Source organism: Lathyrus oleraceus, chromosome 3, assembly GCF_024323335.1.
Source record: "Lathyrus oleraceus cultivar Zhongwan6 chromosome 3, CAAS_Psat_ZW6_1.0, whole genome shotgun sequence".
NCBI classification, from domain to species: domain Eukaryota; kingdom Viridiplantae; phylum Streptophyta; class Magnoliopsida; order Fabales; family Fabaceae; genus Lathyrus; species Lathyrus oleraceus.
Window position 1 is genome coordinate 279135209 of NC_066581.1, and position 72089 is coordinate 279207297.

Here is a 72089-nt window from a genome sequence, read left to right on the forward strand (position 1 = left end):
GAACCCCGACATCTTGTTTGCCAAAATAATGAACCCCATTCTCCATTTGAACCCCAGTCGCCTGACGATAACTTATGATCGCCATTGTGAACCCCATTCTCCAGAAAATGCCTCAACATCTCCCTTTCTCCATTTGAACCCCGATCTCCAGAAAATGTCGCAACACTTCCTTTTCTCCATTTGAACCCCGATCTCCAGAAAATGCCTTGACATCTCCCTTTCTCCATTTGAACCCCGTTCTCCGCTTTCTTGTGATAATTCCGCTGGCAACGTCGGAAATAACACCAAACACCACTCTGATGGCGACATATCAGAGGGTACACCTTCACAAAAGGAAGGTAACATGTGCATCTCTTCTTCAGAAGACACCCATAACGACTCCCATTGGCCTCAGCCAAAGTCTAAGGTGACACATGAACAGAAGATAATCCTGAGGACCTCATCCTGGATATAATCTCCAACTCCAATCTCCATTTGGACCCCGCTCTCCAGAAAATGCCTCAACATTCCCTTTTCTCCGATTGAACCCCGATAATCAGAAAATGCCTCAACATTTCCTTTTCTCCCTTTGAACCCCGATAATCGCGCTGATCGCGTAACCTTCCTTTGATTTCATTTCCATCTCCGCCTGACGGAAAAAGTTTCATCCAGTATCGCACTACCGGAGAATATCACTAATCTGACATCACGATGCTAAACTCCTCAGAGTAACATCTTCACCATCCGGCGAAACTAAATCTCAAACGGTAACCACGGCTTGAGTCACGCTGATCGCGTAACATTCCCATCTTTGTCCGACGAAAAAGTTTCCTCTAGTATCGCACTACTGGAGAAGTACTGTTGATAAAAAACGGTGCCAAACTCCTCGGAGCAACACCTTCACCCTCAGGCAGCCACTTCTCAAACGGTAACCACGGTTTGAGACTAGCTCATGCTTGCAATATGATGCATGATTGATTTTTCTGCGTAATGCTCCATAATCATGGAAATGCTACGCAATTTATTATGCAACATGCTATGCTATTTATTATGCAACATGCTATGCTATTTTTTCATGATGAATGTATAAAAAGGCATCCCCCTCAAGGGACTCTTCTGGGGAGCACGAGACACTTTGCTGAGGGACTCGTCAATACTCCAATTCCACCCTGCTGGGGAATAGCGCTGCTGCTGGGAAAAGGCAACCCTTGCTGGGGAAAAGCCTCCTTTGCACCCGATCCGCTTGGAGAATTGCTGGGGATAAAACCACCAGCGCTCTGTGGGGATACACCAGTCTTGACTAGCTGGGAATATCAATCCCGACTCTGCTTGGGAAACCACCGCACACAGATACTTCCGTTGGGGAGATTGCAACATTCAGGTCTGGCGACTGGGGAAGCATTGATCCAAGACCTGCTGGGGATAACCATCCTGACCCTGCTAGGGAAACCACAGACCTTGAATCTGCTGGGGGGTTGGTCCTCACGACTCTGCTTGGGGATATGCATCCCGACTCGTCTGGACCTTTTCTGCTCCATCATCTTGTATTCCTAACCGCTCCGCGCTCGACGGAGAGCGAACTCCTGGGACTTATACAGACTTTTCAATCTTCCGACTTTGAAGAGTCTTCTTGATTAATTCCAAGGATCGTCGTACGTCTCGTCGTCTCCTCGTCATTCCTTCATTCATTCGTCCCTGATCGGACTCCATGGGGATTTGTTTCGTCAAAAGCTTCCACATCACAACCTGCAAGTGAGGGAAAATACCTAACAGTACCTGCAAAACAGATCGTTAGATAAAACCGTGCCCCAGGCGTGTCAAGATTTCAACACTTGGGTCACTCAACCTTCCAAATAAGATTTCAAGTTTCAATCTTATAAGCATGCATTGGAAGGGACCTGTATGTCTTAAAATGCAAGATTCTTTATCACAATAATTGGATGTTTTTGCAATCAAAGCGGTAATGAAAAACAAAAACAAAATTATTTGACTGAATATGCATTTTATTGATTGAAAAGTGTGTGGCTCAAATTGAGCAATACAAAGTAAGCAATTCCTGAAAAGAGGTAATTGCACACAAAAGGAAAAATCTATCCTAATGGCAATGTGAAACCCGTGATCTCATCGAGTTCCAACTCGGTTACACCCCACATGTCCTCAGACTCTCCGTGCTTCTGCCTCCTGAACAAGACGATTCCAATTGATCCCTACCGGGTATTATCCATGATGCCTTAACCAAAGCACTAACGATCATGCCAGACGCAGTTGTTCGTTTCAATCCCTCTTTTGCCTGGACCGCCCTTTCGGGTTTTCAGTCCACCAGGATACCCTTTTTTGCCCAAGTCGCCTTTTCAGGTTTTCGACTTGCCGGGTGTACATTTTTCTTTTTATCCCTAATTTTTGCCTGAACCTTTCTTTCTATTTTTTGGTTCGCCAGGATGCCCATTTTTGCCTGGACTATTTTATTCTTTTCGTCCAGCGGGTCTCTTTTATACGAAGTATTTTTTAACTGCGTCCGCATTCACAGGGGATGGAAAATCTTCGCCATCCATGGTCGTCAACAACAAGGCTCCGCCAGAGAAGACCTTCTTGACCACGAACGGACCTTCATAATTAGGTGTCCATTTGCCCCTTCGATCGTTTTGAGGAGGAAGGATCCTTTTCAGCACCATATCACCCACGTGATATACCCGAGGTCGTACCTTTTTGTCAAAAGCACGCTTCATCCTCTGCTGGTACAACTGCCCATGACAGATGGCCGCCAGCCTCTTCTCTTCTATTAGGCTCAACTCTTCGTACCGGGTCCTTACCCATTCCGCCTCCTGCAATTTCACGTCCATCAGGACTCTCAACGAGGGAATCTGAACCTCAACCGGTAGCACCGCTTCCATTCCATATACCAATGAGAAAGGAGTTGCCCCAGTGGACGTACGCACCGACGTTCGATACCCATGCAATGCAAACGGCAACATCTCATGCCAGTCCTTATAGGTTACCACCATTTTCTGCACAATCTTCTTTATATTCTTGTTGGCTGCCTCAACCGCCCCATTCATCTTCGGACGATAGGGAGAAGAATTGTGATGCTCAATCTTGAATTCCCGGCACAGTTCTGCCATCATTTTGTTATTCAAATTAGAACCATTATCAGTAATGATTCTCTCGGGAACCCCATATCTGCAAATGATGTCTCTTTTGAGAAACCTGGCAACAACCTGCTTCGTCACGTTCGTATAAGAGGCTGCTTCTACCCACTTGGTGAAGTAATCAATAGCCACTAATATGAACCTGTGCCCATTCGACGCTGTAGGCTCAATCTTTCCGATCATATCAATGCCCCACATAGCAAACGGCCACGGAGACGACATTAAGCTCAACGGATTTGGAGGCACGTGCACCTTATCAGCATAAATCTGGCATTTATGACACTTCCGCACGAAATTGAAACATTGGGCCTCCATCGTCATCCAATAATAACCTGCCCTCAGCAGCTTCTTTACCATTGCATTCCCACTGGCATGGGTACCAAACGATCCTTCATGAACCTCTTTCATCAATTGGCTTGCTTCTCTATCATCAACACATCTGAGCAAGACCCAATCAAAATTCCTCTTGTACAGAACCCTATCCTTATTCAGGTAGAACACCATGGCCAACCTCCGCAGAGTCTTTCGGTCCTTTTTAGATGCTCCCTCAGGATACTCTTGAGTCTCTAAATAGCGCTTGATATCGTAATACCACGGCTTCTCATCATCAGGCGCTGTATCAACAGCAAACACATAAGCCGGTCTATCCAGACGGCCTACTTCAACACTGGGGAACTGATTCCACCACTGCACCTTAATCAAGGCGGCCAGAGTAGCCAAAGCATCTGCCAAAGGGTTCTCCTCTCTGGGCACATGATGCAACTTCACCTTGGTGAAAAACGTCAACAATCTCCTCGTATAATCCCGGTATGGCACTAAATGAGACTGATGCGTATACCATTTTCCGTTAACTTGATTCACAACCAGAGCTGAATCTCCATATATGACAAGGTTCTTGATTCTCAAATCAATCGCCTCTTCAATCCCCAATATACAAGCTTCGTATTCAGCCACGTTGTTGGTGCACTCAAATGTTAGCCGGGCAGCAAAAGGAATATGGGATCCTTTCGGCGTAACCAAAACAGCACCAACACCGCTTCCATTCACGTTAACGACCCCATCAAACATCAGAATCCATTCAGATTCAGGGTCAGGCCCCTCCTCCGGGACTGGTTCCTCACAATCTTTCGATTTGAGAAACATGATGTCCTCATCAGGGAATTCAAACTTCATCGGTTGATAATCATCAATGGGTTGCTGGGCGAGGTAATCAGACAATACACTCCCCTTTATTGCCTTCTGAGAGGTATACTGGATATCATATTCTGTCAAAATCATTTGCCACCTCGCAACCCGTCCGGTCAATGCTGGCTTCTCAAAAATGTACTTGATTGGATCCATCTTGGAAATCAATAAAGTGGTATGAACCAGCATATACTGCCTTAGTCGGCGAGCAGCCCAGACCAAAGCACAACAAGTTTTCACGAGCAATGAATATCTTGTTTCACAGTCGGTAAACTTTTTGCTAAGGTAGTATATGGCATGCTCTTTTCGACCAGACTCGCCATGCTGCCCCAATACACACCCCATAGACCCCTCGAGGACTGTCAGGTACAAAATTAACGGTCTTCCCTCCACAGGAGGCATCAGAATCGGAGGCTCCTGCAAATACTCTTTTATTTTTTCAAATGCCGCTTGGCAATCATTATTCCACCTGACCGTTTGATCTTTTTTCAACAACTTGAATATAGGTTCACACGTGGCTGTTAGATGAGATATGAACCGTGAGATGTAGTTCAATCTACCTAAGAAACCACGAACCTCCTTCTCCGTTCTCGGTTCAGGCATTTCTCTTATTGCTTTTACTTTTGCAGGATCAACCTCGATTCCTTTCTCGCTTACAATGAACCCCAGCAATTTACCGGACCGCACTCCGAAAGTGCACTTATTCGGATTCAACCTCAGTCTGAACTGTCTCAGCCGGTCAAACAACTTGGCCAGATCTACCAAATGCCCCTCTTCTGTTTGGGACTTTGCTATCATGTCATCAACATAGCATTCAATTTCATGATGAATCATATCATGAAACAAAGTCACCATGGCTCTCTGATAAGTAGCACCGGCGTTCTTGAGACCAAATGGCATCACCTTGTAACAAAAAGTGTCCCACGGTGTGATGAACGTTGTTTTCTCCATGTCATCTGGCGACATTTTAATTTGATTATAACCAGAAAAGCCATCCATGAAGGAAAACACCGAGAATTGAGCTGTATTATCTACCAACACGTCAATGTGAGGTAGTGGGAAATCATCCTTCGGACTAGCTCTGTTCAGATCTCGGTAGTCCACACACATTCTCACCTTCCCATCCTTCTTCGGGACTGGCACGATATTTGCAACCCATGGCGGATAATTAGTGACAGCAAGGAAACCAGCATCCCACTGCTTCTGCACCTCTTCTTGATTTTCATCGCCATATCAGGTCGAGTTCTGCGCAACTTCTGCTTCACTGGAGGACAATCTGCTCTCAACGGTAGCTTGTGCATAACAATATCGATATCCAACCCTGGCATATCTTGATAAGACCAGGCAAAGATGTCGACATACTCTTTCAACAATGCCACCATTCTGCTCTTGACACTCGCCTCCAAAGCAGCCCCGATTTTCACCTCTTTCTTGACCTCGTCGGTACCCAGATTCACTGTTTCAATCTGCTCTTCATGCGGCTGAATCACCTTCTCCTCTTGTTTCAACAACCTGGCTAATTCCCCTGGCAGTTCACAATCTTCTTCGTCTTCTTCTTCGGCTTGATAGATCGGATTGTCGAAGTCATACAAGGGTGTAACAGGATTGTTATTAATGAGATCCGGAGAAGAATCGCATCTGCATGAATGTGGATTCATGCATTGCTTTAGAACCGGTGTGAGACAAATTGAAAAAGAAAAATGAAAACATTGCCATTTTTATTTTGTTTTTATTTTTAAACTGCAAAAATAAATGAAAAACAGGGAACACCGCTTTTAATTGAAAAAACATCCTTTTATTGATGATGCAAATTTGCAAATTTTAAACATGAGGTGGCCCTTACAATGAACCATTACGTGTCGGGCAACACGTATGGCTTTCATGCATATAAAATCAAAACAGGAAAAATATTACTCTTCGAGCAGAGTGACCCGGATGATCTTTTCAGCCTTCCAGTTCTGGATTCCCATCCCTGGTGCGCACGGCTTTATCCATTGGTCTATTTCACAGTCACTATCAGCTTCATCACTCATCATGCAGATGTGATCCGGATCCAGCATTCCGGCACTAGTGAAGGTGACTGACGTACGGCGTCCTCTGCCTTGTCCTTATGAGCCTCTGCCAGGCTGGTACCCCACTCCGAAGCGGTCCTTCTTTGCAGAGACATCCATCATCCTGCCCCAACCAGGAGCCTCTCCATTCTTTACCACCTCGGCGGCCTGTTTGTATGAAACAATGGACGGTTTCTCCTCCTCTTTTGCAAACAGAGCATTCTCCACCTTGACGGTTTCAAATGCTTGACTTGGCGTCTCCCAGATTTCGCCGTCCATTTCAACGTACTTGAATGAGGACAGGTGGCTAACAAAGATGTCCTCTTCTCCGCACACAGTGACGACTTGGCCCTCCCAGATATATTTCAGCTTTTGGTGTAAAGTCGAGGTCACTGCCCCAGCAGCATGGATCCACGGCCTACCCAACAGGCAACTGTATGCCGGCTGGATATCCATGACGTAGAAAGTCGACTTGAACACTCCGGGCCTATCTTCACAGGAAGCTCAACCTCTCCAAATACAACCCTCTTCGACCCATCGAATGCCCGCACTATCAGATCGGTGGGAGTTAGAATCAGCCCGTCACAATTCAACTTAGCCAGAGCCTTCTTTGGCAACACATTCAATGAGGAGCCGGTATCAACCAGCACATGCAAAAGCACGGCCCCTTTACACTCCATTGCTATGTGTAACGCCCGGTTATGATTTCTCCCATCCACAGTCAAATCCATGTCTGTAAAACCCAACCCATGGCTGGCATGCACATTAGACACGACCGTCTCCAACTGGTTTATCGTTATCTCTTGAGGAACATATGCCTTCTTCAAAATTTTCAACAAAGCCTCCCTGTGCCCCTCAGAGCTTAACAGCAACGATAAGATCGAAATTTTGGAGGGAGTTTGCTGCAGATGATTAACAAGTTTATACTCCGACTTCTTGATGATCCTCAAGAATTCCTCTGCATCATCATCAAGTTTCTCTTCCGACCCCACCGGCGCCGGTGTCACCACTGGAGTACCATCACTCACCACTGCTTTCCCTTTTGCCCTGGCTAAAGCCTCGGCCTTTTCTTTTTTCTCTTTTTCTCCTTCTCCTCCCCTCAAGGCATCTGGTGCAAACACTCTGCCACTGCGAGTGAAACCACTGGGACCGGCATTATCCACCTTTGACACGGTGGTTTCACTAGCAGTCTGGTCTTCTACTTTCTCACCGTTATAGTACACTTCTCCACCATAATGCCAAGGCACGGCATCATCTTTGTCATACGGAATTGGTCCAGGTACCGTGATGGTAACTGGAACCGCCTCAGCTAGATTAGACAAATCCACCGGATCAAAATAAATTGTTATGGTGGAGACCTCTTCCTTTCCCTTATCAACTTTCCTCTCAACCAGAATACTCCCCTCATCCATCAGACCCTGGACAGCCTCTCTCAACAATTCACACCCATCAGGGGCACCAATGCACTCAGCACATTGCTCATCACAGCCTGAATAAACCCCATTCTTCAACAACTGCCTCTTGACCTCAGCCAGAGGAGTCTTCAACTGATCAACACTAGACAACCCAACCCTACTCTCCTCAGAAATAGCATTCACCCCCCTTTGACCATGCGCGGGCATGGGATTAGCATTGACATTGGGAGATGGTGCGAAGTTGATAGCTTTCGAATCCACCAGGTCTTGAACTACGTGCTTAAAAGCTTTGCAGTTCTCTGTGTTGTGTCCGGGAGCACCCGAATGGAATTCGCACTTGGCATTTTCATCATAATTGGCTGGCCTCTGATCAGGTCTCAAAGGTGCCAGAGTTCTCAGCTGTACTAACCCCAAGTCTATCAACTTTTTTAACAAGAAGGAATAAGTCACCGGTGGCCTGTCAAACTGCCTATCATTCATTCGGCCCCGCACCTGATAAACAGCCCTCTGAGGCCTCTGCTGAAACGGTTGTCTTTGCTGTTGAGATTGTTGTTGTTGCTGCTATTGATTATCAGCAGGAATAGTTACCGCAGCAGTGTGCTGGAAGTAACGATCCCTACTGGGTCCTCTCTGTGCATACACCGCACTGGTATCACCTTCTTTCTTTCTCTGGCCATTCCCAAAGGGCTTCTTCGACCCTGACGACGAAGCATTACCCCCCTGAATCTTCCCGAGCTTCAACCAGGTCTCAATTCTCTCCCCTGCTACAACGATATCAGAAAAGTTGGTCACCGGACAACCAACCATCCTCTCAGCATATGCCCCCTGCAGGGTCCCCATAAAGAGATCAGACATCTCTCTGTCCACTAGTGGAGGTTGCACTCTGGCAGCCAACTCCCTCCATCTTTGGGCGTACTCTTTAAACCCTTCATTGTTCTTTTGAGACATACCCTGCAGCTGGGTACGACTTGGGGCCATATCAGCATTGAACTGATACTGTTTAAAGAATGCGTCCCCCAGATCCTGCCAGTTCTTGATATCTGAGGACTTGAGTTTGGTGTACCACTCCAGTGAGCCTCCGGACAGGCTGTCCTGGAAGAAATACATCCACAGCTTTTGGTCCATGGTGTAAGCTGAGATCTTACGGACAAACGCCTGAAGATGAGTCTCGGGGCAGGAACTCCCATTATACCGATCAAACGCGGGCACTTTAAATTTCTGCGGGATCACAATCCCCTCCACTAGCCCCATATTTGACATGTTGACCACCCCAGGAGTGGCATAACTCTCCAACGCTCTGATCTTCTCAGCCAGCAGCTGAATCTCTTTGTTCTGTGGTGGGGCACCGTATTGACCGAAAGGTTCGTTGTGCATCGAGAACTGATCGGCCTCTCTGTCCTCCTCTCTGTCATCATCAACCCCGAAGAACGGTGGGAACAGACTATCCTTCAGATTCTGACCCGGCTGACCACCCGCAGCACCGAAACCAGCGGCATTGTTCACTATTCCCACGGTTGTCCTCTTACCACCGTCTCGAGAACCACCCAGCCCCTGGTTGGAGACACCATCCAGGTTCACACCACTGTTTGCTGTTGAAGCCCGCTCGAGCTTCTCGACTTTATCAGCTAGAGCCTTCTGACCAACTGCGAAACCTTGCATAATGTTGATCAGCTCATTCATCTTGTCCTTCAGCTCGAGGATATCAGTATTTGGGAGATCCATTAGTCTGGGAGTATTGCGTCGCGTGAAGTATCGGTGAGGACGGGTTGAGTGCAAGGGTACAACTCTGCGAGCACGAGCAATGATTCCTGAAACAATCAAGCACGTTAGAACTGATACCTGCAAAATAAAACACGTTATTATGATCATGCATGAATGCAGTGTTTATCCACATGAGGAACACTTTGTCTCTTGATCCTGGCTTCATTGAGACAAATAATAATTCGGCAGAAATATTCTGACATTCAACATTTGATTTCGTCATACAGACCAGAGATATATGATTTAGCAAAATACCCCCAACCATGTGTGTGCTTGTGTGAGTGCATACGGGAAAGCAAATAAAGCTTGAAGATCAATCACTGAATGAAAAACAATCATCACATAGCAAAATGCACAATAAGTGCCATAGTCATACATCAAATCAGATACAAATCTCCAGAATCGGGAAAGAAATACAAGCAAAATGAATTCCGTCAACAAGCCTGACGGTAATCCACACAAATGATAAAGCTAGCCTGATGAGGGTCCCACAGAAGGCCCTATCTTATCAACCATCTTCGCAAACTCCGCGGCAAACCTGAGCTCGGTGTTCTCCTGTTGTAATCTCCCCACCTCTTTCTGATGAATCTTCATCTGCCTGAAGTAATGATCCCTCTCAGCAAGGTAATGATCTCTCTCGGCGATGATCTTTGCTTTCTCCGTTTCCCACTCTGCAGCGAGGACTCTGGCTCTGGCGTCTCTCTGATCTCTCACGAGGATTTGCCTCCTCTTCTCATCTTCAATGACCTTTGAAGCTCTAGCCAATCTCTCTTTGGTGACATCGTGCTCCTTTGTTGAAGATGCCAAAGCCTGACTGACCTTCCCATAGTAGGCAGTATCCATCTCAAAGCGCTTTGCTTCCAGGGCATGTCGCTTGTCTTGATCTTCCATCTTCCCTTTGATCTCCTGGTTAGCCATCTGAACCCGAGCAACAGTCATCTCCAATTCCGCTTTCTCTACAAGCAACTGATCTCTCTCCCGCTTCATCTCTAGGAACTCATCCATACCAACAGAAGAAGGAGATTCCTCAACCAACGGACACCAAGGATCGACCATAGGAAATGGTAGACAAGTAAGCTCCACTCTCTTACTGAGCCAGTCATCGAACGGAGGAAAAGATCTGTTATTAGCTCTACCCCAAGAAACCTTGCCTTTCCTTTGAATGCTACGCCATGCCTCAGCTACCTGCTTCAACCTGGCCTGATTGCCCTCAGCTGGGAAGTACAAAGTCTCCTGAACCTCACTCTTGAACGGAGGAAGCTCCATAGCGAATCCCATTTGTCTCTTAAGAAGTGTAGGGTTATAATTAATGCAACCCTGAACTCCTATAAGCGGCACATTGGGAAAACCCCCACAACTGCAAATGAAGTCTTGTCCAACCCCACTACTGTGAGTCCAAGCTATGTCTTTGGCCCTCAAACCCATCAGCTTGGTTGCCCAATTAACATTTTGGCCAAGCAGAACAAAAGCACCCTTGGAAGGCAAATAACCCATAAACCACTTGTATAGCAACTGAGCGCAACATCGAATCAGCCCCTCACGCCTCTTCTCGTTCCTGTTGTGGACCGAGTAATAGACATCTCCGATCAAGGTAGGGATAGGATTCCTCTGAACAAACAAGCGAATGGCATTAATGTCCACGAAGCTCTTCTGATTAGGAAACAGAACGATCCCATAAATGCCTGCAGCAATCAAAGCACAGACTGTGTTCCAGTTACCCAACTCAGCATGCTCCTTAGCCTTAGCCTCTAGGAAACTCAGATGAAAACCAAGCAACTTCCCCTTCTCTTTCAGACTTCCCTTCACCACCTCCGGACTCAAATAAAGAGCACGGGAAATCCCTCCAATATCGGGCTCTTCCTTAGTAGCATAGAAAGGAACCTGATTTCTGATCTGGATGCCCAACATATCAGCATAATCCTCCATCAAAGGCCCGAGTAAGTAATCTGGGAAGACAAAACACCTCAAACCAGGATCATAGAACTGGATAAGAGTATGAATGGCGCTCCTGTCTCTGTCAGTGAGTCTGAAAACCATCTTCAGAATACCACCGTATGCCTCTCGAAACAACCCCACGTGGTCGGGCGCAATCAATGCTATCATATCCTTCAGCACACTGATCACTGGGTCAAAGAAACTGTAGGCAACATCGTCCTTCAAACCGGGCCTTCTCATATCTGAGCAGAAAGTCTCTCAACCAGGATCTCAATAGAAATGTCCATGCATATGGATAAACATGTGTTAGATGCAGGTAAATGCAAGATGTAATGATGTAGATGAATGAATGCAATGCATTGCCATCCTCCAAGTCATCTGATCATCTGTTGCTCTGAGTCACAGCCCTGATCTCTGAACTGATCACAACCATCTGAGGGAATATGTAACCACAAATCCAACTCAAGGGTTCCGAAATAAACGGAAGATACATCACCATCATCATCAGACAACCTCTGAGCAGATACCCATAACCATCTCTGAATCGGCCCGGGGAATCCTGAAATAAACGGATCCCCACTGATAAATAACTTGGACAGCACTCCGGCGTCTCAGAAATAAAGGTCCATAAATCCGACTTATAAATAGGACTCTGATCCACGGAACCATCAGTCACCATCAAAGTCACCATCTGAACATGCATCTGAAAGAATCACCCTCCCCTCACAGGTAAATTCTAATCAGGTCATCCTAAGGCGGATAATAGTCTCGACAATCGGGCGGAGATACTCAATGGGTTTGCCCTTTCGGGTGTGCCATTGTAGCTCCCTTAAGACCGTCTAAACCAAAGATCCGGGAAATGATCGGTTACCAGAGTCAATAATCCAAAAGAGGTAACCCAACCAAAGTGGAAAACCCCACTGAGGAAGAGCACTCTCAGATGAACCTCGTCCGGCTTGTGGTATGTCACGTCGCAACAACATGCCCAACCAGCATGTGAGGAACGTGAGACCACACTAATCCTAGGTGTATACTCGGGCCTGAGTTTTAGCCCCACTCAGAACACCCACCCCAAAACAGAGGAACCACCTGCACAGAGGACGGCAACATGATAGTATGATGCATGCAAATATTTATGCAAATATATACACAGTCAGAATAATAAATGCAATAAATAAAGCGGCACAAGCAACCTAAACTATCCTAAAACGCTAGGAGAGACTCGCTTAGGGAAGATGGACCAGCACAGGTCAACATCTTGTCAATGATCCCCAACAGAGTCGCCAGTTGTCGCATCCGCGAAAAACAACCGGCGGGCTGAAACAAAAACAACACAGAGCCGCCACCGTGCGTTATTTATCCCAAAAGAGGGAAAGGAAACGCTCAGAGTAAACCTGGGAAAAGCATGGTCTCGTGACCAAAGAGAAAGGGTACGGGAGTCGGTTACGCAAGGGGAAGGTATTAGCACCCCTCACGTCCGTCGTACTCGACGGGATCCATGCTCTAAAAGAAAGAAAAGGTTGCTAAACAAACATCACACACACACACACACACTGAAGACAACGCGGGTGGGGGAAAAGAGGAGAGGGCTCGCTAGGACATCGCATCCTATGCCTACGTATCTCATCGGGAACGAGAATCAGAGTTGCCGTAGTTCGGCTCACGCACACCGAAGCAAACACACGCACGAAAAGGCAAACATAGAACCCGAACGCCAATTGTTGGACTTACATCAGCTTCCGAACCAAACAAACCCACACTGGAAACCAGATGCCACTTGATGGACTTATACCGGACTCCAAGCACACAACAAGAGGATACGGAATGCTAATGGCTGGGCTTACATCCGTCTCCTAACTCACACAAGAAGAACAACAAACAACAAGCTACTAAGGAGTCGGGAACTCGAGCCTAGCAACTGTCAAACAAACACACACAAAAAGAAAAAGGGTGCCCGGAGAGACCTCGCACGGTCTCCTGCCTACGTACCTCATCTGGTATGAGGATCAGGGTGACGTAGTTCCCCTGAACGGGAAAGAAATTCTAACCAGATACAAAGGGAGACACACTACTAGGGAGCTGTACTCGAGCCTAGTGTTATCATGCATCATTGCCCTATGTTATGGTTTCTATCTACTTGCACAACAGCAAGCTAATCCTAACCAGGAAAAAGCACAGCATGCAAGCATAAACAAAACAAAGCAAGCATTCACAGTTAGCACACGCTATATCCAGACAAGGTGGCTCAATCAAGGGTTAAGTTGCAAAAGCAACACAACTGTACAGGGTAGTGTTCGCTCTTAACCCTGACATTGAGAGTCAGGGTGAAGCAGATGAAAGGTGAGTGAAGATTAGACTTCACAGCTCTTATCCCTGGCCAGGGAGAGCTTCAGACAAAGGAGTGTGGGTTCAGGAAGTGGGAACCCTTCTACACTCAAGACTCTGACTCGACTGTACAACTGTACAAGATCTTGGGTTAATGTCCCAATGCATCAACACAGTGGTGTGAGCAGAGGGACGACTCAACAGAATAGAGGGGGATGGATTGCACATCCCTTGGGTTCCGCCAATTGCCTCATAGAGGTCTTTACCTGCTTGGGGACAAATTTAAACAATCACAAACATCGCCTCTTAAGGAGGACTTCAGACAGTTGCCTGGCTAAATAACAAGCCAGGTCTTCCAGACTACATGGAGACAAGAGAGTCTACCTCAACTGGTTTATACAACCAAGCAGCAGCACAGCAAGTTCTTAAAGAACTAAAGCGACTATGGTACCTGGAATCAATCAAGCACAGTCAGTATACCAATCACACAGTCAAAACAAACAAGTTAAGAATCAATAGTCAATGTAATCAAACAATGCAATGTGCAAAGCACAATCAACTCAAGTGAGCCAAGCATCCTACAAAACACACAAGTTAGTTTACAACAAGCAACCAAACTCAATTCAATCAACTTGCATTTTTCTCCTTAAGGCATTTGCATCTCAAACCTGAAACACAACTCAAAAGTGAGAAACAAGACCACTAGGACAAGCCTAGGGTCAAAAGGAGATGAAAAATCCAAAACAGCAAGTGAAAATCATCCAAAATCACAATCAAACAAATTAGAAACAAATCCCATTGGTCCCATGCTCATATCATTCATTATCATCATTTCATAAACAAAATATCAAAAAGCATGCCATTTGCAACCTTAAAACACCAAACAGAATGATCCCAATCAAATCAATATCAAAACAGCTCAATAAATTCCACAAAAATTCCAGCTTAAATAGAACACATTCAATGAGTAGCATATCAATTTTCATGCAATTTGGACAAGTGGAAGTAGGAATATTAAATTCATAAAGTCCAGACAAGTTAAAGCAAGCCAACACAAAGCATCAAAACAATCATCAACTTCCATCAATCATAAAACAGTGACAACATATGATAAATGAATGGGATCAAAACCACAATGACCTATAATGTGTCTACAATGCTCATACCAAATTTCACACTCATCCAATTAATGACCAGAATTTCACAAAGCAAATACCAACATGTGTCACAAAAAATCAACAAATGACCAAGCAGAAGAGAAAATTCCAATCAAATAGGAAATGCCATCAATAAATCCAGAAAAATTCACATGTGTTTTCAACATCCATATGCACAATCATGCAAACATTTGGCTCAATCCAATATTCACAAGCACATCAAATAAAATCATGAAATTCATCAAGCATGGTGTGACACAAATTGTCACACCTCTAATCAAAAATTCATTTCTCATCAACCAGGGATCCAAAAATTGCAAACTACATACCAAAATCACCAGCAAAGAGTCCAGAAAATGCACAAAAGATTTCATCAATTTCTATGGAAGCATCATCATTTTATGAATGAAATGGCAAAGCATATACATGAAGCATACATCCAAACAATCCCTAAGCATTTTATTTTTTCACACGTGCACAAAAATCATAAAAATCACCATTAAAAACTACACACCACAAGGAGAATCATGCAAAAAACCACACAAAATTTGGACAAGAAATGAATTAGTTATGAATTTTTGAGTTCATGTATCAAAATGAAATGGAAATGTGGAAAAAAATGAAATAAACATAAATTTAAATTGGATAATGGCAAACTCGTAATATTGCTTCAGTACAGCAAAACGCGGCGTTTCTCATTAAAACGCTGGCACGCGCTCATTGGCTCTTGGCGGCGGGAAACAGAAATTCAAACCAGGCCAAGGCAAATACGGATTGAACATGTATCCTTCATCATCTTCAACAAACACCACAACAGAATTTTCCAGAAAATCGTGATGAACTAATTTCAACCAAAATCAACAAATCATATACCAATAGAACCGTCTAATCATGCACATCATGGATATGAAACTAGTTTAACCTAATTCCATCTATACCGCACGGATCGAGCGAGAAAATAATCGAGCATCAAACTTCAATTCGAGATATCTCTCTCTATACTTAACCAAATCAAAAACCACAAGCAGCATAGCATTCTACATCGAAAGATCTACAAAAGCCATATCTCAATTCAAGCAATGGTTGAGATCGAGATTTTACCTCTTGATGATGGCAGTGATGAAATCGTGCTCTTCAATGTCCAAAAAGACGAAACAGATGGAGCTTGATGCTTAAGAAAGTGATTGGAATGAACGCCTTAGCTCAGTTGTGCTTCAGATCGAAGATTCTTCAATTTGCCATGGAAGAGTGAAGTTGCAACAGTTGCGAATCTTGAAGCTATTGGCCTTGATTTGATGAAACAGCTCCTCAATGATGCATGTAGAGGATGATCAATGCAAGAACCAGCACGATAGTTGATGAATTTGATGAGAAATGATGAAAAAGTGTAGAAAAAGTTTGAGAGAATTTGGAGGTTTTGGAGGGAAATTCTGTTAGATCTTGAAGAATGTGAAGTGATTATGAATTCTGTTATGCTTAACACTTTATACCACATCCTAATCCATTCCTTAATCACAATTAGCAAAATTGGATTGGATTAGTGAAAATGAGTTTTAAGTGAAATGTCAAAAATGCCTTTTCATTATGCATCCAATGGAACAGTAAAACCAGGGCAAGCAAATTCTATTTGGCATTTGTGAAGTGTTGGAATTGGTCTTGTGTGCATAGGCCTTGTATTTTGAAATTTCACTATTCCACACCAAAAATGCTAAATAGTCCACTTGAAAAATGACTTTTTGCCATGCTTATTTTTGATGAAATGTAATAATGCACCATGAAAGTACATGTGAAATATGGTTTGCTCAAAGAAAAATCAACCAATTTGGCCATTCCATGTGAAAGTTATGCCACTTTGAATTTAGGCATTTTTGGAAAATGATTTGACCATATCTTGCCAACCATACATGAGAATTTCAAGTTCTTGGACTTTTTGGAAAGGTGAGAGCAAGATTTACAACTTTCATGTTGAACAAACTTTCATTTGAAGCATATTTGGACATGTAATTTTGAGGTGAAAAACTTTTAATTTTTGGAAACTTTCATTACAAGTCACTTTCCATTTTTGGAAAGTTTTCTCCTGACTTTATTTTCTTCATTCTTGATGTTTGAAATGTCAAATGAAACTTGTTTCAACATGAATGAAGTATATCCAACCCTCTCCCACCTCCAAATCCATCAATTCTGGCACAGTTGACCACAGTTGACTTTTCTGACTGATAGATGAATTTGGCCATGCACTGATCAAGTTGAGCCTCAAACTCCTGATGAAATGGCTCAATGATGAAACCCTAGCTTCCATAAGCTCAATATAATCATGAAATGATCCCCATATCCATTATAGACCTCATCTTCCTTGCTAAGCCCTGATTGGCCCAATGCAACTGATTAGGGTTGACCAGAGGTCAAAACCCTAATCTCAAGGTATCTGATCAATCTCTTGGATCTCTTGGTGATAACAAGACCATGATGATGATGATGTATCATTTCAACCAAGATCAAGCTCAATCTCCTTGAGGAATATGAAACCCTAATTTGTATCACACACCCTCAGATGGCTAGTGATCAGTCCATAAACCCTCAGGCTTGACTCTCAACCTCTTCATCTTCTGACCAAGACTTAGGAGGATGACTTGCACAATGTTTCCACATGATATGCCAATATGCAATGCCTAATGACCTACAAAATGCTTATGCAATATGTTAAGCTAGTCCCAAGAGAGGAGGGCAAATTTTGAGGTGTTATAGCAGCGAACTAGTGTACCGGCTTTCTCACCAACTCTTGATAGCTACTAATTGGGGATAGGGGAAGGCCCATGTAACAAGTGAGGGCGGAATCCCATAAGGTGCCCGATAACAACTTACATTTTAGAGAGTTTGTTACTCCTATAATTGTCACCTGCATGTTGATGGAGGATACTCGTATGGATCATTGCACCCATCAAACTTAGTCAATGAGGGAGGCTTGAAACCTTTGAGGACATGGGCTCCCCATATTTCGTCTGAGAGTGGCTGGAGATCTAGTAGTTCTACCTCTTTTATGGGGTTGACCTCCTATTGGTGTTGTTTGATGTTTTGGATGTCATCTTCTAATGTATGGTTATGGCGTCGTAGTTTATCCACGGCGATGCGCATTTCTGCCATGACCTCAGCATCACGTGTACTCCTAGTACCCTCAAACATTGGAGATGGATCTCTTTTGTTCACTATGGTTGGCTATGGCCAACTCTGGGAGTTTAGGGTATGACAAGAAAGGTAATGATGATTAAAATAGGTGTGGACCAAGTTAGTTTTACAGGGGCCCCATGGTGGGCACCACTATTATTTCAAAGAGTACAAGGTGTATGTGTTCCCCTTACAAGAACAGGAATACTCAGAGGCCTTAGTAGGTATATAACTATTTGGGTAGTTAGGGGTTGCTCATGGTGGCGAGAAGCCATGTGCGGTGGTTTTTTAGGATGTTTAAGGGACTAGCTCACGTGAGGTGATAAGCCCTGTTAGTGGCTGACACTGCTAGGTTGCAGGTTGGCGATGAGGTTGATAGTATGTTACGGATACTGAGAGCGTAATAAGTTTTGCGTGATGGAGAGTGTGTATGACTTAGAGTCTGTCCTTTATCCCATTGAAGAGTATTGTATTTATAGGAGTTTCCAACACCTAGGGTTTTTTACCTTCTGGTTGTGGTCTTAACTGCTCCCTTATTACAAGGGAGGTTAATAACCACATATTTTCTAAGAGTTAGTGGAGACTCTTTCTTAATTGAATCCCACGTTCGAGAAAAACTTTGGGAGAATCCTTTAGATTATGTTCAGGCGACCTTATTATTGGACGTGGGCACCCTAGCCTATGATTTTACCAAATATAACACTACATCTTACTTTATACTTCAACAAATAATTGTTTCATCTAGAACGAAAATGGGAATTACCTATTTTTTTAAGGGCAGTGAGGGCTTACACGAATAAAGGGATTGTCTCATTTATGAACTCAAGAGATACATATAGTTAATGGATGAAGTGGGAGACGAAAAGTTGCCTCAATCTCGTTTTTTTAGAGAAATGTGAAGATGTAATGAAATATGGAGAATTTCCTTCAATTTAGAGGGATAAACCACACTTTAACGGAAATGAAAGATAGGGAAACTACTCCAGTTTATGATTTTGGGAGAAACCCAATCTCACATGACATATGAAAAATGAGGGATTTTTCCCCCTTTATGATTTTGGGGGAAAACTGAACATAATATGTTTCTAGAATGAATGATGTAAGAATCTCCCCCATAATCAAGATTTAGAGATACACAATATGGAAAATATAAGAATTGCCCAAATTATGACTTATAATTTTAAAGATTCCATAAGTTTATTGACAAAATAATCACCAAGTATTGATTCACAAAAAGTTCAATTTGATGATCATGATAGCTTTATTTATGTATTTTCTTTTGAAAATGTCTCGGGGTGCAGGCCTTAAGAAATTTTTTTTCTTCTTATATTTATTCTTTTTTATTTTCTCTTGAGTGTCGCTGTTCCAAAATTAACATTATTAGAAAAAAAGCAATCAAGCATTTCTCTGAATGAATTTTTTATGGCTAATAGTTATGAGAGGTAATGAAGGAAACTCAAATAGTTATCTTGAGGTAGATCACAATAAATGATATTTTTTTTCTTCAAATGCTTACTTCACGATGTATCATTATAAAACTTTGTATTGTATTTTCTTCTGTAATTTTTTTGGGGGGAGATTTTTAAGTTTTTTTTACCTCATGAGTAATGCATAAGTGATAGAAAAATTGTTTCTACTCGTAGTGCAATATTAATTATTGTCTTGATGATTAAAATATTTTTTCAAAGGGTTAAAGGCTTGATGAAAAAAGGCTAGCCTAATTTCAAATGATGATTGTTTGTTTTTAGTTAATTTTAGGACAAATTCACCCAATTTTGTTTGTCCTAATTTTTGCTTAGATTGCCATGAGAGATTTTCAATTTAACGAATTTTTTTATTTTTTGCACTCTAACTTTTGTTTTGGTCACCCTTACCGATTTTCAACCTAATGAGCTTTTTTTTACGTCCTAGATTTTGCTTAGGTTTCCTTTTCAGGTTTTCCACCTACAAACATTTCTTCCTTTTTTTTAAATTTAAAAAAAGACCTGCACAACCTTTTCAAATATTTTGATGATCACACAAAGTTAACAAAAGCTTCGCGATTTGGAACTTCAATAGATAATCTTGTGATATGTTACCATAGAGAATGAACAGTTTGATCTTTTGCATTCAATTCAGAAGACAAAATCTCTCAAGATGATCGAGGAAAGATGTAGGAGGATGAAAAAAGTTGATCCCATAAAGATACTGACTCATGCAAAAGTACATAAACATGTCATGAAAGTTCATCAAATGAATGTTTCAAAATGAGTTAATATTGATTTTCTCAACATGACAAAACAATGTTGTCATGTTAATTTCACAATTATCAAATTTCACCATTAGAGTTATCGTTCTTTTAAAGGAGAGACTAAGAGGTGTTTCTTGAATCTCAAACTTTAAAATGGTTGAAAACATATTCTTTTTGTGAATTCAGATTGACGACTGTTGAAAACCTCTATTATTTGAAGGAGGAGTGATCAATTCAAAGTTATTTGCAAAAAAAAATTATTTTCAGACACAAAACACTATATAAAGTATTTTTTACAAAAATTCATCACCTTTTCTATGTTTTAGACTCATATATACTCTTTATTAAAAGTGAAAAAATATGAATGCATGATGGTGTATGAGTTTGTTTTTGTTTTTTTAGGGATAGAATATGCTAAGTATGAATGCAATATGCTTAAATCTACATACCAAGTCTATTTCAATTTCTAGAGATGTTCATGTCAATGAAATTGAAATCCCTTTTCCTTATCAATAATAATTTAACCCAAAATAATCAGCCATTGAACCATAAAGAACCTACTCTTCAAAACACACAACCATTAACCACGAAGAACATGACCATGTCACAAATGACGAGACTACCGTGATATAACAAACATTTGAAGTAGATGACAATTCCAACACCGATTCTTCTGCTGAACCTATCACACAATTCAACACACCTGAACAACCTATTAGTCAATCCACTGGAATCAATTCAAAACCTTTATATTTGAATGACTATGTTTGTAATCATGATTTTGTTTGAAGTATTGTAGTACTGACTTTCTCTCAAAATATTTCCTTTATTTCTTCCTCGAATTCTTTTTGTTTCTATAACAACAATACTCTTTATTTCTAATAATATATATATATATATATTTATATATATATATATATATATATATATATATATATATATATATATATATATATATATATATATATATATATATATATATATATATATATATATATATATATATATATATATATATATATATATATATATATATATAGATTTTTTTTTATTTATTTATTGCTTTCTACTCTCAAGATAATACAACCAATCTTCTGCACCACTTTGCAAGGAGAATGAAAAGGCTCTGAGTTTGACATGATCTTTGGTGATTCCTTGAGGCCTTAATGGTGTATAACACACAATATGAAATTATTTCAGATGCTTATTCGGATCCTCATATGCAAGACCACTAAACCTTGACAACAAGTTTATTAAACCAAATTTCAATTCAAAAGGTGCAACAACTTCAGGATACTCAATATAAAGTGCATTATAATTCACATCTGGTGCATCAAGTTCTCTTAGAGTTCTTTGTTCAGTCATGTTATGATAATTAAACTCAAAATCAGAATTAAACAAATAATGGGAGAACACAAAAACAGAATCACTATCGCTAACGAGTGCACTAGTACTAGCCTGATTGACTCTACCACGTGAAAAGTTCTTTCTACTTCAGGATCAAAATCAAACAAATCAAAACAGGCAGACCTAGTAGTCATGCATCATGAGTCAGCAATGCAAAAAATATGAAAGTACCAACAATATCCCTAATGAGAAAAAAATTGAAAAAAATGAAAAACAAATAAAATAAAATCTGGAAATATCATTAAAATCAAATAAGACTCCACAATTTGGGGTTTTTAGGGTGGTATCCCATATTTTATCCCAAAATACGGAACTTTGAACCCTAATTTTTTTCTTCTAAAATTGCACGGTAAAATTTTGATTCAAACCCGATTTTTCAAAAAATCGGGATTTTGATGCTAGATAGCGAATTGGCCAAAACAGCAAGAACGCATGTGCCAGAACACAAGAACACAATACCTACGACTCTAATATTGATCCCCGACAATAACACAAATTTGATCTGATGTCGCTCACGGTTCAAAAACGAGTTTAATAAAGTGGTAAATGGAAGCGATACTCGAGTCATATCACAGGGACTCTTTAGTATTTTAACCAATCGACTGAAATCAGGGGTTTAAGGTTTTCGATTATACTACTGATTAAAAGAAACCAATTACGAATAAAACAAATAAGCTAATCCATTATTTAGGTTTCCCAACTTATCATTGACTATTAATAATCTTAAACCCTAAGTGGATTCTATTCCTTTTCGATTACAACATCAATCAAACAAGTGCAATTGACACTATGTGGTTTACACTCCTACTTTCCGAATTAAGCAAATGGTTAAAGATTTGCATGAATTAACAAAAAAAAGTTATGCTAACACGCGATTATGATTAAGGAATGTAAATCAATCGAAATAAATTAACATATTCTATAGAACTTGAATTAAGCATATAAGATATTCATAAGAATATTGAAAGGGAAAATAAATTGGATTGGAAATTATAAAATCTCAAAGTATCAATGGAACACGAACCAGTATATCAACCTAGGTGATTAGATCTTCATAGGAATTGTAACCGTCTAAATTTATTTTGTGTAAACTGAATGATGAACAGTAGCGATGCGTTTTAGATTAAATATTACAAGATAAATTGGGCTCTAATAGCAATTGGCCTAAAAAACATAAAATCCGGTCAAAAACTAATTAATTTATAAAGTCTAGCAATAAAACGCAGTATTTTTACTCTTATGAACTCCTAATTGGTTTCTGACTTTAACATAAAACTTGTAGCTTATCCTCTCAGCTTTGCAACACATATTTGAACGCGTCAAATAGAATATTGTAGCTCAAGTTATGACCTGAACAACAAGAATGTGTCATATTACTGTTTATTCAGAAAATAAGTAACCGAATTAAAATAAAAGTAGAAATAAACTAAACTTATGAAACACACTAACACCAATATAAATAACATAAGAGACTCTATAATTTTTGTGGCATACTAGTGAAAGAATGTGCATCAAAATGCATGATCAGCCATATTAAGTACTCTTAATATCTCCTTGGAAAAATTGGGAAGAGGGAAAAGAACTCCCATGTCCTTGACAAAAGGGAGGTAGAATTAGAAATACATAGAAGGAAAGTTAGAGGAGACAAGCATGGTCACCCTTTCTGACGGCAAGCAACCTTCCATAACAACTTCATCTTCATCCTCTAAAGAAGAAACCTCACATCCCAATCGAAGGTGTAACCATATTCAAAATCTATGGCACCCTTGGACGAGACGGAGGAGGTAGACATTCTCTCTTTTGTTCCTAAGAAAGCAGAAGAACAAAAAGAATCACCATAATTGTCATAATCGTCAAAAAGGGGGCAACTAACCTAGAACCCCACACTTAGCCTAAGACTCATCTCGGATATATCTTTGCAAAACCTACTCACCATAGAAAACAAAAAAAGGAAAATTCATACCTGAAATAAGGTTGCAAACACGAAGATATGGAGTTGGGAAAACTTGCAAGAGCAGAAGGCGAAATGGAACAAATAAAATGAGAGTGAAAATCTTTTATAGTGGAAACTATAAAGGACTCCACCATGGTTTTTGAAAAAACTCTACACATTTCCAACATGTGCCACTAGCGTTTGGGGTCTTGAAAAAAAGCCATTATTGCTTATACTAAATAAGAGTAAGCGTGACAATCTAAGTGATTGATTAACATTCCAAATTGACATTTTTAGCTAATCAAGAGAAATTTGGCAGGTGACTCATCCTTCAAATTAAGGGCTTGAGAAAATATATATGTTCGCCTCCAACTGAGGGACACGTCCATAGTTGAGGAACTCGCCTGTAGTTAAGGGACTCACATTTAAATATAGTCTCTTATGGTTGATATACTCTCCTTGTATTAAGGGACTTGTCCCCTTTTTAAGAACACTATCACTCCAGGAAATCTCTATCAGGGTGAGAGGTGCATCCTAAATGAAAACAGGGTCTTAAAAACACTTCGTCGTTAGTATATCCCTTGTGCTTGAGGGACTATGTAGTGTTATATTTGTGAGCATCCTAAATGGGGGCGCTCTCACCTAAGAATGATATCACTTAGGCGAAGACCTAAGTACCCACCTTCGACACTAATGATGTGTATAATATCGTTAGTCAAAGGAGAGAGAGCCCACCACTACCCCTAAAGACCTGACAGTCAATAACTCCTCCTAATCATAAGGGAGAAGTTATCGCCACTCATAGTTACCCAAAACCCTAGGCCCTAGGGTCCTCTATAAATATACCTCCCTTAGAGGAGGAAAGGATAATTTATTACATCCTAAGCATATCACTTAGCCAGATCACAACACATACTAATAATGCCCTTATATGTTTCCTATGAGCACCTCATCCAACAAAAAAATATCTCACATCACATGAGCAGGACTCTAAAAACCACCACAAATCACCACCGTACAACGCTTCTTGCCATTGTGGGAAAGCCCTAACCACCCCCAAATTGTTATAAACCTACTAAGGCCTCTGAGTCCATTTGTCCTTACATAAGGAACACGCACACCTGTACTTTTTGACCAGTACAGGTTGCAAGTTGAACCTGAGTAAAATCTTGATGCAAGGGATTGTGGGTTGATCTTGTTATGAAAGCACAAGTTGATAGTGGAACTCTCAAGAGAAAACTCTTGGGAACTAAAGTAGATTGTGTAGTTTAAGGTCGAACTAGTATAAATACTATTGTGCAATTTCCTTACTACTCTCGTTTATTTATTTGTAATTTTTCTTCCTCACTTAAATCTCTACTTTATTTTCTTTCTTAAAATTTACCAAGTTAAAATAATCTTTTTATAAAGAAATTTCAAAAATCATATAACACAATTTGTCCTCTCTTGTGTATAAAGTCCGACAAATATTATATATGAACAACGATTAAAACCGCCCACAAAGGATGTGGTGTCTGATACAGAAGGTCGTTGGATGAACTCCAACAGCTGAGATTAGCGTGGTGCGTGGCTTTAGTGTGAGATCTTTCAACAATGGTACACCTGTTCGTCAGTCTGAAGGAGGAGATATGAATTGGGTTTCATTTTGGGTTCATCTTATTGGGCTATTTGGCTCGTTAGGAACACCAACTTTAAAATATATTTAAAATAATTTTTTTCTTCATTTTTGATTTACCGAATTTAAATCTCAATAATATTTTTAAGGGTTTAGATTGATGAAAAACCACCAAATAATATTTGTTAGAAGTGTACAGGACCGACCAAAATAGTTTTATATTACTTGAAAATCGAGAACAAGGACATGGTGCGAGCATGTGGGTCCGCCTTCCCACAAAAGACATCAACGTTCCAATTAAATTCAAGCCCGCGCTACTGTGAGTGCGAAATATTGTCCTTTAAAAAAGACGTATTATTGAATTGAAGAGTATGATTATTATATATAAATTATCTTTAACCTCAAATTTTAAATAATGCGTGACTATTTTAGCCAAAACATAAGAGAAATTACTCTATATGATTGTTGAAGGATGAAAAAAAAACTTAGACTTATAATAAATATTTGGTTAAAAAAGAAAAATAAATTATCTTTTTAGCTCTCAAAGAATAATAAAATAGTATCCTCCTTATTATGGCTATTCCATTAACCAAAAACTCATAACCATGTGATATCAATTGACTCCTCAAGATTCAAAAGATTAGTCCATCTCTAACATAACTCTCAAGTTAGTTATTGATATCCCCATCTGTTCGACACCTTTTGACTTGTCTATACAAGCAATAAGGTGAGGCACCAAATGTTTTCTTCTTTTTTTTACTTAATAAATGTGATATAGTTTATCCCTTAACGTATATATTAACCTCTTTCTGTTACCTAGCAGGCTATAACATATACTATTATGAGATGGTGGCTTACAATGGAATTTTAAAGTAGCCTTTGCGATATTATATGGGAGCTTTTTCCCCACTCTACATGCACTCCAAAAGTCTCCTTAAGAAAATACACTTTTTATCATCCAAAAATATGCTACAAAAAATAAAAATATATATGATTTTCTTAGAAGTGTAGAGGGGAAAAAGTATTTCCTATTATACTTTGGTTTTGATGAACTTTGAAGAGGGCATTACCACACACATTCAAAAGTGGTTTGTAATAGCAAGAGTAGTTATCAGCTTGCATTAGAGACGGAGAGGCAGACGCTGACACAGACATGTCGACGTATGTAATAGTTTGAAAACAAAATAGATTATTTTTTAATTACTTGAAAAGCAAGAAAAATTCTGTCATATCATTTGGAATTGATGTCATCCTCAATTTTCTTAATAATTTATGAATCTCAACATCATTAATACTGTATCTACAAACTCTATATTAGTCATAAAATCAGTGGAATCAAGAGCCAAAACAACATTTCTTAGTTTAGTTGCAAAAACAATCAATGGAACTTAACTTTGTGTCTTCATTTCTTCTCATTGCTCCATGGTTTCTATTAACCTTTCTTAGCTATGCTGAGACTTCAACATACATAATCCATATGAACAAATCCATTTTTCCTCAAGTCTTCACATCTCATCATGATTGGTTTAAATCCACCATTCATTCAATAAAATCAAAAACACTAGTACTTGATGATCATGATCATGATCAACAACTACCCAAGCAATCACAGAAGAAACTAGTGTACGCCTATGATAATGCGATGTATGGCTTTAGTGCAGTGTTATCTTCAAATGAGTTAGAGAATCTTAACAACATGGATGGCTTTGTATCAGTATATCAAGACAGAACAGCCACCCTTGACACAACTCATACCTTTGAATTTCTCTCCCTAGACTCTCCAAGTGGGCTATGGCATGCTTCGAATTTCGGTGAGGATATAATTGTTGGTGTTATTGATTCTGGTGTGTGGCCTGAGAGTCAAAGCTTTCAAGATGATGGTATGACAGAGAAAATTCCAAGCAAATGGAAAGGAGCATGTGAAGGTGGCCAAGAGTTCAATGCATCCATGTGCAACTTCAAGTTGATTGGAGCTAGATATTTCAACAAAGGAGTCATTGCTTCAAATCCAGATGTTACAACAATCATGAACTCGGCTAGAGACAGTGTAGGACATGGAACTCACACATCATCAACTGTTGCAGGTAACTATGTTAATGAAGCTTCTTATTTTGGTTATGCTAAAGGAGTAGCAAGAGGCATTGCACCAAAAGCTAGGCTTGCTATTTATAAAGTCAATTGGGAAGAAGGTCTTTTGGCTTCTGATGTTTTAGCTGGAATGGATCAAGCAATTGTGGACGGTGTTGACGTGATTTCAATTTCCATGGGATTTGATGATGTTCCACTCTATGAAGATCCTATTGCAATAGCTTCATTTGCAGCTATGGAGAAAGGGATTGTTGTTTCATCTTCTGCAGGAAACTTAGGACCTTATCTTGGAACCTTGCACAATGGTATCCCTTGGCTCATTACAGTAGCTGCAGGAACAATAGACAGAACTTTTGGTACTCTTGTTTTGGGAAATGGACAAAACATCATTGGTTGGACTTTGTTTGCATCAAATGCTACTCTAGTTGAAAATCTTCCACTTGTTTACAATAAAACTTTATCTTCATGCAACTCGGTGAGGCTATTATCTCGAGTTAACAAACAAGTCGTCATTCTTTGTGATGATAAATCAATGTCAAACTCAAAATCAGTGTCCCAACAAATCAATGTTGTTGCAGAAACAGGAGTGTTAGGGGCAGTTTTTGTCTCTGATAATCCTGACTTAATTGATCCAAGGCATTTGTACTCTCCAATTATTGTAATCAAGCCAAAAGACGCAAAATCTGTGATCAACTACGCAAAAAGACACGAAAATCCTACGGCAAGCATTAAGTTTCAACAAACATATGTTGGAATAAAACCAGCACCAGTTGCAGCACATTACACTTCAAGAGGTCCTTCACTTAGCTTTCCATGGATTTTGAAGCCTGACATAATGGCTCCTGGCTCAAGAGTTCTTGCTGCTTACGTTCCTAATAAACCTTCCGCTAGAATCGGCACAAATGTGTTCTTATCAAGTGACTACAATTTCATGACAGGAACATCCATGGCTTGTCCTCATGCTTCAGGCGTTGCTGCTCTTCTGAAATCTGCGCATCCACAATGGAGTGCTGCAGCTATAAGATCTGCATTAGTAACCACAGCTAATCCTATGGATAATACACAAAATCCAATAAGGGATAGTGCTTACCCTTCTCAACATGCTTCTCCTCTCGCAATTGGTGCTGGTGAGATTGATCCTAATAGAGCAATGAATCCAGGTTTGATATACGATGCTACTCCACAGGACTATGTTAATTTCCTTTGTGGTTTAAAGTTCACAAAGAACCAAATTTTAACAATTACAAGATCAAGTTCTTATGATTGTGAAAACCCTTCGTTGGATCTCAATTACCCTTCATTTATAGATTTTTACAGTAGCAAGACAAGATCGAAGATTCGCAAATTTAAGAGGACTGTTACCAATGTTGGTGATGGTGCTGCTACATATAGAGCTAAAGTGACACATCCAAAAGGCTGTTTGGTGACAGTGTCACCTGATATACTAAATTTCAGTTACAAAAATGAGAAACAAAGTTACTACATAGTCATAAAGTATGTGATGTACAAGAAGGAAAATGTTTCATTTGGGGATCTTGTTTGGATTGAAGATGGTGAAGCATACACTGTTAGAAGTCCTATTTTAGTGGCATCAAGTGAAATGATATGAGCTCTAAAGTTTTGATTTTCCCTTTTTATGCACCCTCTGCAAAGACACGGTATGCATATAATATAACTATGTACTCTTCTTTGTTTTTACTTTTTAAGAACACTCAATCAAATGCAACCTTATGACGTGTTTGGTTTTCATCACCCTTGATGTTTATTTTCTTCAAGTGATTCTACATTTTCAGATGGTTTTTGTAAAATAACTAGTAGCTATTACATAATTGGAACCACCATAGACTCATTTAGAATTTTGAAAATTGCATTCCTCCTCATTCCCAACTATAACGTAAAAGAGAATGACGGTCAGAAAATGGATTGTTAGTCCTAAATATAAGGTGTTCCCTAATATCCTCAGCGTTAGGATCTTAGCTATACGCCGCTTTAAAGGTTCCAGTGAAGTAAAGAGCTCTTAACTCATTTTGGGAAGCAAGGGCCGCATCCATTTCTTCGCGATCTCGGACTCAGAAAGCCAAGAGAGCGACCGCCTCCATATAAGTCAGAGTGCGGGAGTCTTCCTCCTCATTCCCAAACATAAGGACTATGAGAGTCACCCGCACTCTCAACAGAACCTCCCTCAGTCTCAAAACTAAATTACATTTTTTCAAATATTTTATTATAATTTTGAAAAATAAACTAATAAAAAATTAAGTTAGTCAATAAATAATGTTATATAATTTAATAAATTATGAATTTTATTTAATAAATGATTTCAGTTTTCTTTATAACAAAATATCAATTTAAAAGTAAGTGTATATATATATTAACAAACATTTCGTACTTGAAGGCCTCGTGTTAAGACATGTTTTAGGCAAGTTAACAAGACTTTCTTAGTTAAGATAGAAAGATTCAAAGTAGTATGGATTAAACTCCACTCCATGTATGTAAGGAACGACTCATCCCATTTACTTCATTAATGATTTAAGGTCAAGTGACATGTGTCAGATTTGTAGGCGGCAGAAGCGGTCTATTTTGAGGAGGCTCGCATCTATAAATACCTAACCTAGTAATTAGGTCAGATTTATTCACTCCTTTTACATATTAGCACTTAAAGCTCTCTTACTCACCTTATCAAAAGCATTGTAACATTTATTGTACTCACTACAAGTACAACTGGGATCTAATAAAACTAACTTGGACTGCACTCCATTCCAAAAGAAAATCCTTTATTGACCATGTTGTGGTCCCACGATGGTTTGCACTAGGGTTGCATATCTTAATGGCGACCAAGAAACTCTAAGGGAGATACTGGATGCCACATAGGAATTGTGTCTCCATAACTAGCCTCTAAAAGTTAACATTCAAGACATTCAACAAGATAAGCATGATGAAGGCGAATAGGAAGGCATAAAGGCGTTGGACCCCTAACCCATTTCTTCCAAAAGCTAGGATGCCTCGGTTCCAAAAAACTTCAAGATGCACTAATTGATGACATTCGAAGGGATGAGTGACCCATGAAACATGCTACCACCATTAACACACATATGGTGATAATAGGTACGACAGATTCCCTATAGTGCAATCTCTTTTCTAGGATAATGAAAAAGGTGGTGTGCGTTGGTAGATGAACATGTTCATCTTTCTTGTGACCAGTTACTAAGTCATTTCTTGGAAGTTGATACACCAATTCTAAGTGACAAAATATTGAAAGGTGTCCACAACCAATTTATTTAATGTGCGTGAAGGACAATCCAAGTCACTACGAGAATACCTTGTGAGGTTCAATAAGGCCGCCATCAATGTAATTAACCTAAAATACGACATTTTGATATGAGCTTTCCAAAAATTAGTTAAGGAGAAACACTTCAATGAGTTCCTAGCCAAGAAAACTGCAAATTCTAATGTAGTAGATCATGGCAGGGTAGAATGTTACGTGAAAGGCAAAGATAAAAATGTTGAAAGAATGGCAAAATATGAAAAGGAGCGCAATAATAGGGATCTCAATCCTCCCATCAATGAAAGAACCACTTCCCGCAAACTATTTGTGATAAGACAACCCTTACAATCTTCCAAAAGGTCAACAGATGATTACATGCTACTCAACACCAGACGTGAACAAATATGGAGATAAGTGTTCCACACTAAGTCTATTCTAGAACCTTATATACCTAACTGGGAGGCGATGGTGATTAAGCCAAATAAGTTGTACAAATATCACAATGTCAAAGGCCATCATACAGACGGCTTTCATCAACTGAAAAAATAGATAAAACTCCTCATCCAAGAAGGCCACTTGAGAAGTTGTTTTTATGCCACATCATATAATTCTGGAGGAAAGCCATGCTCATCTAGGGGATAACAACCAAAAATCCCCAGTCTAACTTGGTATATACTAAACACCATTTTTGGAGGCTTCGCTGAGAGAGATGAGACGAGCTCTTCTTGAAAGAGGTATGCACGTCAAGTTATGTATGTGGTGGACTCCCCCAAATCCCATATCAACCCATGTATTACTCGCATTGTGATGCAACGAGAATCCTGGCCCATGAAGACGACTCCATGGTCATTATCATGAAATTATTCATTTTGGATGTTAGGCACATTCTAGTATATCTCGATAGCTCGCCAATGTCGTCAATTAGGAGGCCTTTCAAAGGTTACAACTAGATCGAGAACACTTACAACCATTCAAAAACTCTAGTGGGTTTCTTGGGCAAGTATGTTTTAGTTAAATGTTATAACTCCATCAAAACCATTTTTGGATTGTATGATAGTACAAGTCAGTAAAAACCACAATGTGGCACACTAAATTATTGTATCCACTAGTATTATACTGACCTTATACAAGGACAAGGTGATTGCACTTGTGAATCCAATGTAATGAGTGAGTAACAGTAATAGGGGGGGCATTGAGCATTGTTCATTGGGTTGTTTACGTAATTGTAAGTAGAATATTCAAATTAAATATTGACAAATATAATAATAAAAATGATTAAGTTCCCCTTTTGAATCATCTACTCCTAGATGTAAGAATTTTCATGATTGATTCTAAAATTATTCTATCTTAATTATGACATTTTAAAAAACATGAAACTATAACATTTAGAACCCTGGGACTATCCAATCACAAGGTGACCAACTTTATCATAAGAAACCTTCCATATGTTGGGAGTCTCCAATCACAACAACAAATATTTAATGGAACATAAAAGAAGAAGACACTTTTACACAACATTAAATTAGGACCTTGCAACCCTCATATATTAGGATCCTCTAATGGCAAGGTGATCCGCTTTGTCTATACAATCCCTCTCCCCATATACTGGGAGTCTCCAATCATAATGACAAATATTCTATATCACGTAAAACTAGAATAATGGTTGAATATACTCTTGTTGCAACGTGGACTATCATTACGATATCATAGTTTTACCAATCGGATGAACAATTTACAACTAAGTCTCAATTGTCATCTAAATCAGTTCTCTCAATTCCATAGACGGGAGAAATCATTAAAAAAAATAAACTATATAATCATAAAACAAAAATTGTTACAAATGAAGTGACATAGAATTACGTAAGTCGCATGTTTATGGTAGAATCATCTATATGGAACCTAATATAAGGGCACTTGCCATTCATTCTTAAAGGGTTCATGGTTTCAAGAATGGAACAACAATATAAATACTTACAATGATTAAGAACAAGTTTCTAACGATGCTCTTCGTTTTCACCTTTCCTTGGCATATAAAAACACCTTAGACTTTGTAAAAATGACCCTTAATGACTAAATATGTTTTTCTATTTGTAGATCAAATTTTGATAATACGTAGTCCAGCTACACCATAACTTAGCCATGTCGCAACTTATCATTTAAATTTCTTCCAAGTCTTGGAAGAAAGTTGAGATAGCGTTGATATGCTTATGAGTGCGTCATTTTTTCCTTCTAGGGATTGATCCTGCAATTTTGTCTCGTAGGCACGCAACAATTTGATGATTTACTAATTTTTGCAATTCATGCAGAAATTTTAGATCCTGGCGGTGTACTTGTTGAGCATTGTGATGGCTTGATGTACTTCAATAACGATGCTATTATGTCTAAGCATGGCACTATTGCATGCCTTATATGCTTTTCTATGACTTTGTTATGTTATGTATGTTCTATCCGTCTTATTGCTTGTTCATCTGAACTTTATTACCAAAATAGTATGAAATTTGTATGGTTAGGATGATTTCAACATGGTTTGGTAGTTTACATGAATCTTTATATTCTTTTTTTAAACCTACAAAATAGAAATGCATTAATAGTAAAAGTTATTAAAATCAAATAAATTTAATGTTGAAAATATAATATGACAAAGTGTCATCATCATAGACATTCCCTTATCTTACAACAACATTATCGGTCGCCCCACCTTCAAAATCCTAGAGGTGTCTCTATTGACGCTCTGTCTAACTATGCCGTACCGCTTGGATATTGGGCGGATAAGTGTCGTAAATGGAGACAAGTAAACAACCATAAATTATTATCAAGATATCCTCAAGATAAAGAAGGAACACAATGATATCTTTCCCAACCCCGAAGCTTAATCCCATAGTGTAAACTCCATTGACCTGGACTCTAGAGAGGAATACACAGATGATAAAATAACACCCACAAAATATTTGAAATAAGTTTATATTGACCCTCACAGTTTCTAGACTGTGAAGTTGGGCACCTTCCTATCAGAGGATGAAGAAAATGAGCTAGTCTCTCTGCTCTAAAAGAACGTATATATATCACTTATAGCCTCTCAGACATGATAAAGATATACTCTAATATTGTTTTCCATCATATCACCCTTGACATCTCCATCAAATCATTCATATAGGAGAAGAAAAAGTTTGAGAAAGAAAGAATGATTGTGTTCTATGAAGAGATTAAAAAGTTGAAAGAGCGAGACTTATCATTAAAATCAAATATTTCACTTAGTTGGCTAATGTTGTTATGGTAATGAAATAATCAGTGAAGTGAAGAATGCATGTAGACTTCACCGACCTCAATCTGCCATGCCCCTAAGATCTCTAACCTATACCTAACATAGATTGATTGATTGACACTTCCTCATGCTACAAGATGTTGATCTTCATAGACACCTATTCAAGATACAATCATATCAAGATGAATCTTATATACATGACCAAAATAGATTTCGTTACAAACAATTGTAACTAGTATTATAAGGTTATACCATTTGTTCTCAAGAACGCTGGAGCCACCTACCAAAGAATGCCATATGCAGTGTTTTTTAAGCATATAGGGGGAAACCTTTAAGTCTATGTACACAACATGGTTGTGAAAACTCCAAACAAGAAGAATCATTATAACAACTTGGAAAACTTACTAAGCTTTATCAAGAAGTACAACATGCGCCTAAATCCTACCAAGTGCTCATTTGGGGTTCATACAGTAAATTTTGTGGGTTTTATTCTAACAAAAAAGAGAATACAATCTAAACTAGTAAAATTCCATACTATAATCAACATGAGGAGTATGACCACAACCAAAGAGGTCCAAAAATTGACTAGGCGACTAGCTACCCTCTCTCGCTTCCTCTTGTAGGCTATTGACAAAGTTTTTATTTATTCGCCACTTTGAAGAAGAAGGAAAATTTTGAATGGATTGAGTAATATGAGGAAACCTTTCATAAATTAAAAAAAAATCTTTGAGACACCTCCAATACTTACTCAATCGAGGGAAGGGGAGCCTTTGTTCCTATACCTTTTGATAACTAAAAATGTCATGAGCTCGGTATTAGTTCAAGAGCAGGATGGTGGAGAACTTCTAATTCACATTGTGAGAAATTTCTCCAAATGGGCAATGTTGAGGTAAAAAAAAATAGAAAGGTTCCCATTTCCACTGTGATAACTGCAAGAAATTTGAGGTGTTTCTTCCAAGGACATGGTATCATGGTGAAAACTAACTACCTAATTCGCCAAGTGTTAATAAAAGCCACATTTGGCATGAAGAATGATTTTATGGTATGTAGAGTTGTCAGAGTATGACATACACGTGTTCTCTAGAAGTAGTATAAAATCCCAATTCTTATCCAAATTCAACTCTCTAATAGGTGAAAACACTTCTTATGCGTGGATCTGATTAGTAGATAGAGCATTTAATCTAAAGTACAATGGGTCGAAGTTGACTATAGGGACCATATGATATCCTAATCAAGCACTCGCTAAGATTTTAGTTCAAATCCAATATTAATCAAGCTGAATATGACTCTCCAATTATAGGAATTACCTTAGCTAGAGAAATGGTTGTGTCAACCTCATAACCGTAAGTGATTCTCAACTTGTAAAAATCCAAGTCTCTAGAAATTACCTAACAAAAGAAGTACATCTTGTGATGTATTTGTAAAAGGTTCAAGAGTTGGAAAAACACTTCAATTTTTTCGAAATAACCTACATGCACAGGGAATAAAATTTCATAATTGTCCTGTTTTTGAAACTCGCTAGCACCAAGAAGTTTGGTCATTAGAAGATAGTTTTAGAAAAAAACATTATTCACCCAAACACCAAAGTTAAAGTCACCAATGTCATATGCACCCTATACGCAAAGCGCTATATAACACCCTTATTGCATTACATGAAAAATGATAAACTTTCCATAAATAAAGAGGAAGTGAATAAAATAAGGAGGTTAGCTGAAAATTACACTCTGGTTACAGGTAAATTATATAAGATGGGAAGGGTCGTCAGTGGTGAGATGCTTGGGCAAAAGTGAAGTCGATATGATTTAATAGAGGTACACAAAGGTGTTTCCATAAGCCATATTGAAGGAAGAGCTTTTTCAACAAAAAAAAACTATTGTTGTTATATATGTGAATTTTGTTTTGAGATAACTTGTTGAATCCCGTTTCCAGATTTTGTGGGATGTTTGCTTTGTGGATTTAAGGTTGTTTGGATTGAATATTGAAATGTGTTTTTGAGCGCTCACTTTGGTTCATTGTGTAACCAATTAATCTGTTTATTCTATTAGTTATTTTTCAGTTTTATATAAGTGCTTATTTGATAAGCTGTTTAATCCTTTGAATTGTTTTTTTTGCAGGTGAAGAAGTGATGCTGATTGATTGAAAAAGGGGGGCGCTGCTATTGGAAGCTAGAATTGGGCGATGTGAATTACAAACCACTGGCTTTGGAAAAAGTCTTTGAAGACTTGTTGCTTTAGACTGCTGTATTTACAGCTTATCCAATTTTTTCAAATTTATTTTCTTTGTACTCAGAACTTTGTACTAACATTTGGATTTAATTATGTAACCTTTGGATTAATCATGTAACCCCTTTGGACTTTTGTGAGATTTGCATAATTTAAATTTAAGCTTTCTTTTTGGATAATTATGTGACTACTTTTTGGATTATTAGGAACTTGGAATTAATTGGAACCTTGACTATGAAAATTGGGGTTGAAACGTATAACCTCTTGTGTCATGCATTGGCCCTTTTTTTGAATTATTTGTAACAATTAAATATGCAATTAATCCCTTTTAAAAGAAATATTCTAAGCTTTATTCTAATATCTCATTTGTGTGAGTTATTTAAAATGCTTAAAATCTAATTCCAATTGAAAATGGATTGGGCCAATAATCAATTTGGACTTTCAACTTAGTCACTTCTAAATATGTTTATTATTAAATTAAATGAACAATATGAAATGTGCATCATAAGCAATAAAAAACCATTCCAAAGTGAGTTTAAAATATTGTTCATCACCATAGTCTTTTCCAACAATCCATCTTAGCTTAAAACAAAATATATGTTAAAAAAATGCAACTTGAGTTTAGATTTTTATGAAGGATTGAGACTTTGGCATAAACATGTGGAAGTGAGCTTAAATAATAAATGATTATAGAAAATATCCATAACTCTTAATGCTTACTAGTAATCAAATGGATTTTGGATTAGTAATGTAAAAAGATTCAAACCACACTTTGCAATATTAATCATGGACATGTCTATGTGAATGGGCCTTTTGAAACAAAGAAATCTCATGGATAAACCAAAATGGTCCTTGTTAACCAAGAATGCATATACCATCCCATGCTTTAGTAAGAGACAAATGCAGCAAATATCTTCTTAAGGATCTCAACAGATGAAAATGTCATTGAAAACTTTATGTCGCCAAGGGCTGAGAAACCCTAAAATAGAACCTATGTCTTATGATAAAATTCATATCTCTTAATATGGGGTGGGGAATGCTGGTGAAAGATTTTTTCTTATCCGGACAAAATTGGGGTATGACAGTAACCTCTTGGTACGGAGTAGTCGTACTCTCTCTTACTAGAGGGAATGACGTCCTCCTCTTCGACCAACTTCCTACCTCGGACAACCTTGAACAAATGTAAACATAGAGGAAGCGCACTTGTTCCTCGAATGTCTAATTAGAGATAAAAATACTATTTGCATGAGACTCATCCAATTCGGCATGAAACTAGCCTTTGGTAATAGAATCAACCTCGATAGTCTTTTTCAAAGCATGTATCTCATCTCTTGCTCGCATTAGCTCCTCGTCCTTTTTTTGGAAATTTTCATCTTTATACTTTTTCTCCGCCTTCTACTTCTCTACTAAGTGGTTGGTTTCATTATGCTCCTTTTCTAAGGAAGGGGGGCTCTTATTGGCTTATCCTAACAAATTTTTATTCTTATCAAAACTCACCTTCATCTTCCAAAGATAGGTATTCCGCGCCGTTCTTCTTCGCCATGTCATATTCCTCGAACATTTCTCTCTCTATAAGAGATCCCCTAAAATGATAGGTCTCCACCATATTGAAAATTTGTTTGATGCATGTCTTCCTTGTCTTAGCAGACCATTAGGCATATTGAGATAGTTGTATATAAAACCCATGCCATAGAAATCCTTATACCAAAGAGAGTGAACATACTTACTTCCAAGAGGAACCAAAGAAGTCACTCCTAGAAGAGGATCGACCACATATTAATCTAGATGCACTTTGCTTTCCAAGTTTATTGAGACATTCACCTCCAAGTCGATATAGATTTTCTCCTTATCAACCTCATGCTTTTTGGCCCTATGAGAAGATCTGTTATCACCAAGCAGAGTTAATTTAATGGTTGAGATCGGAATCGCTTGGATGATTCTATCATTTTCATGGGCTTCCTTTATTTTGAATCACGAGTAAATAAGACCAACATGTCACTTTTCTAGCTAGAGACCCCCAGATCATCCCTCTCGGCCTTCACCATCTATAGTAAATCCTTCTTCTCCAAAACCAACAAATGATACATCCTCTCTGCAAACAAACCAATAAGTTAAAGAAAGAAACCCACAAATAAAGTAAAAGTAAATGATCAAAACACACTTACGTAAATATTTGTGGAGCACCTTGTCTTCCTTCTCATACTCCATAACCTCCCTCATATTTAGAACACGAATCCGTATTAGAAAATTAATGAAATCCTTTTTTTTCTCACTTATCCTATCATTATCGAAATCCAATATTGATACAGGCTTACTCACCAAATATAGAGGAAATCGATAATCACCAATATCCTTAAAGATAATCGTTTATCCATACACACTACACATACTCTCGTGAATTTGACTTTATAATTGTTATAGTTTTATGAGTATAAGGTGAGCAAACCTTCAATGGAATGGAACTTATCAAGACTTAACTACCCTTGTCGACACCTTTCATACTATAAAATAAAAATAAAATGGCCAATAAGGGTGTGATCCCAAGGGCTCCATATAAGATTTCAAATCCCCTAATAAATCATAGTTCTTTGGATGAAGTTGAGAGGGACAAAGTTGTTGGCCTTTAAAACGTCAGCCTCAAACACTATAAAAGGAACTCCTACTCCCATATCATTTATAACTTTCGTGTACATATAGAAGTATTCATCCCATAATCCTCAAGGAATCTTCATATAATTTTTCTCTCCCTCATTACACAGCTCTAACAGAACGTTGTCTTCTTCTCCGATGATGGATATGTATAAGCCTTTACATAACAAAGCCATCCTAACATCGTTATTAATCAGTGAGTTATTTTTCTCGACTTTTCCAATGAAGAAAGCCTCGCTTAAGGATAAGGTCCCCATCAATAATCCTAATTACTTGAATAAGAAGATGGAGAACAATGTCATTATGAGTGCTCTTGTTTCAATCAAAGCTACTCAAACTATTATCATAACTCCTAAACATCTCTACCTCAATGAGCTTCAAATCAACTTCCCCATTGTTTCGCCTCAAATTTTTTAGATGAAGACTTCATCCTCTCTAGTAAACACCATCGCATAAATGTAAAAATAAAATGATATTAAAAAAAGTAGAGGGAAATACCTTTGATAAAACTTTGTTTTTGAAATTTTGGATTCACGAACACAAACAAACCGGTCTACAAAACTATTGCTAGAAGAAATTATTACTAAGTGAATTATTGATGAAAGTGGAAGAAAAAGGACTGGGCACTTATAACGGGAAAATATCCTCCCTAGATCAAGTAGGCGCCAATAGGAGCATAGTCATCATTAGTGTGACAAAGCATTAAGGGCTCGAATCATAAGCATGCAAACCAATAAATGGTCCATTTTAGTTGGTCATTTCTAACACATTTTTAATCACTCACATCATTAATTATACATCTAATTTTGGAACTCAGTCGTGAATCCAAACAAGGCCATGATCAAGTTCAGGATCAATCCTATTAGGTGTCGTATTTGAACACGCGCGCTTAGTAAAGCATTCCTCTTTTACATGTTTCATGCTTAATGGACTATGTACGTCATATTATTGCCTAATCACTTAGCTCTTATTACAAACCTCGTGCTTGAGGTATTGTGAACCATCATGTCTCTTATTTAAACATGTGATTGCATTTCTCTTCTAGCAGTATGTATTGATTGATGTCAAAACTAGGTCACTTAGTATTTTAATACATTTGATGGCATCCTCTTGACCTAGATATGCATTGTCATGACTAGGAGTGCATAATTATCCTAGAATCATTCTTATCCGTTTAGAGTTATTTCATAAGTCAAAAACAAGGCTTTGTGTCAAAATGAACTTTATAGGTCGACTCATGAAAGCCACAAGTCAACTCATACTACACAGATAATATGGGAATTATTTTCACTCAACATGCATCAACTCATAGCTGCTACGTGTCGATGCATGAAAATTAAATTTTTAAAAGAAAACTCCATGGACAGTATGAGTCGACTCTTCTAGGACCCATCACATAGCTCTATAGGTCAATGCATAAGTCATGCTTTCACAAATCATTTATCTATGTCCTTCATGCATTGACGCATGAAGTCTTATGAGTCGACTCATAGCTCCTTTTTGCTGAAAAAGTTTGTTATTCTTTGCACAATTTTTTTGTTACATTTCCTATTTCTCACACACATATAAATATATTCATGCATCTAATTTCAAAGAAATTGAAACCTTCAAGATACAAAGATTGCTTTTCATCTTCATTCTTCTTCTTAGCATACATTCAACATTTACACATAAACATTCTTATTGAGTAATCTAGATTGAGAATGATAACGTCCAAGTTAGGGTTTGTAAAATCTAAATTGGGTTAAGAATCTTTGAGGGTTTCATTGGCAAAACCAGTTGGGGTTTTCCCTCCAAGATCGAGATTTTTTTAGAGTTTTTGACAAGCATCTCGCAAAGTTGAATTCAGCCGAGTGAAAGCCTTGAAGAATAGTGAATTCTATCAAGGGAGTAGTGGTAACCGGAGGATTGTTTTTGAGAGCTTGGGTTCATAAGAACCTTGCGAGTGGATTCGACCGAGTGAAAGCCTTGAAGAATGGTGATGTCTATAAAGGGAGTAGCAGTAACCGGAGGATCAATCGGAGTTCTTGGGTCACTTGATCTTGCTTAAGATCAAGGGGAGAGAAGAAGATTAGATTGACATCAAATACTGAATTTGAGGGTTTGCATAGCTATTTCTTCTCTCATATAACATTTCGCAAAAGATTATAGAAACTATCTCAAATCCTGTATGGAATTAGGGGCAGATGTATCTGCAGCGAGGTCAATTGGGGAACTGCCTAAACAAATCCTCTCTCTCTCTCTCTCTCTCTCTCTCTCTCTCTCTCTCTCTCTATCTATCTATCTATCTATCTATCTATCTATCTATCTATCTATCTATCTATCTATCTATCTATCTATCTATCTATCTATCTATCTATCTATCTATCTATCTATCTATCTATCTATCTATCTATCTATCTATATATATCTATCTATCTATCTACTTTACATTTGGTATAGTTTTGAATTAATTGTGCAATAGTTAATTGAAGAAAATTTCAAAGTGTTGGACTGTTTTTTAAATTATTTTGTAAAGATAATTGCAATCTAACAATTGCAATTGGATTCTACCATTATCAACACAGAGAAATTCTACTTGGTGATCATTGCACACTAAGTGTTTGACAAATTGATTAAGTCAATTTTGTCAACATGTTTCATTAGAAATAACTTAACAAAGTGTTATAAAGTTCAAACGTGTTTTAGAAAATTATATTGATTCCAATTCTCATCTTGGCATATTAAACTTTATATATTCCAGTTTAGACGCATATCTGGTCCTTTCGATAACGGGTTCGGAGACACAAGTTTTCAATCCAAAAATCGCTTTCGCATAACTATAGAAAATATTTTTAAAACTGGATTTTTAATTGGGGATCTATCCACCGCCCCCTCCCCTAGATCAGTTGCCTTCGTCTAACAAAACACTTCTCCCATGCAGGCCTCGTGATTAAGGTAATATAAGACACTATATCATGAATTAATCAGAGTGATGCCCAAAGTCCTTAGCCTATTAATTCTCCAACTTGTAACCAATGCAAAGGATACATAAATGAGTTAGAGTAAGGTGACATGACAAAAACATGGGAGAGCTCACTAAAGGTGAAAAAATACACAAGAAAGGGGAATTGAATTGTGTATATATAACTATTTCAATTTCTGAAAACTAACTTCAGAATCTGAACAAGTTCAGAATCTGATCTTAGAGATAGCAGCGAAATATAAAGATTCAAACGTAAAGCAGAAATAAAGAATGACAAACAGAGATATCTTGGTTCCTCCCACAAACTAGGAGTAGTCCAATTCCCTTGTACTATAAAAGGCTATCACTATAATCAAACATATTACAACAAGAAAATTATTAAGAGACTGTAACTGCTCAATCACACTAGAAAGAGACTTCTTGTCAAGCACACATGTAAGATACTTCAACTACTTAAGCAAACTAACAATAGACTTCAACTGCTCAAGCAAACTAGAAAGAGACTTCCTAGACTATAAACAATAAGTTTAGAAGAATAGATAACAACTACACTTGAGATATACTCAGAGGTGTAAAAGTGATACATCACACACAAAGACTCTTAATACTTAAGACTTATAAGATATACAAAGATAAGAAATCTTAAGGACTTATGCAAAGAAACAACTTTGTTCACGTAAGCTCAAAGTTGTTGTCTAATGTGATGTTAGCTTCCTTCAAATATTTATCTCCTTTTATAGAGGTAAAAAGAGAAGTTGGAGGATAACTTGCACAAGAGGTCTTTGCAGAGATACTTTTCAAAAAGATACGTTGGAAGTTGTTATACAAAAAGTTACTGCTTTTTGTAACAACTTTATCCAAAATACCTTTTACAACCCAGATATCTACAACAATTCAACTCTTCTTGAGCCTTGCGCTACAAAGACATATTTGACATTATTCAAAATCTGGTTCTGACAAAGTACATTTACTTCAGAGTCTGAGATTTGTTCAGAAATTGAGTTTCCTTGAATTGGTCTTCAGAGTCAGAGTCATCAGATTCTGAACCTTCAGAATCTGAGTCTTTAACTTCGCTTCATATGCTCTTTCAAAGTCAGATCCATGTTAAGTTTTAGCTTATGATCATGCACACTTGAACATATGTTAGCATACCTTATTAAATTTCTTTTTTAATATTGCATATGTTAGTATACCATGTTAAGTTTTAGCTTATGTTAATATACCATGTTAAATTTCTTTTTTTTAAATGAATTTCTTAATAGGAGAGTATATTAAAAAAAAATCTAATACAAGAGTGTATTAATTTTTTTTCTTCCTAATACGAGAGCGCGTTTTGAAAATGAATTTCTTAATTAAAGAGTGTATTAAAAAAATTCCTAATACAAGAGTGTATTATATATTTTTCTTTCTAATACGAGAATGTATTAAAAAATTCTAATACAACAATATATTAAAAAAACATGCCGATAAGTAAAATGCATTTATAAAATTGTGTATAATTTTAAAAATTGAAAGTGTACGTATATACACCTTATACTGAATTTAGTTCCACCCAAAAAAAGACTTAAGTCCTACTTTACTCCCAAAATCATGTTTGTCAATTAACTTTTTATTCTTTAATCTAAACTAGATATTTGACAAAGTGCAATTTATTTCAAACATTTATAACATTGCATATTGATATATTAATATATAATACCTTTTTAAGTGACTAATTTAAAATTTGGAATCTACATTTTCTGATTTTAAAAGATGACATGACAAATATCAATGAACTATATATGAATTTGTTTAAAAAAATAGAAACGACAGATATTATATTTAAATATATCTTAATTATAAGATATAAATTAATGTAATGTCTGTTTATCTCGGTGTAAATTTCTATATATAGAATGCAACAAATTTATTATTAACAAATAAAACCTCTTCTCAAAAATAACAAATTGCATCATATCCAATAAAACAAAAATGTAACAATTGTAAGTATAGAATAACAACTATGAGAAAGAAATTAAACAAACATTTCTCATAGTACCACAGCAAATAAACTTCTTTTGGTTAATTTATACATTCCGGTTGTACACAACTTATTCATATTCAAAGTGTTGTCAACCTATAACTCTAAATCTTTCTCATTTCTCCACCCTAGCTAAACCCCAAAAAAAACATAAAACTCTAAATCTTAAATTGTGTTCTCAACATTCTCCTTCAATCCATCTTCACTAAGCATGAATAGCGTACAAGAATTAGACATATTTACAAGATTGATTCTCCTATTAATCTTCTTAGCCCTATTCATTCGAGTTTGTTATGTTTATTTCTCATTACGCGTTGATCAACGCATTCACGGTCCTAGTTTCGATCTGACACTGATCCAACAGCCTCGCACGGAGGATAAAAACATTGTGACGGGGCTATCTAGGAGTATCATCAATTCTTACGACACGTTTCCTTTCGACAAAAACCACATTGCCATGATTAATAAGGATAATGATTATGACACCATTTGTTCTATATGTATTTCGGATTATAAGGAACAAGAGATTTTGAAGATGATGCCTCAATGTCGCCATTATTTTCATCGAGATTGTGTTGATACATGGTTGAAGGTTAATGCTTCGTGCCCAATTTGTAGGAATTCGCTATTACAAGAAAGTGATAATGGTGTAACAAACATAGAAGTTGTCTAAATTAATCATCTAAATATTGAAGTAGGGAGAGATTGTTTTCTTTTCCTTTTGTGGTGCAGCTTCTTCTTGTTTCTCTTTTGTAATTTAGATTGGTAATTAGAATATTGAGTAGATGAGTTGAAGCTTTTTGTATTGTTATCTTTGGTCAAGCCAATGAAAGCATTGAATTTTTAATGGTTACTTGACAAATACCTACCGTGCTATATATTGCACCAGTTTGCTACTACTACTACTATTATTATTATTATTATTATTATTATTATTATTATTATTATTGTTATTATTATTATTGTTATTATTATTTTTATTGTTATTATTATTATTATAATTATTATAATAATAATTATTATTATTATTACTATTATTATTATTATTATTATTATTATTATCATTATTATTATTATTATTATTATGTTAAAGTGTAAGTATAGCATGGATAAATAATATATTATATTAATTAAAGATAATATAGCATAAAATTATCTTGTATAACATATAAAAAGAAGATTTTTGTATGATAGTTAGTAATTACAACAAAATGTTTTTTTGTATAACATATAAAAAGAAGATTATTTTTATTTTGTTAGGGTGATCGGATTCAGGTCCTTATTCGTTATGACCATTTACTGAAATGGAAAGAGGTCATTAAGGAGAATATGACCTGCATTATAAACAATGGTAGTGTCTATAACAATGATTTTCAGTGGAAGGTATGTGATCATTCAGAAAAATTTGTGTTTCTTGGTGGTACCACACAATGAAGGCAATTGAACTTCAAAATATTCCACCTAAAGGATATTTCTTTAAAGATTTTGGTGAGATACTTCAAGGCAAATGCAAAACCGATAGACTGGAAGGTAATTTAAATTCTATTATAACTTATATAACTTATATATTTGCAAACACATTCAATAATGAACCTTACTTTAATGTAGATATTATTGGTGCTGTTAGTGAGATAAACCATATCCAATCCAACACTCCGGGGAAGAAAGTTGTTGTTTCTGTTGTGCTGAAAGATTTGAAGTAATGCGCATTGTTTTCATAACTTATGTGTTTGATAAATTTATATATTTTGCATCACTGAATCCCATCATATAATATTGTTTATTTATATTGCAAAATAGGGGTAATTGCATAAATTGCAATTTATGGGAAATCTATGGATCAAAATTTTTGGCTTACTACAATGATCCTAAAAACAATGGAGCTATTGTAATTCTGCTCACTCATGCAATGGTAAAAGATGGCCAAGGTATTACACTATCAGACTTTATAAATACATAGCTAATTTGTATTTTTCATTATACGTTCAATAATTTTTATATTAATTATACAATTTACAGTGTCAAATGCATGGAGTGGTTCCAAATTGTTGATAAATGAAGACATCCCTGAAATTCAAGATTTTATGTCTAAGTATGGATTTTATTTATTTATTTATATTCAGATTATTATACATAATTTTTAATTTCAAAAACAATCTTATTTCTATAGGTTGCCTACTAATGAACAAAAGGAGAAGCCTACTCAATCTGCAAAATCTCTTTCTAATTGGTCTGGTGGTTCTCAGTATTCGCCAGTAGAAAGGTTTATTCATAATGCGAAATGTATGTCCTTAAGTCGGTTCTGCAAAATCAAACATGTAAGTTGAATACTATAGAGCCGAATTTATCTTTACTATTACAATTATATTGTTTGCTTTTTGAAATTAATATCATTTTTGATTTGCTTTTAGGAAACTTTATGTGTTACTGTAGCAACCACATTGAAATTTGCTGTCTCAAAGTATGGATGGTTTTATTATGGCTGCACAAGGTGTTCTTCGAAGGCACCTAATCCTGAAAAAGCTTATGAATGTTCATGTGGGCAAAAAGTCGAACAGCCTATACCAAGGTACATATAATCTAGATGAATGGCAAATAATTTTGATAATGGATTTGTTATTAATCATATTATTTTCTTCGTTTAAAATACTATAGGTACAAGATTGAGATATATGTTAGCAATGGTGAATCAAAATATCGATTTGTATTCTGGGATTCTGAATGTGCTGCTATACTTGGAATGACTGCTGAATTTTTGCATAACTCTATGGTGGAGGTACATTGTTATACATAAGTTAAAATGAGTTTATCGAGTTGTAAAGTTCAGATTATCACTCATGGTTGATATTTTATTTTTCCATTAGAATGGAGAAGATGATCCAATGGTTTATCCTGATGAGCTTGAAATGTTGTTGAATAAGAAAATGGCTTTTAGAGTTAAGGTGCAGCCAACGTTTTCCCAAGCGTCTGTTTGGAAGCTTTGTGATGATGAAGCCTTTGTTAAAGAGATTGAAAATGACTACATAGTAGAAGACGTATAATGTTCACTTAATTCATGTATTATTTAAATATTTAACAAGTATAATAAATATTCGATGTTTCAATGTGCAGAATCAGTCTAAAACTGAATATGCAAAGTTGGTCCCTAACAAAGAAAATTTGGAAACTTCCGCAGTAAGTATCTTCATTTGTTAACATAATAATTTTCTATGATAAATATTGTATTATTATAATTCATTTTATATCTGACAATTAATTTTTTATATTGCAAGCAAACATTATCTGCATCTGGTGAAAATGATCCAGAATCAATCATTCTAATGACTCCGGCTAAGGATGTTGTAATTGCTGACAAGGGTGAAGAAGTTGATTTTGAAGCGTCTGGCGCTACGCAATTATCAGGCACCAAACCATCCAAGAAAGTAAAGATAGAACCATCTTCTTAATTAGAATTTTCAGAAATTTGATATTGAAATATATTTTATGAACTTTTTAGCACCAGAATGAGTTTAAGTATGAAGTTGTTAAGAACATGATATGTTTTGGTTGTAGGATGTGTTCTTACTTTTTTGAAGTGTTTATTTTGTGGGATTACAATTGACATTTATATTTCATGTATGGTTTAAAGGATGATAATGAGTATTTAATTCATGTGTGTGAAATTATTCAAAATCCTATGTTGTTATGTTGAACATTGTGTTTTGTGTGTTCTTTCAACTACAAAATTTATATGAGTATCATATCTTCAAATGTTAATACGTATTTTAGATTGATAACAAAATACGTTTCGGGATTGATGCTCACACATGTCAAAGGCCCCCGCAGTTATATTGATATAAAAACAGTGAATAACGTAAAATATGATACTTTCCGGGATGCCTGTTTTGCTATGGGTTTTATCGACGATGATAGAGAATTCATTGCAGCTATTAAAGAGGCAAATCATTGGGGTTCAGGTCAATATTTGAGATTACTATTTGTTCACATGTTATTATCAGGCAGCATTAACAGGCCAAGACATGTATGGAGTAAAACATGTCATCTCTTAGCTGATGGAATACTATATGCTCAACAGCGAATTGCAAACAATAGAGGTATTATTTTTCCTATATTGTGAATTTTTATTATATTTATTTGTTTGATTCTTAAAAGTAAATTTGTTTTATAGTTTACACTTATAATTACTATTGTATAAAGGTTTGAGGTTGTCGGATGAAGAGATAATGAATTTAACATTAATTGAGATTGAACGAAATCTTCAAAGGAAGAGCCGAAGTCTAAAGGAATTTGCTGGAATGCCTTATCCAAGTGGATATGTGGTTGAGCAGTTGGGAAATAAGCTCATATACGAAGAGCGGAGTTACAATCCAGCCGAACAATTGCAAGAATACAATAATTTGTTCTTAAATCTTACAGGTAAATATGTTAAATGTTTGTAAGTTTTGTCATAATTTTATAAAGTTAACTTTTAAAGTATGATTTTATCTTACAATTTTTTTTAATGTATAATTAATTTTTTCACTGCATGTTTGCTATGTATTTTTTTAAAATTAGATGAGCAAAGAGGTGTATTCAAGCGAATAATGGAAGCAGTAAACAATCAACAAGGAGGCGTATTTTTTTTTTGTATGGATACGGTGGCACAGGGAAAACCTACATGTGGAGAACTCTAGCTTCCTACATAAGATCAAAGAAACAAATTTGTTTAACTGTTGCTTCATCGGGCATAGCTTCACTACTACTTCCAGGAGGTCGAACGGCTCATTCAATGTTCAAGATTCCAATACCTACAATGGAGTCTTCTACATGTAATATTGACAAAGGTAGTGATCGTGCAGAGCTACTAAAAATGGCAAAGTTAATAATTTGGGATGAAGCTCCAATGGCACACAGATTTTGTTTTGAAGCGTTTGATAAAACCCTTAAAGACATAATGGGGCGTTCCAATTGTTCTGACAAATTATTCTGAGGGAAAGTAATTGTATCTGGTGGAGATTTTCGGCAAATATTACCAGTTGTACCAAGGGGCAGCCGTTCAGATATAATACATTCTACAATAAATTCATCATACATCTGGGATCATTGTGTTGTGCTGAAGCTTACAAAGAACATGCGACTCCAACAAGCCGACAATACTTCAAGTACATCTGAATTAGAACTGTTTTCTAATTGGATATTAAAAGTTGGCGATGGGAAATTGGAAGAACCTAACGATGGTTACACGGATATTCCTATTCCAAATGATTTCTTAATTTCTAACTATGATGATCCACTAGAAGCCATTGTTAGTGAAACATATCCGAATTTTCTTAACAATTACAAGAATCCAGAATTTTTGCAATCAAGAGCTATATTGGCAGGAACAATTGAAACGGTTGACATCATAAATCAATACGTTTTGGGATTCATACCAGGTATGCGTTATCCATTGTAAACATATTTATAGATACATTCATATATTTATATGTACTAACATAGATTTATAATAAGAAAATTTCAAAAAATTTCCCAAAGGTGAAGAAAAGGAATATTTAAGTTCAGATTTTGTAGACACTTTTGACGGTGAAGGAAATGAAGCTTTTGATGTTTTGACCCTGGAATTTTTGAATACACTTACAACTTCCGGTCTACCTAACCACAAGATTAAATTGAAGATTGGGACCCCTATTATGTTGCTTCGAAACATTGATCAACCTGAAGGTCTCTGCAATAGAACAAGGCTTATAGTTACAAGATTGGAAAACCACGTTATCGAGGCAAAGATTATATCTGGAAAGAATATTGGAGGGGTTATCTATATTCCAAGAATGGATATGACTCCAACACAATCTCCGTGGCCATTCAAAATGACTAGAAGGCAATTTCCCATAACTATATGTTATGCTATGACAATTAACAAATCTCAAGGTCAGTCATTGGATTATGTTGGATTGTATTTGCCTAGAAGTGTATTTAGTCATGGTCAACTATATGTTGCAATATCAAGGGTCAAAAACAAAAAAGGGCTTAAGATATTAATCCATGACAAGGATAACCATCCATTGAATTCTACAACAAACGTCGTGTTCAAAGAAGTTTTTGAAAACTTATAGAACGTAAGTTTTTCATTAGTTATATTATATCAAGAAATGTCGTTGTTTATTATTAGAATTTTATTGAATGAGTTGTATAAAATATACATTATGTTTTAACATTTGTTTATATGGATGTAATTGTTTTTTACAGGGTAATGAATCATCACTTCCTAAAAGGTTGCGGGCAGGTTTTGTATAAACCCAGTTTTTTAAGGACCAAAGAATTGTACGAAGTTAAATCATTTTTGTTGCTGGACTTATTTCTCACAATTTTAACTAAAATTGTGAACCTTTTGTTTCAATATCTTTTGTTGCATTAAACCTTACTGTATCAATTGCAATTAATTTCAACATTTGGTAGTATTCATTACTATATTTTAAAACAAATGAGGTTCTGGTATTTCTTTTACATGGTTTATGTATTTTGGTTAAATAATCATTTATTATGAAGGTTAATATTTGCGCTTTTATACCTCAAATTAGTAACAGATTGGAAAATTTCATCCATTACTAAATAAATATATTTTTATTTCTTATGTCCAAAATCTCAATGATAAATGGAATGTTCATTCATAACATTAACAATGGAATGTTAATTATATATCAATATACCAATAAATTGTAAAAATATTTTTGTATTATATTTTTTGATTATTTCCTTAATATAGTATACAAAAAAATTAAGCAAATTATATTACTATAAATTAATAATGTTTTACTTTATTATGTCCCAAACTAGAAAAAGTTATTTGTGGAAATTTTTTGAACCCATTTATTGATCATTTAACATCCATTACATTAAAAAAAACTCTGATGCAATAAATAAATAAATATATATATATATATATATATATATATATATATATATATATATATATATATATATATATATATATATATATATATATATAAACAAAACAATATATTATATTTTAATTTTTTTAAAATAAATTATTGCACTTGCGCGACCCGTGCGAACGCACGGGTCCTTTACTAGTATTATATTAATTAAAGATAATATAGCATAAAATTTAAGAGATACAATTGTAACGAAAACTAATAAATTATATTTATTTTTATTTTTATTTAAAATATATTATTAAAAATTTAAATTAAATTAATTTATTAGTGACAACTAAGATATTTATCACGGGTGTCGGCTATATGCACAAATGATTTGGTAAAATCTTTAAGGCTTGAAATTAAATGTACTTTTGATCTTCTTAATTTTATGTGTTTTTAACTTTTAATCTCTCATTTGAAAATTTAGTTTCTTCCTCCCTAAATTTTACTTTACTTGAGATTTACATGACCCCTTCCAATTTTACACAACTTACATCCCCATTTATGGGGTGATATTGGTATCGTAAAGTCACATTAGATTTATTGAATTTTTTTGGAAATTATTTATTTTCACAATTACTATAACAATTTTAAATGATATTAACATTTAAGGTTATTAGTAAATGCAAAAAGACCCAACACTAAAGAGCTAAATGAAAAAAAATAAAGAACACTTTTCTTCTTCCTCATTCCTATATGCAACTCCAAGAATCCTAGAATTCAAATCAGCCCCAAGAACCATTCTCAATCAAACAATGAATGGATGAGATGCAAAATCATTCTCTTTATCTAAATAAAACCAACCTCGAAGGAGACCTCAATGTTAATTCACCTCTGAAGAAATGAAAATTAATGAATTCTTTGAAATCAATGTAACTGCCTATGTTTTGATCTATTTCCTCCATCATGTATTTCACTTCTTTGGAGGTGGTTTTGGATCCAATCGTTGAAAGCATTTCTCCAACTCAGAGGAAAAGAGATCTTTTCGTCGTCGTTTTTGTTGAACTTGTTGAAGATCTTCTACACTTTTTGGTCCATAGCGTAGTTTTTTTCTTCTTCGTCAAAACCAGAGAGATAATGAAAATATCAGTATCTATTGCTACTTGGGTTTTGGATTTCGGATTTGATTCATATTGCGCCATTTATTTTAATGTGTTTTATGTTTTCATGCATTGCCAGTAATAGGAAGTTGGAACCATAAAGAATGGAAGAACCGTGGAGTGGGGTTTTGATTAACTGGACTTGAATATACGGTCAAGATTGAAAGATATTGTTGGAATTCTTGGAAAGATGAAATTTGAAAGAATTGTTTGACATTAAATTGACAATAAATGAGCACAAGTAAAAGCTAGTATGAATGGAAGTGAATTTGAAAAGATTTATTTTAATCCCACTTAGGAAGGACAACACATATTAGTATTGCATATATATTCCAAGTGGATAAATTTTGGGTTCCAAGGGGTACCCAATTTTGTAAAGGAGTGAGGATACACCACCAAGTCATCACCAAACACGTACGCGCTGCCGTCGTTGTCCGAACGGCTTGGCTCGGCTCGATTCGGCCAGGTCCGGGCTTGGGCTTGCGCCTTGACCATTTAATTTTTTGGAACCCGAATTGGTGGAAAATAAAAAATAAATTTAATTAGTTTGACGGAAATTAATTGTTATTAATTAATTAATATGAAGGTGACGTGTCCTCTACAGAAACTCTGTCTTAACCTAGTTTTGACTGGGTTACTTGCCCTACAAGAGTAAACGAATGACTTACTGATCAAGTGAATAATGACTACTTTTGACTAAGTCGGTTTCACTCTCCCACGATTTCCTCCATGATTTTTTCTCCATTTAGGTTGGATCTTTGGCTATAAATACCGTCCTTCCCATCACTTGATATTCACATCAGATTTCACAATCAGAAATCTCTATTTTCTCTCTCATATTCACTTCATCTATATTTTTTCCTATTTTCGAGTGGCTTGCTTGCGCCATATGCAACTGGTTTATCCAGATATTACAAGTGGTTTTCACACCATCGTTAAGTGGTTCAACACCATCTGAATGTGTATCTCTGGAACAATCACATTTCGTGCAAGTAGTAATTGTATAATTGAACTGGGTTGTTTAATCCTTGAGGTAGCGTGGTATTTTGACTACTTTGCATAATTTTAGGAAGTATCGTGAAACGTCTTAAAGAGAACAAGCTAGTCTACGACTCAACCCGGTAATTTTTTGAATGCCTGATTTTCAAAACCGTGAAACAACAATTTTAAGACGTTTTCAAAAACGGCCATGGTTATTGAAGAAGTTATTGGTAACATTGTGGCCGATGTCTCTGAAAAACCGTTCAAGTTTAGGGGTCTTAACTTCAAAAGTTGCCAAGCTAAAATGAAATTTTTTTTAACCTTAAAAATATTTGCCAACATTCTAACTGAGAATATTTCGGCAGCTCCTTCTAGATCAACTAAACAAGCTAATGGTAAGAACTCTTTGGATTTATATGGAAATTCTAAAACTGATGAATATGCTGCGAGTAATTTACAACTCAGGAAGGAAATTGACTTATGGAATGAAAATGACTATTTCTACAAAAATCACATTCTGAATGGTCTTACTGATTATCTATATGATTATTACAGCAACTACAAGAATGCTAAACAAATATGGGAAGCTCTGCAAACAAAGTTTAACACCAAGGAAGTTGGAACAAAGAAGTATGTTGTAAGCCGCTACTTAAAGCATCAAATGGTTGATGAAATGTCTATGGAAGAACAACGCCACGAACTTCAGAAAACTGCTCATGAAATAGTAACAGAAGTTATGCCCCTCGACTAACAATTTCAAATTGTTGTTATCATTGAGAAACTATCCCCCGGTTGGAAAGATTTTAAAATTTTGTTTCGGTGCAAAACAAAAGAGTTTTCAACTGAGAGTCTGAACACTCGTCTCTGAATTGAAGAGGAATCTAGGTGACAAGATCAGAAAGATGAAGTCTTAGTTGTTTCTAACAATAAAAAGAGATTTGGTGCGGTTCTATAGCCTACGGGTAAACCATTAAAGAATCAGAACCACAATAATGTGAACCGAATTAAGAATGGGAATCCCTCAAGGGCCATATCTGCTCTGATTGCTAGACAACAACCACCGCCTTAAATAAATGACACTCCGGTTTTCACTTGCTTTAATTATGGAAAATCAGGTCATATGGCTAAGAGATGTAATAACATGCCTAAACCTGGTGGCTCTAATGCACAGGTTAACCTAACTGATGAGCAATTCATTATTATGATCACCGAAATTAAAATGGTTGATGGAAGTTATGGATGATGGATAGACATTGGCGCCTCTCGTCATGTCTGTTATGATCGTGCTATGTTCAAGACATACACGAATGCTGAAGATAAGAAAGTTATGTTGGGAGATGCTAACACCACTAATGTTGTTGGAATTAGAGACATTGAGTTGAACTTCACCTCCGGAAAGACTTTAATATTGAAGGACGTCATGCATGTTCCTGAAATTAGGAAGAATCTTGTCACTGACTTTCTAATAAATAAGGCAGGGTTTAGTCAGTCTATTAGGGCATATTTGTACACCATCACTAAGAATGATATTTTTGTTGGGAAATGGTACTCCATTGATGGCATGTTCAAGTTGAATGTCTATTTGAATAAATCTTCTCCTTCTGTTTACTCTTTGTGTGATTTTAATATTTTGCATGCTAGACTCTGTGACGTTAATAAACGAATTATTTCTAATTTAAGCAACTTAAGCCTAATCTCGAAATTAAATGTCAATAATTTAGAAAAACGAGAATATTGTAGTCAAGCTAAAATAACTAAGACTTCACATAAATCAGTAATTAAAGAATTCGATCCTCTAGATCTTATACACTTTGATATATGTGAATTATATGGAACTTTAACTAGAAATAGTAAATGTTATTGTCGCGTCTCGAAAAATACGACCTCTCTCGCAGATGGAAAAACAGAGTCTCCACCATTCTTTATTTATTCCTAAGGAAAGGGAAAGTAACGATAAAACCATAAGGTAAATAAGGGATAAGATGGCCATCGCAACCAAATATGGGTTTGGGAGTCAGTTATGCAAGGGAAATGTATTAGAACCCTTCACATCTGTTGTACTCAACAAGAACCTTATCTAATTCTAGGGTTGTTTGTTTGTTAAGGGAAGATTTGTTTTATTCTATTCTTATTTATCAAGTTACTTTTATTAAAGGAGGAATTCTTTATAAAATAAATGAGGAAAAGGATTTTTTTTTTACTATTGAGCTCCCCGAGGATTCAAACCCTCGTGCCTACGTATTCACGGGTGCAATGAGAAAATCAGAGCATCGTAGTTCGGTATTAAAAATATTTATGAGTTGATTTATTTTAGAGAATAATGTTAGACCTTATTTAGAGGTTAAACATATGCTTGTATGCTCGCACGATGAAGAGTTAAGCATCATTTGTATCCACGTTTAAACGGATCAAACAATTCTTTTATGGAAAAAAATTGAATAGAGTGCGCAAAGGCACAGAAAAAATTTGATGGGTGAAGATTGTTTTTACTTTGTAAAAAAAGGTTTTTGTCTTTTGTTATTTGTTGTTAATTAAATTCGATTATGAAAAACAATTGGACTATATACAAGTTAGTGATGAAGGCATGGAATTTTGTTTACAAGTGATGTGAGTATTATACTTTAAACTGGAAAACCCTAATAAGTGTGCATAAGTTGTGAATTACTTATAAGAGAAAAGGTTATTCGTTTAATTTAAAAGAGGAGATATATTTTTAGAGTTTTGAAATGAGGATGCAAGTCTAAACTAACACCAAAGGGAAAAACCTAATTGAGAATAAATTGTTGATTTTGGGATATCTAGCATGAGAAAATATATTTATTATTTTTTCCTTTAAAAGAAGAGAAATATAAATATATGGATTTTTTGTATCTTTTTATTATTTCACAAATTAAAAAAACTAACTATATAAGGAAAAGATAACCTAACTAAATTAATTAGAACCCGAAGACTAGCACTAAATTATAATTTGAATCATACTAAAATAACTATAAAAAAAACTTGATCACCTAAACAAAACCATTCGGTTTGAAAAAAACTAGGGGTGCTTTGAATTGGGAAGGTATGGGAATAACAGGCATTAAAACACAACACCTGAAAGACCCATTATGAGCTAACCCTAATTTAATCATATGGATGAATAAAAAACTGAAAATGGATTATTCTGGTAAAGGGGTACCGCCCCATGTTGGTGGATCTTGGATATTGGTTTTTCTTTTTAACATCGGTCAACCGCACAAGCACACATGGTAATAGAAAGAAAAAAATTGAAACATATCAAAAGTGTATCGAGGAAGTGACCAGACAAAATTCCTCTATCTCTCCCATTTTTCTCGTGCTCCTCATTGCATCTTATTCCTCTTAGCTCAAATATCTCTATTTCTCCTATTTTTATCAAAAGACAAACTCAACCTTCATCTCAAAACAAACATGGCAACACAAATGGAAAATAAAAGTGCAAAAATGAGAAGAACGCCAACCTAAACATCCAAGGAGGTGCGGTGATTAGAGGGTATGGTCGGGGTGACAACGACGATGTTGTGGTTCATGGTAAAATATGGTGGTCCCTGGAGGATCTCTTTCTCGCGGCGAAGATATGGCTCACGTCATCGAGGGTCGTGAATGAGCAGCGATGGGAGTAGGAGGATGGTATGGGGATGTGCATGGCGGAGGCGCGACTAAGAGGTGAGCTTGGTTTGTTTTTTCGGTTCCGACTTCAATTGTATTTTGATTTCCACTTGGTACAATTCTGATGTGAATTTGATCCTAGTTTAGTGTTCTTAATTTTTTTTACAAAGGTATTTGTTTATGAGTTTGAAACTGGTATGATTTTTTTTATTTGAACAGTAGTATAATTAGGATTTGAAACTTAGTTATGATTTTTTTTATTTGAACAATAGTATATGATTTAACTCGATCTTGACTCAATTTGGTATCGACTTAGTTTTGGAATGGTTACGACTTGTTTAGTATTGATTTTGGTTTGTATTGGTTTCAGAAAAATTGGTGTTGAATTTCAAAGAACCTATACTAGTCTCAGTAAGTTTAAGTTAAACAGAAACATTGGTATTGTTTTGGGTTTTTATAGGGTATTGGTCTTTGGATTTGAATCAGTTATGACTTAGTTCGGTTTTGAGTATTTTTTTAAAAAAACTTGACTCATGATATTTGTTTAAAAAATATTTGATTCGCGATACTTGTTTAAAAAAATTTAATTCACTATACTTGTTCAAAAAAGTTTAATTCATGGTTTCAAGTAGTTATTATGCACAAAGAGGACTATTATGAATATGTGAGTTAGTTTGAAGCTAATTATGTTTATTTATTTACATGAAAACTATACTACAAGAAACATATCACAACCAAAGCACACAACATAATATAGTAAAAAAAAAGGCATAGATATTACCGATCAGAAAATTATTGGAGGAAGAATCCACAAGGTAAACTTGGTTCTCTTCCTTTCTCTTTGTTATTTTTCCTTCTTCCGGTAATGCTTGAGTCATTTTTTACTTCTCCGTCTTCTTTTGTTTGATGCAAGGGATTGTTCACTGGAACTTTGGATGCATGTACGGCTGGAGCTTAGGGTTTTAGGATTTAGTTGTTGTTGTTCTTCGATGTAAAGAGCAAAAACTTTAAGGTTGTAAATTTGCAAGTTGTGGATGGTTGTGACGGGAAAAAAACTTGGAGTTTGAAGCTCGGTCATAATGAAACCAAACTCCATGCCATATGATATGAAAGGAGGTGCTAGAGTGGTGCACATACAAAGACTCAAAAAGAAAACCTTAACACTAGATATCTTTAAAATATTCACTCATTGCACACTTCAAAAATGAGGTTTGAGTCTCCTTAAATAGAAATGAAATTTGGGGCTTTTCTTCTTGTGGATATGCATTTAGTTTTGTCAATAGTATTTGCAAATTTAAATATAATTTAAATATGATTTGATTGTAGCACCTCAAATTTGCACCCTACCTTTTGTACATTCATTTTCATATTAGGTCATTAGCATAACATAGTCCACTGCATAACATTGCATTGTCCATTGGCCCAAGTGCAAGCCCACTGACAAATTAGGTCAAACTGGTCAGGAGAATCAGTCAAACAAGCAAGCAGGTGCTATTTTCATTGAGACAAAGCCCTATGGTTGATTTATCAAGTTCATATGGTCTAAGGGTCATTGTGAAGTGGTTTGGCCGAAGGTTGGATGATCAAAGCTCAACAGTCAAGCTGAATTTCTTCAGAAACTCTAGAAAGTCAACTGTGGTCAACTGTGCCTGATTTTATGGATTGGAAGGTGTGAGATGGTTTGAAAGGCCTCATTCATGTCCATATAAGTCCCATTTGACATATCAAAGACCAAGGTTGAAGAATTGGAGGTCAGACAAGAAGTTTCCTAAAATGGCAGGTGACCTGTAATTTCAGCTGCCCAAAATGGAAAGTTTTTCTCCCTAAAATTACTTCATCATACAAGCTTCAAATGGAATTTTGTCCAACATGAAAGTGGAAGATCTTGATCTCACCATTCCAAAAAGTCCAAGAACTTGAAATTCCCATGTGTGGTTGACAAGATATGGTCAGATCAATTTCAGAAAATGCCCGAATTCAAAGTGGCATAACTTTCACATGGAGTGGCCAAATTGGATGGTTTTTCTTTGAGCAAATCACATTTAATGTGTACTTTCATAATCCATCACCACATTTTGCCAAAAGCATTCACACAAAAAGGTCAATTTTCAAGTGCACTAATTAAAATCCAAGGGCAAAATGGTCCAATTTGAGAAATACTTGGAATTTTGAAATGAGGCTTTTTGTAACACTTTCTAAATATCATTTGTGACTTGTTTGAACAAAATTTGGACAGAAAATGAGCTGCATTAAGGAAGGGCATTTTGGCCACACACTTGAAAAATTGCACATAACACTAATCTTTCCATTATGCTTAATCATGATTAATTTTGGATTAATGGATTAGTATATATTGTTAATTGTAACTGTAATCAAAAACACTAATCATTTTTTCAGATCCAGAACAGAAAACTCAAGAACTCTCTCACTTTTTCTCCATTTTTTCACAAACTTTTTTCATCAATTCATCAAGAATCCATCAATCTTTGTGCAATTTTTTGCTGTATTCATCATTTGCAGGTACTGTTGGAGTTCTGTTTGTGGTAATTGGAAGAGAAAACCGTGCAAATACCAACTGTTGTAGAGCTTGTTCATCAATGGCAGCTGGAAGAAACGTCAAGATCGTGCACTCTTGAGCTTGCCAATCACCACCAGCCACCTCCTACAGCATATTACATCATCTGTTTCACACAAATCGGAGCTGAATCGCGCGAAATCCAACCGTTACCATCACTAAGGTCAGATCTCGATTCTCACCATACTTAAAATCGCGATATGGCTTTTATAGAGCGTACAACGTAGAGTAGATTGCAATTCGAATCGTGCTAAATCATCGAGTATTCATGGAGAAATCTTGATTCAAAGATTGCATGTCAAAACTTCTTTCGATCGATTCGTCTTGTATACGAATTTCTGGACAATTTCGTTTGCATATTTGGAATGTACATACTTAGACCTTTCTATCCATATAAGATTTGTCCATTTTCATTGAGATTTGATCGAAACCGCATCTGGTGATGATGAATACAAGAACACGGTGAAGAACGAAGCCAAGCTGGGAATATTTCACGTTTGATCCATTCATTTTGCATGGCACTTTCAAAATTCTGTTTCCCTCCATGAAGAACCAATAGCGCGCTGCCACCGAATTAATGAATTTGGCCATGGGTGAAGTATTTACGAAACTGCCATTAATTTAATTAATTAATTCGTATTCCCTTAAACAAATATCTCAATAATATTACAAAACTTAAAAAATTCATAAAAAATTCAATATTAGTCCAAATTAGGTGGGATTTTTTTTGTTAGTTTCCAAATTTTATCTACTTCTTTTTAGGCATAGTAGTGTAAGTTGTGCCTGGTAGAATTTTAGAATGGCTTATTGATTTTTGACATGTGTGCATAAATTGTATGTTTCACCATTTTGATCACCAAATGCTCATACATTATCCAAAATTAATGAAATTTCATATGGTGATTCTTGACACATTCCTGGAGATTTTCATGTATCATTTGTGATTTTTGGACCTCTGGATTGGTAGATATGATTTATTCAATTTGAGTGTGACAATATGTGTCACACTATGCCATGCTGAGTTCATGAATTAATTTACCATGCTTCCATTAGGCCTATGGCTCTGATTTTTTGCATGAGATACCTTTTATATGTTAACTTTCAACATGATTTTTTGTGGATTTAATTGGTCCATTTTCTAATTGATTTGGATTTTTGATTGCTGTTCAGCATCTTTGGGTTGTTTCTTGTGTAACAAACTTTACATGTGTTGTTGAATGCTCATACCATATCATATGAATGTGAAATTTGATGGAGTGATTCATAACATGTTTAGGTGTAGTTTGGCTTTGGTCCCATTCATTTCTAATATGTTGTCACTGTTTTATGAATTATTGAAGTGGATGCTTGCTTGAATGTCTTAGTTTGGCTTGAATAATTGTGTCTGGATTTCTTGATTTTCATTGACCTACTTTCTTTTGTCCAATTGAGCTGAAAATTGACATGCTATACATTGAATGTGTCCTGTTTATGTGTGAATTTTTGTGGAATTAATTGAATTGATTTGATATGCTTTTGAGTGAGATAGTTCTGTTTGGTCATTTGAAGTTGCAAATTGCATGATTGATGTTAAATTGTGCATGAAATGATAATGGTGAATGGTATGAGCATGGGACCAATTGCATTTGCTTTTGAATTGTTTTAATGTGATTTTGGTTGAATATTACTTGCTGTTTAGAATTTTTATCCCTTTTGGACCCTAGGCTTGGCCTAGTGGTCTAGTTTCTCACATTTGGTGTGGATTTTCAGGATGAAATGCACAATGCTTAAGGAGATTGCTTCAAGGCAATTTGAATTGAGTTTGGTTGGTGTTTATGAACTAACATGACTTTGTGTTGTAGGTTTGATGCTTGAGCTTGGGCTTGTAGCTTGCACTTGTGTGCATTAACTTGTGTTGTCTGTATAGATTAACATTTGCTGTTTATTGTTGGTTTGTCTGAGTACTGATGATACTTGATTGATTTCAGGTACATTTAGTCGCTTACAGTTCTTTAAGAACTTGCTTGCTGTTGCTTGGTTTTTAAACCACTTGAGGTAGGACTTCTATTCTCCATGTAGTCTGGAAGACCTGGCCTGTTACTTGGCCAGGCAACTGTCTGAAGTCCTCCTTAAGAGGCGATGTTTGTGCTTGTTTACATTTGTCCCAAGCAGGTAAAGTCCTTGATTAAGGCAATTGGCGGAACCCAAGGGATATGCAATCTATCCCCCGCTATTCTGTTGAGTCGTCCCTCTGCTCACACCACTGTGTTGATGCATTGGGACACAAACCCAAGATCTTGTACAATGTACAGTTGTGTCAGCGTCTTGAGCGTAGAAGGGTTCCCACATTCTGAACCCACGCTCCTTTGTCTGAAGCTCTCCCTGACCAGGGATAAGAGCTATGAAGTCTTATCTTCACTCACCTTTCATCAGCTTCACCTTAGCCCCTCAATGGCAAGGTTAAGAGCTAACCTTACCCCGATACAGAGGCTTGTTTGTTGAGGTTGATATGACCCCTCGACTAAAGCCTAGCCTTGATGTTTGAGCCCCTTGTTGGTGTGTTTATTTCATGTTGTATATGTTTGTGTGGTGTGATTGTATCCCCTAGGTTTGCTAGACTCCGCGTAGTCTCGTTTGCATGTCAATTAAGGTAGCACGGTTCCTTCGTATAGGACTTCCTTTCTTGCTTGAGCTTTCCTAAAACACAAACAAACATTATCCCCTCTTAAGGATACGTCAACTCCTTCTACTACAGGTGAGTAAGTCTCCAAAGGTCGAGCATCCGGTAGATTGCGCAGTGACGTTGTCCACTTAAAAAACACGAACCAACAGGAATAGTTTAGCCGAACTACGGCAACTCTGATTCTCATGTCCAGATGAGATACGTAGGCACGAGATGCGATGTCTTGTCGAGTTTGACTAACAACTAACACTAATTCTTTTCTCTCGCCCTCGTTGTGATTGAGACCTTCCCTTTCTCTTGCCTTGGTTGCAATCGAGACCCTTCTTCTTGTTGTGTGCTTGGAAGCTGATGTAAGTCCATCGAGTGGCGTTCGGGTTCCAGTGTGAGTTCGTTTGGTTCGGATGCTGATGTAAGTCCAGTGATTGGCATTCAGGCTCCACGTTTGCCTTTGCCTGTGTTTGTTTGTGTGCGTGTTAGCCGAGCTACGAATGCTCTGATTCTCCTTCGTCCAAAGGAGATACGTATGCATAGGATGCGACATCCTAGCGAGCATGTGTCGTTTCCCCAGTCCGAACTACTTAGACTCTGATGTCTATGTTTGATAGACTAAGTAGGCCCAGGATGCGGTATCCTGCCGAGTCAGTCTTGCTTGTTTTCTTGTGTCTCTTTCAGCCTATGTAGATGTTTATTTGAGCAGTGTTTTAGCAACCATTTTCCTTCCTATTGTGCGTGGATCCCGTCGAGTACGACGGATGCGTAGGGGTGCTAATACCTTCCCTTCGCATAACCGACTCCCGATCCCATTCTCTTTGGTCGCGAGACCATGCTTTTTCCAGGTTTACTCTGAGCGTTTCCTTTCCCTCTTTTGGGATAAATAACGCACGGTGGCGGCTCTGTTGTTCTTGTTTTCCCGCCGGTTTTTCGCGTAATGCGACAGCTGGCGACTCTGCTGGGGATCGAGAAGTTGACCTGTGCTGGTCCATCTTCCCTAAGCGAGTCTCTCCTAGCGCTCTCTAGGTTAGGGCTTTGGTTGCTTTTTGCTGTTATTTATTGCATTCATTGTTTATTGTTTGCATTTATTATTTGCATTAATGTTTGCATTCATTCATATTCATCTGCTGTGCTGGCTGTGTTTCTCTATTTGGGGTGGGAGTTACTCGAGGTAAAAGGCCCAATACCCAGGCTATGAGTGAAATCTAGGAAACCTAGGAATAGAGTGATTCATGGGAAGCGGGTGGTGTACGCCACTTAGCGGAACATTGATATCACGAGCAGTTCAGACTCTGATGGGGTATTATCGGTGCATACATCTGGTGTGCACAGGATGATATTCTTGAAAGGGTTGTTTATCCTGCGTTTCCCTCGACCTTACCCTGGCCTAGATGACACCCGTGAGTGGGAGGGGATGATTATTACAGGTACAGTCGGTGACTTGTTGGTGACTCTTGGTACTGATGGTGACTGTGAATTATGGACATTTATTTCTGGGACGCCGGAGTTCTGTCCGTGGTTTATCAGCGGGTTCCGTTTATTTCGGATCCCCGGGTTGGATTTGAAAGTACTTGTTCAGAGGATCTGGCTGTCATCCGTTCAGTGGATATTCCTGTGATGATAAGATGTAATCTCCAGTTCCGTTTATTTCGGAACTCCCCAAGTAGGATTTATGGTGACTTAGTCCCGATGACTGTGACTGGTCCAGAGAATGGGTCTTCAGATGACTTGGTGGCACAGTGACCTGCATTCATGCATTTGCATCGGTCCCATTTTGCATTCATCTGCATTCAACCCATGTTGACCCGTACTCAGGGTCCATTGTTGATTGAGATTCTGGTTGAGAGACATCCAGATGTCAGATTGTTATTGATGAAAAATTATTTGTCTCAGTGATACTGGAATCAAAGGACAGAACATTCCTGGTACGGATAGACATTGCATGTGTGAGTCATACTAACCCATTTGTTGTTTTGTAGGTGTCAACCGGTGCGCATAGCTCGTCTGCTCAGACATCCTGCTAGGGGGCAACAAATCCAAACTGATGAATCCACTTAACACCGGTAAAGGCAGACATGTTTGGGATCGGTTATCGGCCAGATCAAGAGTCGTCTAGACCAAACAGAGGACGTCGTCCGCCGTACATCTTTGTCAGCGCAGGAATGCTGGATCCTGATCATGCTTGCTCAGTGAGTGAAGAGATCGACTGCGACCGCGAGCTCGAGTGTGGATAAAGTCGTGCGTACCAGGCAACTGGAAAGCCTCCAAAAGCCTCACTGTCGCTCATCCGGAAGAGTAGTTTTTCTGCATTAATTTGTTTGCATGAAAGCCATACGTTTTGCCCGAAACGTACTGGTCCATTGTAAGGGCCATCTCATGTGTTTCATTATGCAACATTCTGCATCAGTAATAAATGGATGTTTTTGTGATTAAAGCGGTGTTCCCTGTTTTTCATTTTTTGCAGTTTTTAAAAAAAATAAAAATAAAAATGGCAATGTTTTTATTCTCTTTCCTTTTGATTCATTTGGTTCCGACCATAAAAGTGATTATTCTCCTGAGCTCATCGATAACAATTTGGTTACACCTCTATATGACTTCGACAATCCAAGCTATCATGCCGAAGAAGAAGGCGAAGAAGATTGTGATCTGCTGGAATTAGCCAGGTTGTTGAAACAAGAGGAAGAAGGTGATTCAATCGCGCGAGGAGCGAGTCCAGATTGTTACTCCGGGTACCGCCCAGGTCTGAGGCGAGTCGAGAGTGGAATGGTAGCTCTATTGAAAGAGCGTGTTGTTATCTTCGCCTGTCTGTATCGAGATACGCCAGGGGGGAGTACCCATGTTGTGGGGCACAAGCTACCATGGAGAGAAGACCGTCCTCTAGTGAAGCAGAACGCCGGTGCCACGTACCACAGGTCAAGAGTGACTTTGTGTCATGATATGATTCACCGTGGAATCACATGCCATGTTGATGACATGATGGCAAAGTCCCAAGCAAGAGAGGGGCATCCGGTGGACTTGATCAAGTTGTTTGACAGGTGGAGATAACTCATACTGTTGAGTCCGAATGAGCGCACTTGTGGAGTGCTGTCCGGTAAGTCGCCGAGGCTTATTGTGAACGAAAGAGGAATCGAGGTCGATCCTGCAAAAAAAAAAGAAAAGAAAGAACAGTGCAAGAAACGCCTGAACCAAAAACAAACAAAAAGAAAGAAATCAAATGGTCAGGTGGAATGATGATTGCCAAGGGGCATGGAAAGATAAAGAATAAGTAGCAGGAACCTCTGATTCCAATGCCTTCCGTTGAAGACACAAATGTTAATCTGGTACTTGACAGCCCTCAAGGGGTCTAGGAGGTGTGTGGTGGGTCAGCATGACTAGTCTTGTCGAAAAGAGCATGCAATTTACCTTAGCGAAGAGTTTACCGACTGTGAAACAATACATTCACTGCTCGATAAAACTCGCTGTACTTTGGCATAGGCTGCTCGCCGACTGAGACAATGTATGCTGGTTCATACCACTTTGTGGATGTCCAAAATGGATCTGGCCAAGTACGTGCTTGAGAAGTCAGCATGGACCGGACGGGTTGCGAGATGGCGAATGGTGTCGACTGAATACGATGTTCAGTATGTCTCCCAGAAAGTAATCAAGAGGAGGGTGCTGTATGGTTATCTCGCCCACTGATGATTATCAGTCAAGGAAGTTTGAAGTCCCTGATGAGGACATCTCGAGGTACTCAAATCGAAAGATTGAGAGTGACCGATTCCGGAGGAGGGGCCTGACCCTGAATCCGAACGGATTCTGATGTCTGATGGGGAGAGTTTAAGGTGAATGAGTTAGTGCTTCCCCGATAACCTTTAAACGCACCAACGATGGTGGCTGAGTACGAAGTTGGTATCCTGAGTGTCGTACTTCGGTGCGTGCATCTACTGGGGCAACGCCTTTCTCACTCAGGTATGGGATAGAGATTGTACTACCATTTGAGACCCAGGTTTCGTCATGGAGTCCCGTTGGGCGTAGACTTGAAAAAGGGTGAGTGGATAAGGACTCAGTATGACACGTTGAGCCTGACCGAGGAGAAGAGGCTGACAGTTACTTGCCATGGGGCAGTTGTACCCAGTAAATGAAGCGTGTTGTTAACCGAGAAGTGCGACCTCGTGCGTACCACGTGGAAGAGTTATTGTTGAAAGGGATCCTTCCTCCTCGACGATCGAGGGGCAAGTGGATAAACAGTTATAAAGGTCCATTCGTGGTCGAAAAGGTCTCCTCTGACAGAACCTTGTGATTGATGACCACGAATGATGAAGATTTTCCATTCCCTGTGAATGCGGACGCAGTTAGAAGATACTTCGTGAAAAAAAAAGAAAGACCCGCTGGACAAAAAGAATAAAAGAGTCCAGGCAAAAAAGGGGTATCCCGGCGAACCAAGAAAAAAGAGAAAAGGTTCGGGCAAAAGTTAGGGATAATAAAAGAAAAGAACTGTACACCCGGCAAGTCGAAAACCCCACAAGGGCGACTTGGGCAAAAATGGGTATCCCGGTGGACTGAAACCCGAAAGGGCGGTCCAGGCAAAAGAGGGATTGAAACGAACAACTGCGTCCAGCATGATCGTTTGTGCTTGAGATATGACTTGGATAATCTCCGACAGAGATCAATCGGAAGCGTCTTGTTCAGCAGACAGAAAGTGCGGAAAGTCTTGAGGACATATGGGGCGTAACCGAGTTGGAACCCGATGAGATCACGGTTTCACATTGCCATTAGGGTAGATTTTTTCACTTTTATGCGCAATCACCTCTTTTCAGGGTTTGCTTCCTGTGTGTTGCTCAGTTCTGAGCCACCTTTTTGTGTTTACAGTCAATAAAATGCGTGTTCAGTCAAATAGTTCTGTTTTTGTCTTCATTACCGCTCTGATTGCAAAAACATTTGTTTGTTTTGATAAGAATATTTGCATTTTGAAACATAGAAGTCCCTTCCGATGCATGCTTATAAGATTGAAATCTGGAAATCTTATTCGGAAGTTTGAGTGACCTAGATGTTGAAGTGTTGGCACACCTGGGGCACGCTTTTATCTAACAATCTCTTGTGCAGGTACTGTTAGATATCTTCATTCGCTGGCAGGTAGTGACATGAAACCTTTTGACAAAAGAGATCCCCACAGAGTCCAACCAGGGGCAAGGGATAGACAAACAATGAAAGGACGACGAAAGAAGGACGACGATCCTGGAAGGTTTAATCAAGAAGACTCTTCAAAGTCTAAGGACTGGAAAGTTCGTATGAATCCCAGGAATCCGATCCTCGTGTGATGGATCAGAAAGTCCAGGCGAGTCTGGGAGTTCTCAAAAGTGGAAAGTCGACACGGTAGGTGGATGATGAAGGCCGCTGTTCGACGACTCGACAGGAGTTTCGTGTCCATTAAGCTGTATCTCCCCAGTGGGTGTGAGAGTGTTATCCCCAGCGTGGTCGTGAGCACTCATCCTCAGCAGGGTTGTGGACGTCTCTCTGGTATATTTGCTTTCCCACCAAAGTTGTGCTCCTCCCCAGCAGAGTTGGTGTGTTATCCCCAACAGAGTTGCTTTCCCGAGCAGAGAGTGGTGTTGATGATTTTCCTCAGCAGTTCCCCGAGTGGAGCGGGTTCAAAGAAATATATCTCCAGCAGTTATCCGACCTATGGATTGGATGAGTTTCCTGTAGTGGAATGATTTGCATCCCCAGCCGAGTCTATCCTATTTGAGGATTAGACGGGTCGTCCCCAGCGGAGCAACATTTATTTCACAAAGCAGAGTTGATCCTGTTTGTGGATTGGTTGGTTCTTCCCGGTGAAGTCGCCTGATTATCCCTAGCAAGTCGTCTTGTTACTCCCAGCAAGGTTGTCTTTCCCCAGCAGGGTGGAAATGGACGTGGTAATGAAAGCTTCAGCGCAGTTCCTGGAGCTCCCCAGTGTTGTCTCTGGAGGAGATGTGTTTTATGCATTCATCATGTAGATAAGCATAGCATATTGCATCACTAGTGCGTAGCATTCCCATAATCATGGGGCATTACGCTAAAAAAAAACTCATGCATCAGCATTGCAAACGCATCCATTAGCCCGAGGCCGTGGTGATCATCCGAGAATGGGTCGTTGGAAAGAGTTTAGCATCGCTTGGATCGATTTCAGAATTGGGTTCCCCGGCAGGGTTGAGAGAGGTGTTTCCCCAACAAGCGACTCTTTAGTCGAGTGGGTATCCCCAGCATTGTTACTCCCCAATTGATAGCATCTGGCCAGCTTGAATCTTTTTCCCTAGCAGATTTGGGTGTGTCTGACCTCTCCATGTAGAGTTGACCCCTTAAGCAGAAAGCGTCTGCCATTCCTTCTGAGCTCCCCACTGAGTTATACCCTCGTGGATGACGGTTGTTTCCGTTCCCTCCCCTTGGGATGGGTTTTCCCTAGTGAGTTCTTTCCTCATTAGGATGTCTTGGTTCAGTTTGCCTTTTTGGATCGATCCTGAATTGGCTTCCTTGTGACTGTCTCTCGTGCCTCCCTAGGGCATAAATGAATAGTTGCTCACTAACCGGCACTCATTCATCTTATCCTCAGCAGATTTTGTTGGCTTCTACCTACAAACCGGTAGTTGTAAGTCCTATCTTTGTGGTTTTCTACCCAACCGGTAGTTGTAAAATCCCACTTTCATCCCCTAGCAGAGGTAACCTTTGTGGTTCATTCTGTTTGTTGGCCTCTACCTGCAAACCGGTAGTTGTAAGTCCTATCTTTGTGGTTTTCTACCTACAAGCTGGTAGTTGTAAAATCCCACGTTCGCCCCTTGGTGGAGTTAACCCTTTGTGCTCATCCTGATTGATGACAGTTACTTTTTCCGTGGTTTTCTGCCTACAAACTGGTAGATGTAATCCCCTCTTTGCAGTTATCAGTACCCAGTTTGCGGTATTGACAGTCTTGTCCCCTCTGGATACTTGCCTTGATCAAGCAGTATTGTCCCCAGTGGGTCTTCCCCTTCCCTTTGGGTATTTGCTTCGAGTCGGCAACTTTATCCCCAGCGGGTCCTCTTTCATTCACCGTTTGCTGGTAATGTCTGTGGTTTCCCCTTTTGATTGGTCATCTTTGCATACCTAGTCCTGGTACCCCGATGCCTTTCTTTTCGGTCGATTTATCCATTTTACAACCAACCCGGTTATGGATAATCTTCCATGCGAGGTTATTATCTACGTTTTGACGGCTATAGATAATATATCTCATGCACTCTCTGGTCAGTCTTTTGATTGTTTTCTCCAGCAGAGTAAGATTCGTATTCCTCGTGGAATCGAATATCCATCCTTTAACAAGTTTGCTTTTGCTCTCTTCAGGATGATGTTGGTCGATTTATCCATCTAACAACCTACAACCCGGTTATGGATAATCTTCCTTGCGAGTGTATTATCTACGTTTTGACGGCTATAGATAATATATCTCATGCGCTCTTGGGTCGAAGTCGTCCTCCCCCAGTCGAGTAAGATTCGTATTCCTTTGTTCGGAATCGAATGTCCATCCTTTAACAAGTTTGCCTTTGCTCTCTTCAGGATGATGTCGGTTGATTTATCCATTTAACAACCTGCAACCCGGTTATGGATAATCTTCCTTGCGAGTATGTTATCTACGTTTTGACGGCTATAGATAATGTGTCTCATGCACTCTCTGGTCAGTCTTTTGATTGTTTTCTCCAGCAGAGTAAGATTCGTATTCCTCGTGGAATCGGATGTCCATCCTTTAACAAGTTTGCCTTTGCTCTCTTCAGGATGATGTCGGTTGATTTATCCATTTAACAACCTCCAACCCGGTTATGGATAATCTTCCATGCGAGTGTATTATCTACGTTTTGACGGCTATAGATAATATATCTCATGCGCTCTTGGGTCGAAGTCGTCCTCCCCAGTCGAGTAAGATTCGTATTCCTTGTGGAATCGAATGTCCATCCTTTAACAAGTTTGCCTTTGCTCTCTTCAGGATGATGTCGGTCGATTTATCCATCTAACAACCTCCAATCCGGTTATGGATAATCTTCCTTGCGAGTGTATTATCTACGTTTTGACGGCTATAGATGATATATCTCATGCACTCTTTGGTCAATCTTTTGATTGTTTTCTCCAGTAGAGTAAGATTCGTATTCCCTATGGAATCGAATGTCCATCCGCTAACAAGACTGCTTTTCTAGCCCTCTTCAGGATGTTGAGTGTTTTGGAACACAAACCAATTCACGCTTTGGTCGGTCACCCGTTTCATACCTACAACCCGGTATCCGTGGTGTTCCTTCCTGGTTGTTCACTATCGTGACCTTGTTCCCCAGTGAGATCCTCTGCAGGTGTTCAGTCTTGCCCTGTCATCTTGTAGATGCCAGTATCCTGTCAGCACCCGCGTGTGTTATTTCTTTGGTATCGGTAAACACCATCTTTCGGTGATTTCCAGTCATGCGTAGTGTCTGGTCTTCTTTGATGTCGGTAAACATCATCTTTCGATGTTCGTAACGTCGTCCCTTCCCTAGTGAAGTTTCCTCCTCTCCGTTGGTGTCGATAAACGTCGAGTTTTTCCTATGCGTCCGTTGGCGTATAGTTGATATCTTTCCCCACAGGGTCGTCCCCAGAAGATTCCTCCTCTCCATTGGTGTCGATAAACGTCGAGTTTTTCCTAGTCGTCCGATGATGTCTAGTTGCTTATTCCCCACAGATCATTTGGTAATACCAGATGACTCCCCTCAGAAATTTTACCTCCCCGTTGGTTTCGATAAACGTTGTGTTTTCCTATTCGTCCTATGACGTCTAGTTGTACCCTTCCCCAAGTGGATTTACCTCCCCGTTGGTTTCGATAAACGTTGTGTTTTCCTATTCGTCCTATGACGTCTAGTTGTACCCTTCCCCAAGTGGATTTACCTCCCCGTTGGTTTCGATAAACGTTGTGTTTTTCTCATTCGTCCGATGACGTCTGATTGTATACCCTATTCCCAGTCATTCATTAATGTCTGGTTGACTTCCCAGCCAGAATGCCCAGTAGACGTCCTATTTGGTGTCTGGTTGTGGTCTCCCTTTCGTCCTATGACGTCTGGCTGAGTTTTCTCCTTCTCCGTTGGTGTCGATAAACGTTGAGTCTCCCTTTCGTCCTATGACGTCTGGCTGAGTTTTCTCCTTCTCCGTTGGTGTCGATAAACGTTGAGTCTCCCTTTCGTCCTATGACGTCTGGTTGAGTTTTCTCCTTCTCCGTTGGTGTCGATAAACGTTGAGTCTCCCTTTCGTCCTATGACGTCTGGTTGAGTTTTCTCCTTCTCCGTTGGTGTCGATAAACGTTGAGTCTCCCTTTCGTCCTATGACGTCTGGTTGAGTTTTCTCCTTCTCCGTTGGTGTCGATAAACGTTGAGTCTCCCTTTCGTCCTATGACGTCTGGTTGAGTTTTCTCCTTCTCCGTTGGTGTCGATAAACGTTGAGTCTCCCTTTCGTCCGTTGGCGTCTGGTTGAGTTTCCTCCTTCTCCGTTGGTGTCGATAAACTTCGAGCTTCTCCCTTTCGTCCTATGACGTCTGGTCGAGTCTTCCCATTCATCCTATGATGTCTGGTTACCTCTCCGTTGGTCTTGGTAAACGTTGAGTCTTTCCCATTTCGTCCGCTGACGTATGGTTGTATCACTATCCTTCCAGTCATTCATTAATGATTGGTTACCTCTCCGTTGGTCTTGGTAAACGTTGAGTTTTTCCCCATTACGTCCGCTGACGTATGGTTGTATCCTTTCCTGGTTATCCCCAGTAGAGTTGAGTTACCTCTCCGTTGGTTTTGGTAAACGTTGAGTGTTTCCTAGTTGTCCGTTGGCATCTAGTTGAGATGATTTCTGTTCCCATTCATCGTGTGTCGATGTCTGGATGTGCTTTACCCTGAAAAGAAAGAAGAAAACAAAAAAAATTTCCAGCAGTGTGCAAATTTCTACGGTACTTGGTATTCAATCCCTGTTTACCCTGAAAGTCTGACAGCCGTTGCTCTCATCCCTTCGGGTTCCCAGTTGATTGAATAGGGGCAGTTGTAGCACCTCAAATTTGCACCCTACCTTTTGTACATTCATTTTCATATTAGGTCATTAGCATAACATAGTCCACTGCATAACATTGCATTGTCCATTGGCCCAAGTGCAAGCCCACTGACAAATTAGGTCAAACTGGTCAGGAGAATCAGTCAAACAAGCAAGCAGGTGCTATTTTCATTGAGACAAAGCCCTATGGTTGATTTATCAAGTTCATATGGTCTAAGGGTCATTGTGAAGTGGTTTGGCCGAAGGTTGGATGATCAAAGCTCAACAGTCAAGCTGAATTTCTTCAGAAACTCTAGAAAGTCAACTGTGGTCAACTGTGCCTGATTTTATGGATTGGAAGGTGTGAGATGGTTTGAAAGGCCTCATTCATGTCCATATAAGTCCCATTTGACATATCAAAGACCAAGGTTGAAGAATTGGAGGTCAGACAAGAAGTTTCCT

The 72089-nt window shown here is 37.9% G+C and overlaps 2 protein-coding genes and 1 long non-coding RNA gene across 3 annotated transcripts; all 3 read left to right on the top strand.

The window, feature by feature from the left end:
* The first annotated feature begins 26670 nt into the window (after positions 1–26670).
* On the top strand, positions 26671–29038 carry LOC127129157 (subtilisin-like protease SBT3). The gene has a single exon (XM_051058441.1). The coding sequence runs from the start codon at positions 26683–26685 to the stop codon at positions 28996–28998; it is 2316 nt and encodes a 771-aa protein (XP_050914398.1). The 5' UTR covers positions 26671–26682; the 3' UTR covers positions 28999–29038.
* A 19841-nt stretch (positions 29039–48879) lies between these two features.
* LOC127130844 (uncharacterized) lies at positions 48880–49861 on the top strand. The gene is made up of 2 exons (XM_051059807.1): positions 48880–49183; positions 49284–49861. Exons 1-2 carry the CDS (start codon positions 48880–48882, stop codon positions 49859–49861), a joined length of 882 nt encoding a protein of 293 aa, XP_050915764.1.
* Positions 49862–55826: 5965 nt separating this feature from the next.
* On the top strand, positions 55827–57640 carry LOC127127020 (uncharacterized). Its single transcript, XR_007805191.1, has 2 exons — positions 55827–56451; positions 57116–57640. It is a non-coding gene; the product is annotated as an uncharacterized LOC127127020 (long non-coding RNA).
* Positions 57641–72089: the final 14449 nt, after the last annotated feature.

Coding starts and splice junctions, on each gene's coding strand:
- LOC127129157 (XM_051058441.1), top strand. CDS start 26,683: ATGGAACTTAACTTTGTGTCTTCATTTCTTCTCATTGCTCCATGGTTT.
- LOC127130844 (XM_051059807.1), top strand. CDS start 48,880: ATGCGACTCCAACAAGCCGACAATACTTCAAGTACATCTGAATTAGAA. Junction 49,184..49,283: donor CGTTTTGGGATTCATACCAG/GTATGCGTTATC, acceptor AATTTCCCAAAG/GTGAAGAAAAGGAATATTTA.